Here is a 70,586-nt window from a genome sequence, read left to right as displayed (position 1 = left end):
GACGTCCTCTACTTTGTTGTTGCAAGTTTTACGTGACTGCTACGGGCTTAAGCAAGAACCAATCTTACCTACGCATCAAAACCACAACGATAGTTTGTCAAGTTGGTGATGTTTTAACCTTCGCAAGGACCGGGCGTAGCCACACTCGGTTCAACTAAAGTTGGAGAAACTGACACCCGCCAGCCACCTGTGTGCAAAGCACGGCGGTAGAACTAGTCTCGCGTAAGCGTACGCGTAATGTCGGTCCGGGCCGCTTCATCCAACAATACCGCCGAACCATAGTATGACATGCTGGTAAGTAGTATGACTTATATCGCCCACAACTCACTTGTGTTCTACTCGTGCATATAACATCAAACCATAAAACCTAGGCTCGGATGCCACTGTTGGGGAACATAGTAATTTCAAAAAAATTCCTACGCACACGCAAGATCATGGTGATGCATAGCAACGAGAGGGAAGAGTGTTGTCTACGTACCCTCATAGACCGAAGCGGAAGCGTTGATGCAACGTAGAGGAAGTAGTCGTACGTCTTCCCGGTTCAACCGATTCAAGCACCGTTACTCCGGCACCTCCGAGTTCTTGGCACACGTTCAGCTCGATGACGCTCCCCGGGCTCCGATCCAGCAAAACTTCGGGGAGGAGTTCCGTCAGCACGACGGCATGGTGACGATCTTGATGTTCAACCGTCGCAGGGCTTCGCCTAAGCACCGCTACAATATGACCGAGGTAGAATATGGTGGAGGGGGCACCGCACACGGCTAAGGAACGATCACAAAGATCAACTTGTGTGTTCTAGGGTGCCCCCCTGCCCCCGTATATAAAGGAGCCAAGGGAAGGGGGCGGCCGGCCAAGGAGGGCGCGCCAAGGGGGAGTCCTACTCCCACCAGGAGTAGGACTCCCTTCTTTCCTAGTTGGAGAAGGAGAAGTGGGAAAGAGGATGAAGAGGGAAAGGAAAGGGGGGCGCCGCCCCCCTCTCCTTGTCCTATTCGGACTAGGGAGGGGAGGGGCGCGCGGCCACCTCTTGCCTCCTTTCCTCTTCTCCCTTAGGGCCCATGTAGCCCCAATAACCCCCGGGGGGTTCCGGTAACCCCCCGGTACTCCGGTAAAATCCCGATTTCACCCGGAATGATTTCGATATCCAAATATAGGCTTCCAATATATCGATCTTTATGTCTCGACCATTTCGAGACTCCTCGTCATGTCCATGATCACATCCGGGACTCCGAACAACCTTCGGTACATCAAAATACATAAACTCATAATGAAACTGTCATCGTAACGTTAAGCGTGCGGACCCTACGGTTCGAGAACAATGTAGACATGACCGAGACACGTCTCCGGTCAATAACCAATAGCGGAACCTGGATGCTCATATTGGTTCCTACATATTCTACGAAGATCTTTATCGGTCAGACCGCATAACAACATACGTTGTTCCCTTTGTCATCGGTATGTTACTTGCCCGAGATTCGATCTTCGGTATCTCAATACCTAGTTCAATCTCGTTACCGGCAAGTCTCTTTACTCGTTCCGTAATACATCATCTCACAACTAACTCATTAGTTGCAATGCTTGCAAGGCTTATGTGATGTGCATTACCGAGAGGGCCTAGAGATACCTCTCTGACAATCGGAGTGACAAATCCTAATCTCGAAATACGCCAACCCAACATGTACCTTTGGAGACACCTGTAGAGCACCTTTATAATCACCCAGTTATGTTGTGACGTTTGGTAGCACACAAAGTGTTCCTCTGGCAAACGGGAGTTGCATAATCTCATAGTCATAGAAACATGTATAAGTCATGAAGAAAGCAATAGCAACATACTAAACGATCGAGTGCTAAGATAACGGAATGGGTCAAGTCAATCACATCATTCTCCTAATGATGTGATCCCGTTAATCAAATAACAACTCTTTGTCAATGGTTAGGAAACATAACCATCTTTGATTAACGAGCTAGTCAAGTAGAGGCATACTAGTGACACTCTGTTTGTCTATGTATTCACACATGTATTATGTTTCCGGTTAATACAATTCTAGCATGAATAATAAACATTTATCATGAAATAAGGAAATAAATAATAACTTTATTATTGCCTCTAGGGCATATTTCCTTCAGTCCCTGCCTCGCCATTGCTATGTTGCCTCTTCATATCGTCGGAAGTCATGTAGAGGATGGTGTGCTCCCAAATCTGGTTATCTGGTCTAGCTTTTTCTGTCACAAATTCGTCTTGGTGGCGTTTTCATATGGAGTGGACAATGTGACTATACATCTTTTTCCTCCAGCTCCCTCTCTGATTGAAGAAGTTTGGCCAGCCTCTGCCAAGTGGGGAGTGTGTGAGATTTTTGTTTTCCAACTCCGTCTACATTCTCTCTTCATGTTTTCTTCTTTGGGGCACCGATTGTATACACAGGTCGCTGTCGGTGTCAAAACCGGCGGATCTCGGGTAGGGGGTCCCGAACTGTGCATCTAGACTGGATGGTAACAGGAGGCAAGGAACACGATGTTTTACCCAGGTTCGGGCCCGGATATCATTTAGGGATTGGTATGTGTTGCAAGTTATATTAAGGGTGCTTATACTAAGACATAATGTGGTGGTATGATTTCCATATTTTTGTTACACATTAACTCTCTTATGTTATACAGGGAGGAGGATGAGGAGGAGGTGGATCTTCATACCATCAAGTTTCCCAAGAGTGTGGTGAATTGCAACTATAAGAGTATTGGTAACTACATTAGTTTCTGCACTTCTTGATGGTCTGAACTCTCATGTGGGTCTTGTTATATTTGGATGGTCATATGAGAGCCAACATTTGCAACAATTATTGTTACATGTGCACTCTCATGTGGATCTTGTTATTTTGGTGTATGGAGAATGGAGATGGATAATATGCGGTCTTATCATGTGGATGTTGCTATTTTAGTGTACGGAGAATGGAGATGGGTAATATGCGGTCTTATCATGTGGATGTTTCTATATTTTGCATTGGATATGGCCACCAGAAAAAGGAATTTGCATCCAGCTGATCCTGCATTTTGGACCTTGCAACAAATAAAAGGTCCCCATCTGGGAAGAGATTTAGGTGGCCCCAGAATTATCAGGCGAAGGCGCGGAGTGAAGAAGGAGGTGCTCGGCCGTCTCAATCCTTGAAGAAACATATAGCACAGGACGGTCACTTGCGTGTCTGGAACGATCCGATCGTGCCAGAGGAGGCATATGAAGAAGAGGACGTGTGAGGGTTTTCCAAAGGAGTTTTTGCCCGGGCTCACACAACTTGCAGTGATGGGTGTCGTTGATGAGAGCGTCCGTCAAAGATAGGCTCCTAGCTAAACTACAAGCTTATCTACCTAGCTCTCACCGTATGGAGAGCTACGTACACCTCATCTAGATATTCAGTGAGCTACCTTATCTAGTGATTGGTAGGTACGCCTCATGTACTTCATCTCTACAACTCTTAAGAGAAACTGCAGCTTCTTTCTAGCTAGTACAGACATGTAACCATTGGCTAGTAGGTTCACTGAATATCATCCCACGTGCATGGTTGCTTGGTATTTTTTCTTATGATAGTGATACATCAGGTGGCATGCATCAAGTAGATTTCGTTCTTGCCGACATGTAGAAGTCAACAGTTTTGTTTTCATCAGAAACAAGTTGACAGTGAGGCTGTTGACGAAGATGGCGGTTGTACAGGAAGTGTACCAATCGTCATATAAGAGTATAGTGCATTTTCTGTCTTAAGATGTATAGACAATAAACTGGAGCGAAGAGTACAGTGCATTTCTATGATTACCACTGCATAGGAGTACATTAGTTGCTACAAGTTATGGTACATAAAAGAGTACAAGAGTCAAAACCTTAAGACAGAAAATAAGCTTTGGAGGGAAATACATGGAAGCACGAGATTATACTCTTCTTGGTTGTCCAGAGTAAACAAGCTTTGGAGGGAAATACTAGGAATATATTCATGTGACGTCGCATGGAGGCCTCACAGCATTGTTTGTTGAGATAACTAGTCATACCCTTTTAAAACTGACTTAGTTACACTAGGACAGATCATGAGAGAAACAACTGCCAGTTCCTTCCTATTACAGCTCACAGTAGTGTTGTATCCAACCCAATGGCCCAGGATAGTCCACGAGTAGAACTATTTCACATGAACTTATTTATTTAGAAATTCTACACCCTCTGTTTCAAAATAAGTGTCGTGGTTTTAGTTTGAACTAGAACCACGACACTTATTTTGGAACGGAGAGAGTAGTTTTTAGTAAGCTATACAGGCCATGGGAAAATTCCAAGGTCCATGTATAACCCTATCCGCCCTCTATCTATGCCACTGGCTCATAGGTTGGTTTTCTCACACCAAACTTACACCTTATCTAGTGACCGGTACACCTCATGTGCTACTCCATATCCTCAGCTCATGATAGGAAATTGCAGCTTTCTGTGGTAGACTGCACTTGTACTCTAGTAGTAGGTTCACTAAATATCATCCAGCCAGCATGTAGCTTGATATTATTTTTCTTGCTTGTGATACTTGTGGTGGCATCAAATAGTTTCTCATTCTTGCCGACATGTAGAAATCAACAGGATTATTTCACCATAGCCAAGTTGACAGAGAGGTTTTCGACGAAGGTGGCAGTCATAAATACAGTCTAACAATCATCCTGTCAGAGTACACTGCATTCATGTGTCTTACGCTATAGACAATAAGGTCTCTTTTGGTTCACATGAATTTTGTAGAATTCTAAAGGATAGAAATTTTTGTAGATTTTTTTGGAGCCCTTTGGTTTGTAGCAATGGGTTTCTATTTCTATATACGGCAGGAACCAATCCTTCACATTTTAAAGTAATAAAAACATTATCCTAGACTCAATGGATTCCAAATCCTAAGGATCTCAATTCTTTAAATCGAAATAACGAGAAGGTTTTGATTCACTTACGATCGGTATGCCTAGATAGCCTTCCGCTTTCTTTACCTGAAAACTTAGTATAGTTGTAGCGGTGGCATGGTTATTATGTAAATGTTCGTGATTCCAAGATAATCGACACAAAGCTCTTGCACAACTAGACAAAATAATAAAGTAACTTCTACTATATGTACTCTAGTTAACACTTGTTTGCCAAGAACGCATGAAATAGAATTTTTCTTTCTTTAGAAATGAAAACATAAATTGGGGAGTGAACGGTATGTAAAGACAACATGATACTAGAGCAACTTGCTAACACACCCACGAGTGTCTCATCATCAAGGCTCTAAAGAACTTTACTTCAATCATTGCTTGTTGAAACTTTTGTTGTCTAGTGATGGGATCATGCCAAGGAAATGATCATGCATAATGTTTCACAGTGGCTTAAGCTTGAGTACTATGGACCAATATCTTGTCTCTTTCGAGTTCTTGCGATGAGTACTCGGTTATTACCACATACAAACTTCGAGAGAACGCTGAATAACATTCGTTGTAGTGATTTCTTATCCAGTTACCGCCATGTAAATAGGGTTGTGGAGGATAGTTCACTGTTCCGAAGATAGGTCAGTAAGATATCTAACATTCTAATATGCTGTGGTATGGTTACACTTTACAGACGCATTTTTGCCCTTAAAGTTGTTGTTGTATCATTTCTGAAGTTCTGTAAGTTCTGATTCAGACTAATGATTTGTTCACACGGGTCTTAAGAAAGGAGTGTGAAATTTATTCATGAGCAATTAATCTGGAGTTATAGACTTACTCGGTAGTTGATCAGTCAAGTGAAGTAATGATCTGAGTGTGTTGGCAAAGTTTCTTTGCAAGGGCGTAGAGAAGCTTGAGAATATGTCTGCCACTTTCGGATACTGTGATGTACTATATTAAATGTGCTAAATCTCAATTCACTTATCAAATTGTGATTGTGATATTTTGTTTATCAAAAACTTTAGAGTCGGGCTTGTTAACTTAGTAATAATGAAACTTAAACTCAGCGTATCGAGTATTAGTAAATTAATGTTGCGCCTACTAATAGCCTTAATTAATATTTCATGTTACATATTCATACAAAGTTTGCATGTAATTAGCATGTGTGTTCTTATTTTTCCATTTCCAAATAGTTCTAGGGAATAACTAAATAGTACAAATTTTGAAATGAATAAAACAATTATAAATAATACCAAATGTACCTCGATTCCCTTTTTAGTTTCTAACGGACAAGGAATTAGTTTCCTGTGATAGCAGAATAATCAGACTTGTAGAACCATATATAACACATGAGAATTAACAACATATAACACAAGGAATTGGTTTTTTGACTGAGTCATTTGCATCAGGATATCCCTCCACCGCCGGGCGCCCTCTCCATCTAAATCATGCGGGTCTAAACGTTATTTCTGTGAGAAATTTATGGAGATTGAATACCAAGGATATGGTGTTGAGTAGGCATTGAAAAATTAAGGATACTCCACAATGTGTCCTATATATACCCCACCCGATGTTTAGAGGACAGAAATCATCTATTTTTCCAATGTAGATGATTTGTAGGCCAATATATGTGCCCCACCAGGAAAGAATTTGACAAGGTCGCAAGGTCACCAAAGTCCAACACGGCTCGGCTCGTGTGCAGCCCTACCAAAGGATATGACTGCCAGCAAACATAATTTGCATCCAGCTGATGCTGCATTTGTGACCTTGCAAAAAGGAAAAGATCTGCATTTGAGAAGACATTTAGGTGGGCCCAAAATTGTTAGGCGAAGGCACGGTGAAGGGGGAGGTGCTCAGCCGTCTCAATCTCCGAAGAAAACGGACGTTTGGAGAACAGAAATCGTCTATTTTTCCAATGTAACTTTAGTGTTAGAATCTAGGATTATCTTCAGATATATTGGCCTGCAAGTCAAGACATGGTTGAAATTGCTTCTGGCGCCAGGAAAGAATTTGGCAAGCCTTTCGTGCTCATCCAATGCAATAACATAAACAGATGTTTGGAGGAGAGAAATCATCTATTTTTCAATGTAACTTTAGTGTTAGAATCTAGAATTATCTTCAGATATATTGGCCTGCAAGTCAAAACATGGTTGAAATTGCTTCTGGCGCCAGGAAAGAATTTGACAAGCCTTTCTTTGCTGAGGCTGTATTTTTTTCAGAATTTTTCGAAACTTCAAAATACCTTTTTGGCACTATTACAAAAATAGGTCTCACTGCAGCTCGTCCTCCAAAGTGAAATTTTGGTCATGAAAGTGAATTTTTGGAGCCCAGGTGTGAATTTTTGGAGCCCATGTGCATTGGAGGACTTTATTTTAAATAGTTTTAAATCACATTTAAAGTTTCAAAAACATCCGAAAAGAATTCTACATGATTATATGGATGTATATTACACATGTGTAGAGTTTCATGATGATATAAGTAAGCATATGAGCTATAAAAAAATGCCAAAATGCTGATTTCTAAAGAGTGAATAATACACGCACTGTCCATCTTTCCAAAATCTTGATTTTTTCTATATTTTTGTGTGACTCAGATGGTTACTTATTTCAGCACCAAATTTTTGCACATGTTTACTTTTTCAGAATTTTTCGGAACTTCAAAATGCCTTTTTGACACTATTCAAAATATAGGGTTCACTAGAGCTCGTCCTCCAAAGTGACTTTTTGCTCATATGTGGTCTTATCATGTGTATGTTTCTATTTTTTGCATTGGATGTATAAAAACTTTGTCTTGGGGTCGTTATCATCATTTACCCATTTAAGACTTCTGTTTATGTTATTGTGGTAGAGCCTAAATGTATCCCTTTAATTTTAGGCATGTGGGATATCTATCCTTTTCCCGGCCCTATTAATATTTTTATTTAAATTTTTGCGAATGTCTCGCGGCCCTATTATTAACTAACAAATAGATTGCTTCTCTGTGCTGTCTGTTTGAATGGAAAGATGCTACAGTGGCTAACTTTACTTGGCTATCGGTTCAGTTTCTACACTTCTCACAGGAAAATATAATCATTTTATTGTACTACGACAATTTCTAGATATATGTAGTCATACATGTTCAATATACATTTTTAGTTTGCTTCCAAAGGCCGAAAATATAGGTCCTAGACCACTCCTGAACAACTGCTCCTTAGAGGCTCGCGAGCCGGACCGAGCCAGAGCTAAGCTCGAGCAAGGTGCTTCAGTAGGCTCATCACAGCTTCCGAGCTAACTCAGCTTGGTTCACCAAAGTCCAACACGGCTCGGCTCATGTGCAGCCCTACCAAAGGATATGACTCCCAGCAAACATAATTTGCATCCAGCTGATGCTGCATTTGTGACCTTGCAAAAAAGAAAAGATTTGCATTTGAGAAGACATTTAGGTGGGCCCAAAATTGTTAGGCGGTGCGGTGAGGGGGAGGTGCTCAGCCGTCTCAACCGCCAAAGAAACATATAGCGCAAGAGAAGACGCTGACTCGCGCGTTCGGAACAATTCGATCGTGGTCGAGGAGCCATATGAAGAAGCGCGCGGACGTGTGAGGGTTGCCAAAGAAGGTTTTGCCCCGGTGTACAAAGCTTGCTGTGATGGGTGTCGTCGAGCAGAGCGTCGTCGAAGATAGGCTACTAGCTAAACTACAAGATCTCACCGTATGGACAGTTAGGTACACCTCATCTAGATATTCAGTGATACCTTATCTAGTGACTGGTAGGTACGTCCCATGTATTCCCTCCGTTCCAAAATTCTTGTCTTAGATTTGTCTAGATACGGATGGATCTAATCCGTATCTAGACAAATCTAAGACAAGAATTTTATGACAGAGGGAGTACTTCATTTTCACAGCTCACAAGAGATACTGCAGCTTCTTTGAATTTTCTCACACCTGACTTAGCTAGTACAGGCATGTGACCACTGGCTAGTAGGTTCACTGAATATCATCCCACGTGCATGATTGCTTGGTATTTTGTCTTGTGATGATAGTGATACTTCTGGCGGCATGCATCGAGTAGTTTTCGTTCCTGCCGACATGTAGAGGTCAACAGTACTGTTTTCGTCAGAATCAAGTTGACAGAAAGCCACTCAACGAAGATGGCAGTAATCATCAGTGCATTTGTGTCTTAAGCTGTGTGGACAATAAACTGGAGCAGAGAGTACGTTGCACTTCTATGATTACCATTGCATAGCAGTACTAGAACTGACTTAATTACATTGGGACAAATACCATAGGAGCAGTGGCGATTCTACCAGGGGGCTTTAATAGGCTTGAGCCTACCCTCCAAAATCCCATTTTAGTAAAATATACCACATGATAATTATATTGAGGTGCTTTACATGAAAAAACTACAATGTATTTTGTAACAAGGCTTTGTAAATTAATCTTTCAAGCCTACCCTCCATTGTCATGCTAGATTCGCCACTGCATAGGAGCAGCGTTTGTTCTACGGTTTCTGGGTAAAAGAAACATTGGGATCGTTTAAAAGACAAAACAATTGCCAGTTCCTTCCTATTACAGCTCATAGTAGTGGCCTAGGACGATCCACGAGTAGAACTGTTCACATGAATTTACTTATTTAAAAGAAAATCTCATATTTTGTATGATATACTTTCTTTGTCCCAAAATAAGTGTCGCTAATTTAGGATAACTTTAAGCGACATAAATTTTGGGATAGAGGGCATATATAGGCTATGGGAAAATTCCAGGGTCCATGCGTCATCCTGCCAAACCCTCTAGCTGCGCCACTGGCTCGTAGCTCAATTTTCTCACACCTTACCTAGTGTAGTACACCTCATGTACTCCCATCTCCGTATCTCACAAGAGAACTTGCAGCTTCTTTCTAAGGCTATGGCAGACTGCACTTGTACTCTAGTATAGTAGGTTCACTAAATATCATCCAGCCTACATGTTACTTGATATTTTGCCTTGCTTGTTGTGATACTTGTGGTGGCATCAAGTAGTTTCTCATTCTTGCCGACATATAGAAATTAACAGAATTATTTTCTTCATGGCCAAGTTAACAGAGAGGCGCTCGACGAAGGTGTCGGCCGTAAGTGCAGTCTACCAAACATCCTGCGAGAGTACAGTGCAGTCATGTGTCTTACGTTTGGAGACAATACACTGGAGCAGAGTACAGTGCATTCATGTATCTTACGTTTGTAGACAATAAACTGGAGCATTTCGCACAAAAAATCAATAAACTGGAGCAGACTACAGTGCATTCATGTGTCTTACGATTTGTAGACAATAAACTGGAGCACAGTACAGTGCATTCATGTGCCTTACGTTTGTACTAGACAATAAACTGGAGCAGACTACAGTGCATTACTATTATTAGCAGTGTGCTTCCTCCGTTTCAAATATAATATGTTACAATTACTTTATAATAATGTTGCAATGGACAAGTCTTCAATGACATCTACCTTACCCTATGTTCTTTGGTAGCCTCGGTTGAGTGCTAGAAAACGGACCATTCGGCATGAATGGTGAGCTATATATATACCAAAAACAATGAACAATAGATTGTTAGAAAACAATATGTTTCTAAATTCTTGTTTCACGTCCAGCCAAACACTACATATTACTCCCTCTATTTCAAAATATAGTGAGCCCGCGCTTCCCGAGGTCTAACTTTGATCATAAATTTAACCACCGAGACCGACTGCGGCAGGAGAAAAAATTGTATAATTGGAAACTTCTTTTGAATACGAATTCACTGGTATAACTTTTGCTCCCGCCGCAATCGGTCTCGTTGGTTAAATTTATAATCAAAGTTGAAGCACGGGAATAGAGAAAGCACTATATTTTTGAACGGAAGGAGTAGTATTTGGTAATTAATGATGGCGCTTCAGCATTTTCCCACAAGTTTTCTATAATTAGATAGAATTATTCGGCTTAAGAAAAGTCGAGATATTCCTCAAATTAGGCCGGTCACAATGGGTGTCTTCAGCCATACCATGTCATCCACACTATCTAGATTGGTGTTGTTTCTTTTAACGTCCGCATAATAATATCTTTCCTAGGATTTGCCTGTGTCCCTTTTTCTCTCAGTGCACTGGAACTATAGCCGCATGGGATCACTGTTAACTATGGCAGCTGGCGACAAGGCAATAATGGATTAGAAGAAGTTTGAATTGAGTAGAAGTTGCCAGCTTGAGTCCATGCCACCACGCATTTCAGTCGACAGAAGACAACAAAAACCAAGTTTGAATTGGGAGGCAGTCATGGGCCTTGGAACCACGGACTAATAGTACCGAACCACTTGCAACACATGGTTACAAACAAACACACTATAAGATAACATGCACCACCCAACAGTTTTTGCCAAGAGCACTTGCCAATCACTTGCACCCCAAAAGGCTTTCTTGCTGCCACAGCTGAATCCATGGCAAAATGCGGGCTGCTGTTCCTGTTCTTGGCATTCCTCTTGCCGGCGGCGCGTGCGACGTCTTGCCACCCCGATGACCTCCGTGCGCTACGGGGCTTCGCCGGAAACCTCAGTGGTGGGGCTGTCCTCCTCCGTGCTGCCTGGTCTGGTGCCTCCTGCTGCGTCTGGGAAGGCGTGAGCTGCGACGGCACTAGCGGCCGTGTCACGGCGCTGCGGCTCCCTGGGCACGGCCTTGTGGGGCCCATCCCAGGAGCATCCTTGGCAGGCCTTGCACGGCTAGAGGAGCTCAACCTTGCCAACAACAAACTGGTCGGTACCATCCCATCGTGGATTGGCGAGCTTGATCACCTTTGCTACTTGGATCTGTCGGATAATTCATTGGTTGGCGAGGTACCCAAGAGTTTGATACGGCTCAAGGGTCTCGTCATCGTTGGTCGTTCACTAGGTATGGTTTTTACGAACATGCCATTGTATGTGAAGCGTAATAGAAGAACACTCGACGAACAACCAAATACAATATCTGGGAGCAACAACACTGTCAGATCTGGAAGCACCAACGTTGTTTCTGGGAATGACAACACTGTCATATCCGGGAATAACAACAATGTGGCTGGTAGCAACAACACTGTCGTAACCGGGAACAACAATACCGTAACTGGTAGCAACCATATTGTATCTGGGGACAAACATATCGTGACTGACAATAACAATGCCGTATCCGGGAATGACAATAATGTATCTGGGAGCTTCCATACCGTATCCGGGAGCCACAATACTGTATCTGGGACCAACAACACTGTATCCGGAAGCAACCATGTCGTATCTGGGAGCAACAAAGTCGTAGGAGATCAATGATTTTGTAAGTGAAATGGTTCCATCTTCCCTGACGAAGCTCTTGTGGTTGTCCAAGTTCGGTGTAGCTCACAATCACTTGGTGGGGCCAATCGTGTTATGTAACTTCATGGGTATATATAGCATCTTATTTCTACTTTTAAATAAGATTTCCCTAAAGTATCTTACATACATGATGAACTGAATGTCAACGGAGGCTTGCAGCTGATGTGGACGAAGCGTGTTTGCTTATGAACAAATTTGCATCCTGGATGTCAAGATGGGGTGATTATTCCATCTCTTGTATTCGCTGTTATGTGTGATGTTTTCTTATGCTGATTGGGCTGTGCATCACATGATGGATTTTTATTTTTTTCGAAACGGAGGCAAAAGTTTTGCCTCATCGATTAATTAAGAAGAAGAGAATTGCTCAGTTAATTTACAGAAAACCGGGCGAAAACCAATACAAATGGAGCACGGACTAACTCCTCACATGGCAAGAAACCCCACAACAGCACATGCGGCCCCTCCCAGACTCTCCGAATACACAACATCCACAAACCCCGATATTGCTACTACGCCAAGAGACCCCGACAAGAACAGCTCGATACAAGACATCAGGCACCTCCCAACACTCAACGACAACCCAATCAAAGCAGACAGGCCGAGAGATCGAAGGTCATCCATCAAGCAGTGAGAGACGCCTTACCCATGGCGCCACTCTTTCCTTTGCCCACCTTCTTTTGTTTGCCCCTTATTGGTGTCCCTGTCAAGAGGCAAGCAATCGACCTGCCCAAACCAGGTCTAGCAACCTCCACACTGGCGAGCAAGTCACAAAGTTCCTTCGCGAAGAGAGCATCTGGATTTGGAGTAGGTGCCAACACACTTGGCTCAATGGTCATGTCACTCACAGGCATCACCTGCTCCATGGTCACAAACGAGGGAACATCAGCAACATCTAGAACTCCATGCTCCATGACACCAAGAGATAGACTGGTTGACGCCTGACACCCAATGGACTTAGGAGATGGAGAGATTGAAACATCCAAATCACCACACTCCTCAGCATCAAGTATCTGGCTAGAATCCAGGGGTGACGATGGCGATAAAGCCACAATTGAGATCTTAGGAGGGTCTACCTTCGGTTGTTCGACGGACAGGGGCAGAACCGAGCCTCCACACAGCTCCCGAAGCTCAGGCATGATCTGCAGCAACGGAGTCACAACCACATCATTGCCTAGACCCTCATAGGCCGACGGCGGCGAGCTGGCTCTAGCACGAGGGGAGAAACAGCCATGAAGCTCGTCTCCCCTCTCGACCTCGAAGCTGCCATCAGGCACAATCAAAGGGCACAACACATGAGCACTCTGCAACACAGGCGGCGCCAGGGAGAGCCCTCCTAGTGCAGCCTCAACTCGCTCCATGAAACTCTCCATCCGCAACATCCAACCTTGCATGGAGTCAACGACATCACGCAGAGGCTGGACCATCTCCTCAAACCGGAAGGAAGCCATATCAAGGAGCTCAAAGCGCAACAACTCGGCTTGCCTCTCCAAGGCAGGACGCAGTGGGATATCCTCAGAGGCCACAGAGCTAGCAGGAGCAGCAACGATCGATGCCCAAGAATCACGACCAAACGTCTTCGAGAGGGGCGCGGCTTCTTTCCAGACCTTGCAAGGAACTGAAGCTTGTTGGTGTCCGATAGGGAGGCGGGGCAATGGCGACAAAGTAGGGCTTCCCAAAAAGCTGAGGGGACGCCGGGCATTGCGGCACCCACGCGCTCGATGACCATTCTCAAGGCATCGAGAACACCTAAAAGGATCTCGACACTCTGCTGCACGGTGTCCAGGATAGAGGCATCTGCAGCATCTACCATGAAGCCAAGCGGGGATGGGACGGGGAGCCAGTGCAGGGCCTAGTGACACAGGGCATTGCACGTTGCGTCGGGCATCACCTTTTGCCAACCACCGCATGAATCCGCATCGCACGCCATGCCCGGCTGAGCTGTCGAAACTGAGGATTTGGTAGCCGGCGGCAGCGTCGGCGGGGCCAGCACATCGTCATCCTCTTCATCTTCATTGTCGGTAAGGGAGCTCCACAAGACATATCGCGCCTTGTTCAGACCCGGCTCAGCGCCGACAGGCGTTGAGGATGGCGCCACTTCTACAGGAGCCGGGGACGGTGCGGTGGTGCCAGCAGGAGTCGTGGACGATGCGGTGTTGCCAGCCGGAGTCGTGGACGGCGCTTCAGCAATAGAAGCCAGGGGTGGCGGTGGGGCTTCCACAGGAGTCGAGGACACCGTAGCAGCGCAGGCAAGAGTTGGGGACGACGTGCACACAGTAGAAGTCGGGGCTGACAGCGTGGTGCTGCCAGGAGCAGAGTCAGCGAAGGCAGGGGATCCAAGCCCTCCAACCACCAAGACAGGAGCATGATCTGGAGCATCACGTGCCGCGTCCAGGGCAGAAAACGCGGTGACGCCACTCGGAGGAGGCCGGGGGCGAGGCAGGGAGCGCTTGCCCGACTGCGCCATCGGAGGTGCTGCCATATCTGGCCTTGGCGGGAGTCCAGCACCGTACAGACGACCTCCAGCTGTCGAGGCGGCCATGCGGGAGGCAAGAGCAGCCGCGGCCAGCGCGAGGGCAGCAGTTGAGGCTTCCGACGGAGTCGGAGATGACGACGCAAACGCGAGGGCCATGAGCAGCACCTCGAGAGCCTGAAGGGGAGAGGGAGTGCAGCTGGGAGAGGACGCGGAGAGCAGCCCGGATCTGGTCTCGGCGGCTGAAATGACGGCCAGAGGAGGGAGATCAACGCGGCGCCGCCGGCCGCGGCCACGAGGTCGCGAGAGCCATGGATTCCGCCTCGACCATGGGCGTCTCGCTCACATGATGAATTTGAAGTGTTTAAATTCAGCTAGCTACAAAATTCTCTCGTGCTTCTCGCAAAAAATATCTCTAGTGCAAGTCTCGAAGGAGATGTAGCAAAAAAGCCGAGATTAGCCTATTTGTCCCCGACGTGAACTCAAATAGGTGAGCACTTTCTTTCTTGGGCACTAATCTGCGCCGGTGCGCTGGCCCAACCGTTCGGCCGGTCGCATCGGAGTCGTTGGACTTGAGCCGCCTGGGTGATTAGATCTGACAAAAAAACCGCTTTGCCCCGCAGCTTCTTCTTCCTCTCGCTAGAATCGCATCTCCCGCTTGATGTGCGCCTCGCCTCCCTTCCGGTGGCCGTCCTCGTCGCCGGTCCCCACCCTCTCCGGCCGTCCTAGTCGCCGGTCCCCATCCTTCCCAGCCGACCTCGTCGCTGTTCCCCACCTTCGCTGGTCGTCCTCGTCGCCGCCTCGACCCATGAAACAGCCGCACCTGCAGTTGCAGCTCTCAGCAGCGACGGGTGTAGCTCAGGTTGTAGCTCCTCTGCTTCCCCTCACCGCAGCCCTGTCGCCATGGCCACGCCCATCCATCCCTTTCTGCTTCATCATCCACGTACAGATATATTTTGCTTCAACCATTGTTCATTTTTGCTACGACCGGTGACGGGAATTGCTACAACCATTCATGTCGACAGTCACGGCAGCGACGACGATTTGCTTCAACCTTCGTCGGGTTTTTTCTGCAGTAGCAAGACGTGACACCGGTTGTAGCTTTTCACGCTGTCGGTTGTAGCAAAAAATCGTAGCACCACCGTCGCCACCACAAATTTCGTTGTGCCGTTGCAGCAAATCACGTTTCCGATGGTAGCTTCTTCGTTGCCGGCTGTAGCAAAAATGACCGCCGGTGGTAGCTTTTCCTGCTTCCGGTTGTAGCAAAAATCGCAACACCTCAGTCGCCACCACAAAACTTTGTCATTGTCGTTGCAGCAAATCACGTCATCGGAGGTAGCTTTTTTGTTGATGGTTGTAGCAAAAATCGCGCACTATCGTCGCCGCCACAATCTCACCGTCGCCGGTTGCAGCATATTCGATCGCCGGTTGTAGCACGGTCGATCGCTAGTTGTAGCACGCGCCAGTGGGCGTAGTAGCACGGCCAGGAAGCTGGGGATCTAGTAGTGTGCCATGAGGACAAGGGGTAGGTGGCTCACGGCCATGGCGTGGAGGAGGATGTGCGGATGCTTCGCCGGAACAGCCATGTCCGTTTCCTAGTAGCAGCGGAGGCTGGTGGTCAACAGGAGGAGAGATCCATGGAGGAAAAATGAGACCAGGGAGAAGCAGAGAGATAATGAGGGGAGGAGAATGACGGGAGGAAGAGGATAAGGAAGGAATGAGAAAGAGGGAAAAGGGGGAGGGACAGGCGTGGGCCCACAGAGAAAACGTGCGGACGCGGTGAAGGTAGCGTGTGCTAGCGAGGACGCGTGGTGCGTGACGCAGCGTGCGACCGGCGCAAACTCGGCCGGTGCGTCGTCCCCAAACGTTTCCCTTCTTTTATTTACCGCAGGCGCAAATAAAAATGAACCGTCCATCTGACTTTATCTAATGAACCAGATCCTTCGATACCGGTATAGTATAGTGCAACGAGCACAAGAATTTTTTCAGCCAAGGGTAAAAAGTTCCCGTGGAACTAAGAGCTTAATCGCGAGCATGTCAAAGAGCCAGATATTCGAAGGAGATGTAGCAAAAAAGCAGAGATTGGCCTATTTGTCCCGGTAGTGAACTCAAATAGGTGAGCACTTTATCTAATAAATATGAATACATCCGACTTTATCTAATGGACCAGATCGGACCGCTCGCCCGTGCCGCTCTCGCGGGCGGCAGGGCGAATCCTAGCCGCCGCCGGCCAGCGGCCCTCCCCCAACCCTTCCTCCCCCCTGCCGCCGCCCGAGGGCGCCGCCGGGAGAAGCCCGGCTGGCGTCGGCGGCGGCGGGGCCTTCTTCCCTTCTTCCTTGGCTTCCGGCGGCGCGAGACGCAGGGCCACGGAGAGGAGCGCGTCGTTCGCGCGGGACCGCGCGGCGGCGATCCGGGCGACGCGCCGGTGGTGCGGCCGTGCGGCGGAGCGGCGGCGGCTGCGTGGATCTGGTGGCGTGGGCTTGTGCATGGGGAGGGCGAGGTGCTGGCTTCTTCGGGGCTTCCTTGTCAGATCCAGGCGCAAGGGCCGCGGGCCGCGGCGGCGCGGGCTGGGGACGGTGTCCAGCTAGGCTGGGCCGGCCTCCAGCATGGTGCGGCGTGCCGACTGGTGCGCTCGTGGCGGGGCGTGGCTGTACGGGCGGGGGGCTGCAGATCTGGTGGTGGCTGCGGTGGCGCCCGTGCGGTCGATGCGGGTGGTGGTGGCAGTGTCTCCGGGAGGGGGCGGCAAGGCGCGTGGCTCCGGTGGTGCGTGCCCGGCGGCTTCGGCGCTTGGAGCTCGCCGGGCGATGCGGATGGGCAGCGGCCGGGCGTGGCTGCTGCTTCGGCCGTGGGCGGCGGCATGGGTAGGTCTCGGTGGCCTACCGGTGTCGTGGCGGCTTCACAGTGGCTCGATGGATCTGGCCGCGGCAACGGCCGGCTTCTCCACCGTCGGTTTGTCTGCGTTCAGGCCGTCTCGACCTACACCCCATCTCCTTGTCACCCGGGCGCTTCTCCCATCAAAGGGCTGGTCCTCTCCCAGCTGCGGTCCACCGCCCGTCTCGCGCCCGATGCCGCAGGACAGAGCTCGTCTCGCGCACGATGCAGCAGGACTGAGCTCGTCTCGCGCATGATGCAGCAGGACTGACCTCGTCCCCCTCTCATTGCTGCAAGACCGAGCTCAGCTTGCGCTTGGGGCAGCAGGATGGGTCGGTGGATGCCAGTTCTGGCCGACCTATTGGGTCTCGATGCTGGGGGTCGCCCAGGGGGGCGAAAGGTGGGACCTTTCCGCTCGTCTCTTTCGTTGGGGTGCGGCGGGTCACAGGTGAGGTGGTGTCGTGGTCTTGGATGCTGGGGCGGCGGCCCTGGTGGTGGTGGTTGCGCGGTGCTCTTGGACAAAGTCCATGCCTTGGTGCTGCCCGGTCACCATGGTCGTGTGGGCGGCGTGGTTGCCGGGGTGTGGCGTTCGGTGGCAGTGATTGTTGGCCGAGGTGAAAACCTGCTCTATCTTCGGACGGACCGGCGGCGGCAAAGATCGTTCCCTTCTTGAAGGCGTCATCGCGGCTTTCATTGCTCGTCATGCGGCTCTGGGGGAAACTCTGATTCTTGGATCGGGCGATGGCGGCGCCCTAGCGTCGTATCATTCCTGAAGGCGCCGCCTTGGAGCGCATGGTTCGTCATATGTAGCTTCATTCTTCGGAGCGGTAGTGCTAAGAGTGGTGTTGCTGCGCTCAGCGCCTATATATCCTGTCTTGGATGTGTGCGTGTGTTGCGGTGGCGTGGCGTGTGGTTGTACTGGATGCTTGTGGTTTGATGCTTTATATATAAAGCGGGGCGAAAGCCTTTTTCGATAATGGACCGGATCCTTCGATATACCGATACAATATAGTGCAACGAGTACAAATATTTTTTTGGGCTAAAAATTCCCGTGGAACCAAGAGCTTAATCGTGAGCATTACAGGACACCCCATTTAAAAGGAGAATCGAACATTGATCGTCGAAGAATATAGGCTAGAGCAGCACACCCGGCTTGACCATCGATGTGTTTGTGAAGCAAATTGTATGAAAGTTTTTGCCGTGGTACCTGAACGGTACCTGAGTTTTTGCCCTGGCACACGCAGCTTGATGTTAGGACTCTACTACCTTTTGTTTTCCCCTTTTCAAGCAAATTAGATGATACCCTGCGGGTTACGGCGAAAATTTGTTGCAATATATTTCAATAAAAATTGGTTGTTTGAAACAGTTAGATTAATAAAATATACTAAAAAACTAAAAATACACATTATATATTGTATTGGATTATTGTGTAGTTAAAAAATATTTATTTAATATAAGCATTATAATATAATGGAATTTTTTTTCCATGCATGCTGGGTGAGCCTTTGATGAGGTGACATGTGTGCTTGTTAACCTAAACAGAATTAGTGGTGATCAATTAATAATGAAAAATAATTTGCATGCATATTATAATGGACCTTTGATGATGTGGCATGCGTGCATGTTAAGATAATAAAAGTAATGGGGATGAACTATTTAGATTTATAGGATGTCATATTCATGCAGATAATAAAAAATGCAAAATATTATTTTTACAATAGCTTTACCCGGGTAATAAGAAAGAATAAGTAATTACAAAGTATCTCTATGTCGTAGCATGCCTGTCTGAAGTTTTTTCCCGCTCTCACAAGGCCACTAGGGAAAGTCTTTTTCCCTTCGATCTCGTCGCGAGTCCGCGGATTCGCCTCCCCTCCACCTGCCGCTCCGGACGGATGGCGGCGCTTCTTTCTTCGAGTCAGTCATCCGGGCTCCAATCTTCCTCAAGTTCATTTGTCGGGACGGATTAGACGGAGCTCTGACATAGATTCATGCCAGCTCCTCGGAGCGACGAGGTTAGGGTTTCTCATCGTGCATACGCAACGGCGAGATTTGGTGTTAGATTCTTCATATTGATTTAAGGATTCAGTGGCGACGACTGCAGCTCCCGAACACTGGTTCTTAGGGGCACGTGCATGAAGACTTTTAGGCTGTCATCGACAAGGTCAAACTGGCTCCGGTATCGGAGCGGCGACAGCGATGCGTCGGCAGCTTGTTCTGGCGGCGGCAATGGCCGTTCAGTTGTCTATGGACCTCGATGTAATTTTTATTATGTTCTGGGTGCTTTGTACTTCCAACAAATTTTTATAATAGATCTGATATTTTTACAAAAAATAATAATTACAAAGTATATATGAATAATAAATGAAAATTATTATTTTACAATAAAAAATTGAGACTCTTATTTTAGAATGGAGGAAGTACTTCAAAGAATATGTACATGTGAAAAATGTGAAGACCCCAGTGCCTCGTAATAATTTTATTCCTATTTAGCGCTGCAGGCGTCCATTATAAGCAAATTTACAAACAGGCGCCTGCAGCGCCCTGCGCTGGGCCAGCCCATTACTGTGTATTTTCATATGCAGAAAAATGGGCGAGCTCAACGAGAATCGAACCGATGACCTCACACTTGCAGCTTCGTTCGTACAACCACCACCATGAAAACATTGCTAAGCTTCAACTCTTTATTCCTTTTATTGTCAAAAAAACTCTTTATTCCTTTCATTCTGTGCTTCTCTTTTGTTTTCTTTTTTTGCTTTTCTTTCTTATTTCCGTTTTCCTTTTTTCCATTTTTGTTTTCTATTTTTTCTTTCTTCATCTTCCTGGTTTATTCCCTAATTGCTTTTTTTATTTATTTTTTGTTTTCTTAAATGCGCGAACTATTCCAAATCGATGGTGTTTTTTGTGTCAAATTTGATGAACTTTTGTTTTCAAAATCAATGAATTTTTTTTATTTCTAGTGAACAATTTCTAACGAATGATGTTTTTTAATACGATGAACATTTTTTCAATTTTGATGAAATTTCTTCAAATTTGATGAACTTTTTTAAATTCGGTAAACTTTTTTTCCAAATTTGAAGAACTATTTTCAAATTCAATGAACTTTTATCACAATCAATGAACTTTTTCTCAAATCAAGTGAACATTTTTTCAAATTTGATGAAGAATTTGCAAATTTGATGAACTCTTTTTCAAATCCGTTGAACTTTTTTGAAAAGTTGATGAACTTTTTTTAAGTTCGATGAGGCTTTTCCAAATTAAGTGAACTTTTTTTCAAATTGGATGAAGAATTTTTTTCAAATTGGATGAAGAATTTTTTTCAAATTTGCTGATGTCTTTTTCAAATCCGATGAACTTCTTGAATAGTTGATGAACTATTTTTAAATTCGATGAACTTTTTCCAAATTTAGTGCACTTTTTTTCAAATTCGATGAACTTTTTCATATTTAGTGGACTTTTTTTCAAATTCAATGAACTTTTTTTGAACTCGTGGTCGTTTTTCATTGTTGTGAACTATTTAAAAAAATTGTGCACTTTTTTCCCTTTCATGAACTTTTGTTTTTGAATTCATGAACTTATTTGAATACATGAACCTTTTTTACATTGGCCAACTTTTTTATGCATGTTCATCAACTTTCCAACTTTTTTTACATATTTTCCATACATTCACGTTTTTCAGCAATGTTTTCAAATAATTCAAAAAACTAAGCTAGATAAGTAGCGCTGCTACGCTAGTTCTTAAATAAAGTCGCGCTGAAGTGAATCACTAGTAGCCAGTATGTGTACAGGATAGCTAAACTCAAAACAACTATGAAGTCGCGAGTTCAATTCACCAAGAGCCACCTTTATAGGAGTATATGGTTTTCGCACAATAATACATTTTTTTTCTTCATGCGCGGTCATGGGCCGGCCCACCACGAGCTGCCTTCGGCGACGCTGAAGGCGCCGAGTAGGGACATTTCCTATTTAGCGCTGCAGGCGCCGGTTTTAGCTGTTTCCGCAAAACCGGCGCCTGCAGCCGCGTTAACTGGGCCTGGCCCATCTTTTCCTTCCGTTGCAAAAAAGGCGCGCTTCAGTTGGGATTCGATCCTGCGACCTCAAGGTCATTCATCTCATGCATTAACCACCGCACTAACTCGTATTAGTTGCCTATAAACTACTGCTTCTTCACCTTTTCTTCTTACAACGATTCTTTTTTCCTAATTATTTTTCCTTTTTATTCGAAACGGTTTTGTTATGTTTTTTGTTCTTCTTTTTTCTTCTTTTCGGAACGTTTTATATTCCTTTTGCTAATTTGAAAGAACTATTTTTCAAAATCGTCGAACTCTTTTTCAAAATCAGTGAACTTTCTTTCACAATCGATGAACTCTTCTTCAAGATCGATGAACTTTTTCTAAATCGATGAAGTCTTTTTCTATATTGATGAACTCTTTTTCAAAATCGATGAACTTTTTTTCAAGATCGATGAACTTTTTTCTAAATCAAAGAACTTTTTTTCTAAATTGATGAACTCTTTTTTCAAAACCGATGAACTCTTTTCACAATTCATGAATTTTTTAAAAAATGGATGAATTGTTTTTCAAAATCGATGAACTTTTTTCAAAATCGATGAACTTTTTGAAAATGGATGAACTCTTTTTCAAAATCGATGAACTGTTTTTCAAAATTGATGAACTTTTTTTAATTTTTGTGACCTTTTTTACAAATTTGATGATTTAAAAAAAGGATGAAGGTTTCCAAATCTGTGAACTTTTTTGAAATGTCGATTTTTTTTCTTTTTTGTGATTTTTTTAAGTTTTCATTTTTTTTCTAAAGTCAACGGTTGACCAGTCAGTCAACTGGTCAACCGCGACCGTATGAACAGCCCTCGAGGCTCTCGATCCAGCGAGGGAGCAGGCGGGCGAGTTTAGCGAGCGACGGGCGTGGTCGCCACATGGGCCGGCCCACGATTCGGCGGCTGTGAGCGCCAGCTGCCTTAGCTGGCGCCTGAAGCGCCAACTAGGAGCCCCTCCATCTAGTCCCCGCTACATCTGGGCGGTGCTGGGCTGGGCGGCAGGCCTATTTAGCGGGGGACCAGAACGGGCCCTAAATCTGGGACCTCGCCGGTAATTTGTCCAGATCGAGATTTTCTTCCTGTAACCTCCGCATCGAGCGCCGCCGGAAGAGGGCCGCCGCCTACCAAATCGAGGGTTGTGGGGTAGGCCGGCGCCGCACCGGGCTGGTGTGAGCCGCCTACAGCGGCGAGATCGAGCGCAACAGCCGCGTCGGGAAGGGCCGCCACTCCGTGAGGAACCGAGGGGATGGAGTCCCCCGTGGCCAAGAAAGCGACGGTGAGAATCGCCCTGATCCTGTCGCCGTTCTTCTTCTACTCCCTCCGTCCCAAATTACTTGTCGCAGAAATGGATGTATCTAGAACTAAAATACATCTAGATACATCCATACTTGCGACAAGTAATTTGGAACCGAGGGAGTACTATACTCTCGATTTATGCAGCGATTCGGTGGACGCCGTTTAGAAAACAACCGGTTTATAATCGAAACAGTGTAGTAGTTCTTCATTGATGACCAGGGTAATTACAGAAAGCAGGGTTGATATCAACCCTTATTAACAGAACAGACTCCTGAAGGATTTGGTGTAGTACTTGTTTCGGCCGGCGTCGCATTGTCCGCCGCATTCTCCTCGACCCCCAACTAGGGCGGCATCAAGTTGTTAGGGGGCTGCGGGTCTGGTGTATTGGAAGGGGATTGACACTAACTGGGATTAGTGATATTTTTGGGGTGCTCAGTCAAATGTGGTGGAAATTCATGATTTTGTGTGCTTTGGGATGACTTTGTGCTAGTTTGGGTCTCGCGGTAGCTACACATTCCTAGCTCCTGTCATTTTATTTTTATGGCTTGGGACTACTGTTTGTTTGTACGCTATAATTGTTTCGAGTCTCTGAATTTTGTTAACTGATAGTGACAAAGTAACTGGATCCATATTTCTGTATGCAGCAGCCAGAGGAGGAAGATAGGTTGAGCGTGCTGATGGATGATGTTTTACTGTCTATCTTGCGGAAAGTCGACATAAGCTCTGCTGTAAGGACGAGTTTGCTGTCAACACGGTGGAGGCAGCTGCCCTGGCTGCTGCCTGAGCTCAGCATTGATGTCAGGCATTTCCTACCTGTTCCATGCCCATACTCGATTGCGGCAAATGACTGTCAGCAAGCTATGGTGGCTCTAACCAAAGCAGCCAAGTGTTTATTTGCTAAACCTCAGAGAAAATCCACCATCACAACACTGCAGCTTCAGCTCTACTTGATCAGCACTTTCTTGAGCGACATTGGCCCACTATTAGGTGATGCGATTGACAGTGCTTTGCTGAAAGATTTGGACCTTTGCCTTCTTGATGATCTGAAACCTGGTGACTCTTCTGAGCTGCACATGCTACAGCTCGCCAAAGACATGTATGGTTTCTTCAATGCCTACCCCAGTGTGTTCTGTTGTCTCACAAGACTTTCTCTTCATGGGGTTTGTTTTATCGAGTTGGATATGCACCATCTCCTGTTTGACTGCTGCACACAACTGAAGCATCTAAGCCTCCATTATTGTGATGCCGGTCGCCGCTCTGTGTGGAAGATAGATGCACCAAACTCAAAACTCAGTGTTCTGCAAATCGACACATGTTGCTTTGAGAGAATTGATTTGGTCTGCCTTCCAGAACTGGAGAAGCTCCATTGGGATACTTGGGTGTCCGAATATATCCCCTTGTCGTTTGGCGATGTCCCGTCTCTTGGGGAACTAAAACTCTCATCTGCTTTAACATATTATAATACAGTATTTAAATTAAGTGAGCTTCTACATGGAACCACAAGCATACATACTCTGACATTGGATTTCCAAGGAGAAAACGTACGTACTAGTTCATTTTTTGTATTCGCTATACTGTCACACATTTGTATTTTCTATATATGGTCAGAGCTATCTAGTTATGCCATGGATGTGTATTTTACATGATGGAGAACACACATACCTGTAAATAATTTGATAACATACATCTCTATGCTTTTAAACTGTTTCTTATAGATGCTTATGAACTGCTTTGTTCTTATTTTCTTTTAATTTTGTGATCAGCTTTGGATCCAACCTGAAATGAAGCAACTCTACACCGCATTCAACAAGCTAAGGAAGCTGACTTTGCGTGGTATCTTTGTTGAATTTGACATTATATGGACAACAGCCTTCCTTGAGGCGGCACCCTCCTTGGAAATATTAATTATTGAGGTAATGCTGTTTCAGTCTACCATTCCAGTTTTGTTGTTTCCCTTTCATTTTAATGTTTTGTAAGCTTTTCTCCTTTTCAAAATTTATGTACACATTTCTACCTTCCATCTTTGTAAAAATTGAAGTGAGGTGTCCCTTCCTTTGCCTTCCTTTTTCTTTCCTCGAACACGCAGCAAAAAATGCATGTTGTTGCTCAATACATAATAAGAGAAGTGTTTTTTAATACTGTAATCCAGCTACATCCGTAACATATTGTTCATGCAAATATAGGCATGGGACCATGCATGCAGCGCATTTGTGAACGATGAGGAAAGAAGGTCGGTATTTGCAGAAAGGAAAAATCCTCAGTGGGAGATGGACTTCCATTGCTCCAAGAACGGGCTACTGAAAGAGCTCCAGTTTGTCGGCTTTAGATCGCTAGAACAGCAGTTTGCGTTTATAAGAGCCTTGCTGGACCGAGCTCCCAACTTGCAGGCGATACTTCTCAAAGGAGCTGAGCAATGCAAGTACTGCGATGCCCTTGAGACCAAGTCGTGTTGTTCAACAGAGTCTTCCTTTCCAAAGAGTGAGGATGAGCAAGAACTGGTGGCGAGGCGAATCACAGATGGCAAATCCTCACCCCGGGTGATTTTCCATGAATGATCGTTTCCCTTGGGGATGAGCCTTATGTAACGTTCTACTCCCTCCGTTCTGAATTACTTGTCGCAGGTATGGATGTATCTACATGTATTTTAGTTCTAGATACATTCATTTCTGCGACGAGTAATTTGGAACGGAGGGAGTGTATGTTAGTCAAACAGTTGCATCAATTCTGGAGCTGTTATGTACCAGCAAATAATGTATTCTTTTTCTTTTCTATTGAGAATTGCAAATAAGCCTACCTGACTCTTCTGTATGTGCCCTGCTCAGCATATTTCTGCCTTTTTGTTTGCTTAGATGATGTAAACTGTGATGTGATGTTTGATCATGCTGAGTATGCGAATGGACTTAGAGGAGATGGCCTACAGTAGTTTGGTTGTATGTAACCTCAGCGTGCACAGCTGTGTTGTTCTCCATCATAGAAACATTTCTGGTAGAGTTTATGTTCCTGAAAAGTAGTTGGTCAGTTCTCCAATGGCATCCTGAATGTGTGTTTATGAGTTGGCAGGATCTCTAAGACCGTTGGATTCTATACATCCAGGTTTAAAGTTGAGGGGCAAAACTGTTTTGCTGCCTCTATCTAGGCTTAAAGTTCAGTCAAAAGACACATTAATTTAGCTGCTGAAATGCAGCCATCTTGTAAATGCAGGCTGCAGATCATCCTGCCAAGAGTAGTCTTAGGCTAGAGATAACAAACTGGAGGAGAGGACAGTGCATTCCTATGATTTGATCACAGAGGAAAGCGCAAGACGTCATTTGCAGAGTAAACAGACAAGGTTTCTCCTGTTCCATCACCACATTATGAACTAAAAATGGCAAGAAAATCACCATAATCAGTACATTCATTCAGTTCAACAATGAATGATCCAATCCCGCAAACAATGAAAAGCACATGAATGATCCAAGGTGCCGTTTTTAAGAGAGGTACAGTTGAATACACCACAAGTTTGTCCACAATAGTACCCAGGTTACATTTGACAGTACATATGTCTCATTTAACAGCAGATGGTTGAAACACATGTGACCATTCTACTGCTGCATCTACCAGCGCAACCAGATGACAGATGCAATCCCATACAGATTAATCATACTTGGACAGGTCCCAAAGTCAGAAAACCATTACAGCTACAGAACTAGTTGCGAACTAGAAAGAATTACTAGCCAGAACCATAAACTAAACTGGGGAACACCCAGAGGCTACTTAGTACACCACAGTCTGGAGGGGACGACATATCATAGAAGAGCATGGCGCGAACTGCACTGTCTGGCACTGGCTGACCAAACTCGACCGCGGTCCAAGTTTCATCGGGATCTTCAGTTAGCCTCGCAAAATAAATGCAGTTACTCTTTCCTCCCCATCTTTCCGGGCTCATGCAACAAAATGTAGGATTCCTTCTGTCAGGGCTAACAAACAGAGCATAATTATCCAGCTTCTCCAACTTCACCCACTTAGCTGGCTCGACAGAGAAGTTGAGGCGAGAGACCCTAAAGATCGTGTTAGATGAGCCACCCAATCCGCCAGAGCTGAACCTTTGGTCAATCAAGAGAAGCATGTCACCACAGACCACCAACCATGAGTTCATAGGCACAAACTCCTATTTAATTGCTATTTCTTGCATGCTGAACTGAGGTGTCAGGTGTATAGTGTGGAGCCTGAGAACAGCATCTACGACAAAGATATCATCTTTGAAGAACACAATCTGATAGATGCGTTCATTATCAAGAGTAAGGGTGTGCTCTGACCAGGAGTTTGTTCCAACCTGCCACTCAAACATGGAATCTCTTGAGAAAAGGAGGAGGCGAGAGTTGGGTGAAATCGATGGGGCCGTAAGGATGCCTATGCCACAAAAGTACCCAAGATCACTGTTACGTGGGAGTTTGGGGGGCATCACCTTGCTACCAGTGTACACATCGACAAGGAGGCAGTGAACCTTGTAGGAGAAGATAAGATACCCATACGAGCAGCCCAAATAGTGCATTTTATTTGGACTATTTTTAGGCACTGAACACGCAAGAGATGAGTTTTTCTTGCTAGGATCACTGAGCTGCCATTTGCAATCAGATAAAAGGATGGGCTTGATAGGGCCGCTATGTGGATGAACATAAGGACCATCTGGTTTGAAGTGGAGCGGCGGGAAGCTGAATGTATGCACAGAGGGAAAGGTAGAGACTGCAGCGCGCCAAGAGCGGCAGGTGCCAATGAATGCAAGGAAGTCATAGAATGAGTCAAACAGAGCAATAATTTCATGAAGCAGAATTTCTTGAAGCAGGCTGTCCAGGAGATCTGCACAAACATGAGGGCCAGACAAAGGCAAGGAGGTAGAGGCTGAAGCAGGGCAGGCGTTCTTCGAGGTTCTCTCCACAGTGGTAACTTCTCTGCTGCATAGAAATTCAAGAATAATGGATCAAAATAAAGAACTGAAACATAATTGGAGTGAATAAATACTTCAGGAGTTAATACAGTACAAGAAATGCAGCAGGCTTTAGCTGAACAATAAGGCAAACATGAGTGTCAACTGAGACATGTCAAACTTCTATCAAAAGAAACTACTCTAGAACCACCTACACCTTGACTTTTTTTCTAAGATAACATACTCTAGCTATAATATCTTCAGTGAGACAACGCTATATACAATTATATAACTTTCATATCGTGACAGGTGGGGTGCCTTGTAGAGTATCCTTGAAATAAATAGTTCTAAGTGATGATTTTGCTTGATGTAAAAGCGGAATAGCATGCTCCCCTTCTTCTAGAAAACTTGCATAGCGATCATTTGCTTATCTATTTTTCACTTGGTCATCAAACAGAAGTAAACATTGTTCATGGCAGCACCATGACCATGAGAAAGACCAAACGAACAAGAGGCCATATACATTATCCAACCCAAGCGTGCAACACTCTTAATCATATCAAGTGATATAATGGGAGACGCTCCTTGCTGATTCTACTCTGGATCCAACCCAACCACGCACTAAACTGAATCACATCAGGTGACCAATATACATTTTACAAACAAAAAAAATGGTGATAATCCCTCTGATGTTTACGCGGACAGCTTTGATAAGAAATTTTAATTTACTCCTTCCCAATAACAGTCACAGTAAAAGAATCGATCAAATCACATTGGACTCTGAGTTTCAGGCAATCACTGAACCAAGTGAGCACAGTTCAAGGCAGCAACTGTAATACTCATCTACATTGCAATTAAGGAAAACTGAAACTATTTCCCTCATCAGAGACAATGGAGTTATCAACAACTGAACCGAGTGGCACACCTTGTAGACAGTGGTGGCGATCCAAGTTTAGGGGAGGCCAGTGAGTCAATTATACCACCACTAATTCACAAAAATGCCGTAAATATCACCTGTCAAATCATCAAGATGTTCCTACCAATTCGCCAAAATACTGTAAATTTCACTACGGATTCGCTAGGGCAAGATTACTGCCTCTCCCGATTCTACTTTAATTAAACCCTAACTAACGAAGATGTGTGAAAGATAAAAGAGGGGGAAAGGAGAGACGAGCGAGGTTACGGTTGGGGTGAGGGTGCAGACGTGGAGCTGAGAGCGGTCTCTGCCTGCGGCGAGGGTTCGGCACCCTGCTGCGGCAGCCGCGCTCTTCCGCGGCGGCGGCGGCGGCGGCTTCCGGCCATCGGGTCCGCCGCGTCCGCGGCGGCGGCTTTCGCCCAATGCGACTGTGTCTTTTGGCATAGGGGAATTGGGCCGTTGCGTAGGTTCCCGATCCCAAAACGAGGACCAGCCCAGCGAGGCTGGCCCACCCGGCCCGCATCGCTGGTTGGACCAGCGCAGCCTTTTGTTTTTCTAGCGAATACTCCCATATGCGAGAGGGGCGTTTTGGAGCTCGGGCTCAGCTGCACCCGTAATCTAGCTCGTTCGTTTCAGTCTTGGGATGTGAACAAATCCAGCTGGACTGTCAGATACGCGCGTCAATAAAACAGCGAATCCCCCGAATACGGTAGAAAACAGTGCGCAAGACGTGGGGTCGGCTTGATACGGCCCGACGGACGTCGCGGCGGCTCGGCCTGGGCCGTGGACCAGCACGTTGGCTTTCTGACTAGGCTGTGGACCAGCACGTTTGCTTTTTTAGTCTGGGCCAAGGATCAGATATGGGTCCGTGACGGTGGCGCAGTATGTGCCGTCCTGTTCTCGCCTTTCCTAGTTCATTCTAGTGGGCCGTCGCCGCCGTGGTAACCTAGGGTGTGGGGGACAAAAAGGGGAGCGTGTCGCGGAGGTCGGCCTACCGGACTGCGGCGGCGCCGGTGTTTCCACGTCGGGCTAGCGACGGATGGACGCCGAGGGTATGGAGTTCCTGCTTGATGCGGTGGTCAGGTTGGTTCCGGGTAGATCTCTGCAAATTTTCTTATTTTAGATTACAGACGGCGACAAGCTTTGAGTTGTGCTTGAACTGCCCTGCCTATAAATCTGATTCTGATGCCGTCGTTTCGCCGTTCCTCTCGCAGATTCCCCGTACGGGAGGGATTTGCTGACAGCCTTGACCACCCAGATCCAGTTCCACTCCATTATCTGCTGGAGAAGGGGAGTGCAACCCAGGATGTTGGGGAGGTGAATGGTGTTTCTGGGCTGGCTCAAATGGAGGACGAAGGAGCAGCTACAGACCGACAAGAAGGTGACCAGCGTTTTCGTGCTGAATCTCCGACGAGGTCCCCCGGATGGACTAAAAGGTCAGAGCCCTGTTGTTGTATTTTGCAATTGCCCTGCAAATTAATTTTACCTGAGCACCATATATATACATATATGTTTAGTATGTACTCCCTCTGTTCCAAAATAGATGATCCAACTTTGTACTAACTTTAGTACAAAGTTGGGTCATCTATTTTGGAACGGAGGGAGTACAAATGAGACACGAATCCGAAAAAGGACAAAAAATGTCAGCAATCCTGTTGTGGTATTGCAAAATGCCCTGCAAATTTAACTTTACATGACCGCCGTATATTCCTGTTCAGGATATAAAAATGTGACACAAATCCAGAAAAAGGAGAAAATGAGAAAAGAAACTGCTGCTATTAGGAGTATCACATCAGAAAACAGATTTCTGGGCAGGGCAAAAGAAGGCCGGCGCGCCGTTGTGGTATTTGCAAATTGCCGATGTTTATGTTTAGGGTAAACAAAGGGGACACAAACCGAAAAAGATATGAAAATGAAAAAAAAAACTGCTATTAGAGGAATCATCTGTGTGGAATAAAAAACAGGAAATTAACTACATTTTCCATTTTTCTTGCAAATATGCAGACCGAGTGCCATGCCCATCGAGGATGAGCGCTCTCGAGGTTTCAATCCTCAAATATGCAGAGCAGCCTGACAAGAGCGTTGTTAGACCTGAGCTAGGACTCAGTTTTGATTCGTTGGGCGAGGCATATGATTTCTATAACCTATATTCTTGGGAATTAGGTTTTGGCATAAGATATGGAAAAAGCAGACTCAACGCCGAGAGGACAAAAGGCATGCAGGAAATAGTTTGTGGTTGCTCGGTGAGTACACTTTTAATGCAACAAAATAAAAATGAAAAACCTAAATGTGGAAATAATAGTAATGACTACGATCAAGATTTCTTTTGGAACTAGAGCTGGGCTACTTTTGACATGTTTGCTGGATATTCTACAGGGGAAACCGGAAACCGGAAACAGTCAGTCCTGCATATGTGAGTTCCCAGCTCTGATCAGGCTTCTGCGTGCATCTAACAACAGCTGGTACATAACAGAGCATCGAGCGAGTCACAACCATTCCATGTCGCTGACAATGGGAGAGAAAGTGCACTGGCCTTCTCATAAACACATAGATATATACACTAAGCATTTGATAAAGCAACTGAGGGAAAACAATGTTAACCTTGGGAAGGTATACAGCATAGTTGGGAGCTTCTTTGGTTCGGTCAAGAAGGTCCCTTTCACGAAGAGGACGCTCAGGAGTATTTGTGGGAAGATTAGCCGTGAACAGGCTGAAGACGATGTCCAAAAGACACTTGAGGCGTTCGCTGACATCCAGGCCAATACCATTGCCAAACTGATTTTGAATTTTTTTGAACGGGTCGCCGGCATCCGATGGGAGGTTCTCTCGCTGAATCGGCAAGTAGTGGCACAACCAGAGGGGCGGGGCATGATGCGTTCGTGGGATTGAATCTTCCTGTGAGTTCTCCCTAGCTTTTTCTGAACTTCGAAGTGATCTGTGCATATGATTCAGCGGCACAACGATTCTGAATCAAAAAAATCTCTGCTTGCTGCAGCCTTCACCTCCCTCCCGCGTGGACTCCGCATCTAGCGCCTGGAGCACGACGCATCTGCCAGCGTATGTCGACGACGCTAATGGAGAGGTGAGCAGCCCGATCTGCGGCTAACTCTCGGGCAGGAAGCAGATGCATAACTGAATCCTCTCTGATCTCGTTAGCTTTTGATTTCTCAGGGCGAGGTCGTCCAGCAAGATGAGTCTGTCCACCGGACTCTCACCCATTGATTTGGGCAGCATGGTGGGGCAAGATTCATGGGAAGAAAAATTTGGTGATTATGATCCAGCTGCTGCTCCGGATTCGCCGCGTAGCACTGGTAGTTCTGCCATCGACGACCGATCTGGTGTCCTCTTTGGTGGCAACGTGGAAGACTGAAGATGAGGAGGACATTATCAGCATGCCGCCTAAACGCCGCCGTATAATAGACTAGGTCGCGTAGCTAAATGAGAACTGGTAAGTGATTTGTGTGCTAGAAGATGTTGGTTAATTAGTATCGTTCACGCGTTCCGTTGTGACGGCCCTGTTTGTAAAATCTACTTCCTTGTTTCATTTTCACTGGTTGCATCCTTGAACCTTAAACACGTGGGGATCCATTCTGGGTTAATTGTCTGGCTTCCTTCAGTTGAGTAACCTCATGCGGGTCAAGTAACATAATCAAAAATCAGCCCGACCAGCAGACACGGGAGACTAATATTTCAAGAGAATTAAATTAGATTGCCGATTGCATCGTAGCGGATGCACTTGTAGAAGCGTTCACCAGCTTGGTTACCGGCGGTCGCAGATGAGGATGAAGATGGAGATGGCTGAGCAGGGGCTAGCTCGGGAGAGTGAATGAGATGGATGGGGTGGTGGGCATTTAATGGCGGATGTGTCGACGCCGTCTGAGCGTAGTCTTCCTTCATACGGCTCATGGCTCAGATGGGGTGCCGAGCCATCGCTTCTCTATCTGTCCCGCGACGGCCTTGCGACGTGCCGTTTTCATAAATGCGCGGCTGTCACATGAGGCAGAAAAGGCATATACGACATGGAAATACAGGAAGACGCACAGATCTTGGCGCACACCATTGGTGTGGATATCAGGATCAGCTGAGCCCGAGCTCAGAAACGGATTTTCGCATATTGTTGGAATAGTCCAATATTGCTTTTGCACCTGGGGAGAGGCGGTTCAGGGAGCAATAAAAGTGGACGCAGGATCACCAATTAAAGCATACCTTTCTCGGCCTTCGGCTAAGATCAAGTGCAGTATCTGTTCTTATCAGTTTAATATCTGATACGTGGATCTTTGAATCCACACATGATATTAATTTATTTATTTATGGGGAGAACCTATTTATGTAGCTTGCCACATGAATGGTTATTATGTGTTGGAACAGGCACACTCCGACCAAAATAAAATAAAATGGTTAACCTTGAAAAGCATATTTCGTGCGTCCACATGTTGTTCCTCTGTGTATGCAACATGGATGATATTTTAGAGGCATCGTTGTTGTCATTGCGGCAGCAAGTGCCTGACAAAATGGTGGCGAGAAAGAGGGAAAAGACGAGAGCCTATACGAAGACAAAAATGAGTGGATGAAGGCTTTGTTCAGGGATACGATTGTGGGGGATGGGCGATGTGTGAGCCTATGGAGAGAAATGAGAGAGCATGATTGACGACCATGAAATTGTTAAAATCAAAGATTCAAGAAGACCAAAATGATTGAGTGTAGCGTGGCCAAGTGTGTTTGGGCTCTGGTGCCATCTTTGCAACATTCAAGAGCCGAACACACGAGGATTTCTGTCGACGGTGATGTGTCAAGCCCCCATCCCTGACCAAATCGGTGGTGGTGACAAACAATGACAAACACTAGTATAGAATCCCCTAATTAGCGGCGTGTGAATGTGCTTACTAGTGGCGTTCAGCTGGCACGTGCGGTAGTGTAGTGTCGCTGGTAAGTGGCTACTGCCAGTCAGTCGTGCCATTGGAATTGCGTCTTATGGGCAAGGAGGGAGGAGGTCGCTGGATGAAACGGCGGCGCGTAGGTGTGCCGGGTTGAGGAGGACCCCCAAATCTAAGGACTCAGTTGTTTTAGGACCCTAAGGACCCAGTTTTTTTTTTTTTTTGAGGGAACCCTAAGGACCGAGTTGTTTAGCTAGGAGGCCTTCCAAATGTTGTTTAGCTAGGAGGCCTTCCAAATGTCGTTTAGCTAGGAACACTATCGGCAAACGTCGTTTCAGATGGTTCTCTCTAGTGCGGCCTCTTGTTGGCCCAGAGGCCCATTTAGTTTTTTCTTTTGAAAAAAATGCAAGTAACACAAATGAAGACCCTCAAATAAATTGTCATGATCTAATTTATGAAAAAACGCCATGCTACTTTATAAAAACTGTCATCTCTCTAATTTTATAAAATTACAATGAGTGTGATATAAAAAAGGTCGTATGATCTACAAAATAAAAATTGCCATGTTAAACATTTACGGTTGTTTAATTATCTTTATTTTATCTTGCGAGGAGTGTAGTAAATATGAAAAGCTCTGTACCTGTAGCTCCAATGTTCCATACATGTTTTTCTAGACCTAGAACCAAATCTGCAGGGTAAGAAACGAAGAGTACTCTCTAACTGCATAACCTACAGTGACTATTATTTAAAGAAAATGTGACTATGTAATAAGATATTCCCTCCATTCCCTTATACAAGGTCACTTCATTTTTGGTGTCAAATTTTGACTTATAATTTTGGTCAATAGAATATGAATTATATGTCATCAAAGATATATCATCAGAAAGTTCATTCAAATGTGCATCCAATGAAATACTTTTTGTGGCATATAACTCACTTTTTGTTGGTAAAATTAATGGTCAAAGTTAGACATAAAAATATGAAGTGGCCTTGTATGAGGGAATGGAGTATATTGATTTTGCATGAAACGAGTGGGCTCTGGCGCCATCTTCGCAACATTCAAGAGCCGGATGGAAAGTGATTCATCTTCATTCTGTAGTAATCCTTGAAGGGGCCAGAAGCAGCCTGGCTGGCAGTTCTATGTACCCAAGAGGGCTGTGCATTAACCATTTTGCAACTAAATATCTAAAATAAATGGCAACAGAAGCGAAGTAAGCAATGTCTCAAGCGAACTCACAGCACCAATGAAATGCGTAGCACAAAAGGAACAAGCCAACATGAGCATGAAACAGCCAGCATAATCACCACATAACCGCCCAGACATTATAAGCTACGCAGAGCAATAGTGGCTGGCGGGTTCACTTGAAAAAGCGCACAAACGGTTCACAGTAGCAAAGGGCGTCTTTGTTGCTTTCGGGTCAGGAATGCTAGAAACTACTCCCTGTCCCAAAATATAAGAACGTTTTTAACACTACATTAGTGTCAAAAACGTTCTTATATTATGGGACGGAGGGAGTAAGTGTTTGTTCCTCTCAGAAGTACTCTTCTTCCATGGAGACGGTCAACGGTAACCGTAACGTGTATGACAGGAAACGGTCTCATTTCTTGTTATTGCAGATCTTGAGCGACTGGAGCCCAAGCAGGCAGGTCGATCTCCTGGCGGCTTCAATCTGTCTGAGCGCGACGAAAGCTGGGATGTTGGCGAGTGGCCTTACCAATGAGCTCTGTACTCTTTGCCTCTCCCTGCACAGATATAGAAACACGCATCAGAGTTCTGATCAGGTGCTCTAAAACTCAACAGGTGAAATATACAAAACTAGTGTTGCCTCTACTACCTACCACTGGAAGTGACACTATGAACATAGCAAATGGAAGTCTGAAAGTTCAGTGCTATGAAATCACTGAAAGTCTGAAACTATGTTCACTCATACGAACATACCACTGGGAGTCTGAAACTAAACTATGGACATAGCAGTCATCTATCATATGAAACTAGGGGTTGGGTGTGCCGCTTGAGGCGTGCTTGTGCTGTGCCATATAGGCAAACGTCCATTCCACGGTATCTTTTGGCGATCGTTGTGACACTTTTGAAGAAGACATGCACCAGGAAGAGCAAGCGTGTCGATAGGGTCTGACTTGTTTTTTAGAAATTTCAAATGGGCTAAATCTGAGTAGATGATATCCACTCCTTCTCTTGGACAATAAACATACGTTAAGAAGAGAAGTATTAGCCATTAGAAGGAAAAAATTAAAGGCTCTCATTGGTAGTTCCCCAGTCACTCATGGCATGATCATGTGATCATGTGTACAAAAAGCCACACCCAAATAGCACCCAAAAAGAACTCAAGCTCCAGAGGACCCAAATCTATGAATGCATGTACTCAAACTAAATAGCTACAGATCAGATCAACCTCAAAGGCTCAAACTTTGTCTCACAACGAACACCACATAAAACACATAAAACATGGATGCGTCAGCCAGCCAAGCTATCTCATGGAACATGGGGGTACCTCCAAACCAAACAGAGCAGCAAATAATAGTAAGGGTGTCAACAAGCTCAATGGGGATAACCTGGTTCACAATGTCACCTGAAGTATTGGATCGTCATGGCCACAGACCTGAACCACTTTGTCGTTCCGGAGTTATACCAGCTCAGATAACCCAACGATCCCTGATTCATGGTTTCATATATGAGATATCCTGTCAACCGAGGTACAAATCACAGATAGATCAGCTCACCAACCAATTAATATAATCTTCTTCAAGAAAAGGCATTATAAGAGTGTAGCAGCAAAACATCATTTAGTTCTTTACCAAGAATGAAAACTTACATAGTACAGACTAAACAGAGAATAAAAGGTTCCCAATAGAGCATTATACATTTTCCATCAATAACAAAACAAGGAAATCTTGACATCCTTGACTCGAACGTCAGAAATCGCAAAAATTGAAATAATAAAACAGTGTTGAAAATTTCTCTGAACCCAAAGCTTTTCTTGTCTTGATTCTGAAGGAACTCCAAGCGCGCACTAACTCAGTGAAGACCAAATACAAGTACAGTCATCTTTATGATAGTACCATCCAGTGAAAAACAAGGGCGAAACTTAATAAGCAAATGGCAAAAACACACCCTGTAGAACTTTATAGAACAACTTACATTTCCTCCTAGCTGCTCTTTCCATGCTTCATAGTCTGGCAATAAATAAAACGACTTGACAGCTATGCTCTAGTTATTGGTTGCCTGGACAAATAAGGAAAAGTTTATAGGAGTTATAAAACCAACAGAATGACAAAACTTAATACTGAAATATGTATAACCATGTATCTTCAGAACAAAAAATTATATATGTGACGAATGACCGAGAGAGTTGCAGACCTTGATAATTGGAGTAATGAAATCAACCAAGAAAGAAGGAACTTTGAGAAGCAATGGCCACTCTGAGTGGATGAAATTGATCAGCAACCCCTTGATTTGGGAGGCATTATGGTCCTGAAATTTCATCAGTTCGGTCAAGGTCACCATCGCCGATGGCCGCACAACTAATGTAGAGAGTGAGATAAGAGAGGCATGTACCAAATCATGAACCAAGTAAAATGCTTGTGATAATTTTATAATCAAATTGGGAATACCTACACCATACCTTATCATGATTAGCATCATGTAAATTGTGCTTCTTGATAACTCACATACTTCAGGCTTCAGGAGCTGAACAAAATGAGGTTTTAGCAATACAAACATGTGCTGGCAACAAAACTACAACAACTGCTCTTTCATAACCCAAATGAATGAAGCTATAACCTTGTTGCAAGGATGAACTCCCCTTCTGCATACGGAATGCATGGGTTGCTGTCTCCACAGTCGCAGCCACTTCACCTTGGCCATGCCCAGAATAATCTGGGCACTTCCCTGAACGATTTGGATGTCAATAATGGTAACCTGATCAGGGGTGCACACATGTCAACCATGGTGACTGGTACTTCTGGTAACTCTTTTGCAAACATTTCAAATGGTGCACCATTGGCTCCTACAAATAGGGCAGTTCAGTCTCTTGAATCAAACAACAGGCAACACCTTGGTCGGATAAATTCGTCTTCGACAGGCTCATTTAGCTCATTCGCTAGTGATTCTCCCCACTTTCCAGATCTTGGAAGAAGTAGTAACACCTGGCAAACTGCAGTGCCGTCCAACATTCAGCAACTTGGTCAGAACGGCAGCATGTCCCAAGCAAGCTTGCATGGGAATGGCCCTAGGATGGAACCTGTCTCAAGCTATGCACCACCATCAAATCAGATTACATCTCTGGGAAATGATATGCAGAACCAAGTAGCACCACTAGCTAGCAATACCCTTCCAATGGTATTCAATCAGGGTGCAGCGCCATTCACCTTTGGAAACAGCACAAACTTGAGAGAGACGCTCAATAGCAACCTTGCGTTTAGCAATTCAGGCATCAACACTTCATTGCCAAACCTTCGCATTGACAATTCGGTTGTGCCAAGGCAGACTCTGGATGGCGGGAATACAGGTGGTGTTCCTCTCTGCAGGATGGCAAGATTGATCAGCAAGCTGTTGGTAATCAGCTCAATTACAACAACAATGATCTCGTGGGGACAAGTGGGCTGCAAAGGGAGCTCAGTGGTGGTCTGGATGACATTGTTGTTGACATGTTCAAGCCGGTATGATCCACTTTTGTATTTCATTTTCAGCAGAATATATCTTAATGCCAAACTTTCATGTATTTTGCTACTATTTTGCATCTACATAGTAAGTTTTGTCATTTTCAGCAGAATATATCTTAATGCCAAATTCAAAATTGAAGCGAAAGCCATATCTAGCAAAGCTCCAACAACAACAAGTATCACCCATACAGAGATGGTATTCAGAGCACACACTGACCGTAGGACATAACCCCTAGGATCGGAAAGCCATAGGAAGAATTAATACATGTTTTATTTTCTGTATTTCTCCCATGTTCATTTCTGACTTCTCTCCGATTTCAACCTTCTAGATGGCTGCCGAGTTCAACCCAGTCCTGCTGCCGGAGTTTTGCCAGCCGGAAGAGACGATGCCTTTCGGCAAGCAGCTGATTCAGATCATCAAGGAGTTGAAGATTGCTCTGCCCTCTATCACCAGGACTCCTACCAACGCACTTCCGGCAGACACTCGCTATAGGATTGTGGTGCACAATCCAGGGAGGACTTTCGGAAGCTTCTCAGAGCCCATTGACTTCCAGTTTACCTCGCCTACTTGGATCCTCGGGAGGGACATGGCTATTCATCATGCACTTGGACACATCCGGGAGGAGTACAGGGCCGAGCTCATCGGATCAGACCTCACCATGATCTCCCGCAGAACAGTAAATGGAGAGATCGTATGCATCGTGAATGACAACTCCATCATCACATATGTCCAAGACCTGGAGACTCACATCGGGACTCTGGAGGTTCAGACGCGTAGAAGCTTCAAGTGTTCAGGAAGTTATTCCATGAACTGGAGTTGGTGGACAAAGCACGCGAGGACCACGATGAGCATGTAGAAGTCAAGGACCTTCTGGAAAGAATCCAGAACTTGAAGACTTATATTGCCGCGATGGAAGAGAAGATGGACATGGGAGAAGATCTCTATCCGAGTGGTGACGATGGACCCGTAGTGAGCAATAATGAGGACTACGAGGAGAGTTCTGCTGAAGGACGCACCACCGAAGGACGCACACCGAAAGACGCACTGCCGGAGGATGCAAAGATATCTGAGTTGAACACTTAGTCATGACTGACCGCCATGTTACTTTTATATTATCGTTGATCAATTAGGCCGATGTTTTCAATTTGTCGTAAGATTTGTATCCAGAGTTTGAACTATGATTGAATTGAATAAATGAATGATTGTTGTGATAATGTTTGCGCATGCATATGGGTATTGTATTTTACTCTTTAGACTCTTATTCTATTCTAATTTCTTATCCACTCCAAAACATCAGATGCCTCCGAGACGTGACCCCGAATTCAACATACGGGTCAGGTTATCGACAGGGCGGGTGGCAGTGGATTGTTGTTGTTGTTGTTGTTGCCTTGGTTCTGGATGAGCATCTGCATCAAGGCATTTTGTTGTTGGATCAGTTGAGTGAGCTCCGGGGGAAAGTTGAATCCGGGGTCACGTCTCGAAGGCATATGATGCTTTGGAGTGGATGAGAAATTAGAATAAAATAAGGGTCTAAAGAGGAAAATACAATACCCATATGCTATGTTTTTAAGGCGGTAAGGCGAGGCGAGTCGCTGGGGGGGCGCCTCACTGCCTAAGCGCTAAGGCATAAGGCGAGGCGACGCGTTAGAGACTTGTAAGCAACAGAATTAAGTAGAATTTGGTAGGCATTAGGCAACTAGGCATACAGCCATACACACCTTGCAACTGATGGTTGTAGAGCCCATATGGTTCTGGAGAGGATGGAGAATCTGCAGGAGAGGATGGAGAATCTGCAGGAGAGGAGGAGGAGGAACTGTAGGAGGGGAGGGGGATCTGCCGGGGAGGAGGGGGAAGCTGCCAGAGAGGAGGGGGAGAAGCTCAGATCCAGCCTGGGGGTGGGGGGAAACTGAAAATGGTTACAGGTCTCTCTCTCTCTCCCTCTAGTACCTGTTGGCGCCAAAACAAAGTTTCCCGCCCTTTCCTTCCCTCCCAGTTATCTGTTTCCCGCCTAAACCACCCAGCTCTGTCTAAGGCGTCCTTATTTGCCTAAGGCAGGCAGAGTGGCGCCTAGGCGGACGCCTTGGACGCCTTAAGGACTAAGGCGGACGCCTTAGACACACATGTAAGGCAAGGCCGACGCCTTGCCTCCTGGGGGCGCCCTGACGCCTAGGCGTCGCCTAAGCGACGCCTTAGGGACGCCTTAAAAACAGAGCCCATATGCATGCACAAACATTATCACACCAATCATTATTTATTCAATTTAATCATAGTTCAAACTCAGCATACAAATCTTACGACAAATCGAAAACATCGGCCTAATCGATCAACGGTAAAATAAAAATAACATGGCAGTCATGACTAAGTATCCTCCTCAGATATCATTGAGTCCTCCAGCGATGCGTCTTCCGATGTTGCGTCCTCCGGTGGTGTGCCCTTCAGCAGAGCTCTCGTCGTAGTCCTCATCATTGCTCACTACGGGCCCATCATCACCACTCGGATAGAGATCTTCTCCCAGGTCCATCTTCTCTTCCATCTCGGCAATATATCTTCAAGTTCTGGATTCTTTCCAGAAGGTCTTTGACTTCTTCATGCTCATCGTGGTCCTTGCATGTTTTATCCTCCAACTCCAGTTCACGGAACAGCAGCTTCCTGAACATCTTCAAGCTTCTATGCGTCTGAACCTCCAGAGTCCTAATGTGAGTCTCCAGGTCTTAGACATATGAGAGGATGGAGTCGTCATTCACTGTGCGCACGATCTCTCCATTTGTAGTTTTGCGGGAGATCATGGTGAGGTCTGAATCGATGAGCTCGGCCCTGTACTCCTCCTGAATGTTTCTAAGTGCACAATGAATAGCCATGTCCCTCCCGAGGATCCAAGTAGGGGGGTAAACTGGATGTCAATGGGCTCTGAGAAGCTTCCGAAAGACCTTCCCTGGAATGTGCACCACAATCCTATAGCGAGTATCCGCCGAAAATGCGTTGGTACGAGTCCCGATGATAGAGGGCAGAGCAATCTTTAACTCCTTGATGATCTGAATCAGCTGCTTGCCGAAATGCATCGTCTCATCCAGTTGGCAGAACTCCGGTAGCAGGACTGGGTTGAACTCGGCGGCCATTTAGAAGGTTAAAATCGGAGAGAAGCCAGAAATGAACAAGGGAGAAATACGGAAAATAAAACATGTAGTAATTCTTCCTATGGCTTTCCGATCCTAGGGGTACTTCCTACGGTCAACGTGTGCTCTGAATACCATCTCTGTATGGGTGATACTCTGTAAGGTTGCTCGAGTACAGAAACACCTTGTTGTTGGAGCTTGTGATAGTATGGGTGATCTCCCTGGAAGCTTCAATCTGTCTGAGTGTGATGAAAGCAGGGTTGTTCAGATATGGAAAGACGCATCAGTGTTTTGGATCAGGTGCTCTACAATTCAACAAGCAAACGCTACTAGGGAAAAGCTTATAGGTAGACGCTTACTAGTAGCGTGGGTTTATACCCCTTGCTACTGCTACTTACTAGTAGCGCGGGTTTATAAACCCATGCTACTACTAAGTTGATAGTAGTAGCGCGGGTTATAAACCCTCGCTACTAGTAAGTGCTCTCCATCGTGCCCCCGGGACATGCCTAAACATAGCACACAGAGGCCCAATCCCAGACCCACACCCTCTCGATTTCACTTCTCCCTCCCACCTGAGATGCCCTTCCTCGCCCACCGCAACTGCCGACCTCACACCTCGACATCTCCCTCAAATCCAGCGACCTCCTCTTCCACCGCAACCCCCTCCCCTGCCCCTCCTTCCTCCTCCTCCGCTACTGAAAGGAGAGGGAGATCTAGCAGAGCACTGCCCATGACGATGGCCAGATCTCTGATGGAGGCAACCCATGGCATCATTTAGGGTTTCGGCCCCAACTACGACAGCCACTGGTGAGTTGCTGCACCTACTCCTCTCTATCTCTCTCTTCCTCTTCTAATCCTTTTCTCTTTTTTTGTAGAAGCAGCAAAGGAGATTGTGGAGAAGAGTTGGATGGGGAAGCACCATCACCATGGACGACTTCATCCCCTCCAGGATCAGCATCGGCCATGGATGAAGAGGACGATGACGCCAAGCAGGAGTAGCCATGGCTGGAATTTATTTTTTTAATTCCTAATTAGTTAGTAGTAGCGACGGTCCAGACCCATGCTACTACTAACTAGTAGTAGCTGGGGTGGCACCCACGCTACTACTAACAGAAGTAGGCACGCTACTACTACCAGTTAGCTGTAGCGCCGTAGTAGTAGCGCGGGCAACCGCGCTACTACTAGTCTTTTACCCCGCGCTACTACTAGGCTTTTTCCTAGTAGTGGAAATGTACAAGAAAACGAATGTTGCTCATGTGCTACCAAACTCAGCAAATGCAATGAAATTTATTAAGATATAAACAATACTAGCAATATGCCTCTACTAATTACCACTGAAAGTGATACTATCAACATAGCAAATGGTTAAGTCTGAAACTATGTTCACTAGTATGAACATACGAAGATACCACTGAAAGTCTAAACTTATGTACAGTCTTATGAACAAAACCCACAAAACCCGGGAAGTCTGAAAATATATTCAGTCGAACGAACATACTACTGGAAGCTGAAACTATGTTCAGTGGTACAAACGTACAACTAGAAGTCTGAAACTAAACTATGGAGATAGCAATCATCTATCATATGAAATATACAAAATTACTAGTGTCAGGCAAAAGTGTTCCATAACTCAGCAAATGCAGTGAAATATATGAAGCTATGAAGACATAGGCAACACTAGAATATGTCATGGACGCAGGAAAGGCTGAAACCATTGACGCAGGAAATAGGAGGTCGTATGAACACCGTCTATCATAAACTAAACAAATGGAATGTGCAAAACAACCAATGTTAGGCTCGGACGCTCCAAAACTCCACAAGTGTAATGAAATATATGATGAAGCTATATAGACATAAAGAACATTGGCAATATGAATATAGTAACTATGACTGAAACTGTCGACAGGACAAGTCATGTGAAAGAAAAAGTATCTAGTTCCTGTTTTGCTTACCGGTGGTAGTAACTATGACTGAAACTGTCAACGGGGCATAAAGAACAATTGCGCTTTTCTTGTCTTGCTCAGCCTTCTCAACAATGAATTTGGCATGCTCAGCTTGGTGTGCAGCAACCTGTTCAGCTTCAATGGCATGAGTGAACTCTTTACCAAAATTGAGACTAGTAACGGACACACCATCCAGAGCAATATTGAAATTCTTAGCCTCACTGTCAAAATCTCCCTGATCTCCCTGCTCACAGCCTGCCATTACATAAAGGATAAGTTAGCAACCTATTCCAAGTAAGACCAGCTATTATCTACTATAGCATGGAAAACACGTACACATGGCAAACATGGTGAAGCTGTACCTCTCTCTGTGTGATTAGCTGACTTGCATTGTATTGGGCAACCACAGCTTTGAGTGTTTCAAATTATAGCTCTCCCTCAGGGTCCTGTACATAGTTGGTAGTCTCTTTGGCATGGGCCGTGTAAGAACATGAATATCAATTCTCACCTGCCCAAATTATCAAGCGGTATCAAATATATGCAGTGAGCGGCAGTGTAAATTCTACTTTTGAAAAGAAAAGAAGTGCATGACCACTAATAAATTCACATAGTCGGAATGATATAACTTGTTCAGCATCAGCTAACTGTCTTAAATCGTCATGGAAAGACATAATGATGAAGCAAAAGAAGTACTTGTGACTGCTGTTAACAGATTCAAAGCGAATGAGTTGACATGCTTATTCACAGGCAATATATAATGGTGACCACTGCTAATAAATTAAAAGCAAATGAGCTAAAATGCTTATTCACAGAGCAGTAGATGCTAGATAGTCCATAGGCTACAATGCTGTAGGATTTCATAGATCAACTGACATGAGCTGCAGTAAAATCCAAGTGAGTCAACAAAAATATACTTCATTGATGGCAGGTAAGCTATGACAACCATTGTCACGGTAACTCGACAATTAGAAAAGATTACAAAAAACCACAGAAGTACAGAAGTTTATGGTCCTGGGCATCAAGCTGTCCTGTGTTGAATTGTGTAAAATAACAGACAACAGATGCAATGCCTCGTAGAACTCGTAGCAGCAATGAAATTCGCAGCATGAAAGAAACAAGCCAAGATGAACATGAAAAGGCCAACATACTCACCACATAACCGCCCAGACGTTATAAGCTACACATAGAAATAGTAGCTGACAGGTTCACTTGAAAAGCGCACAAACGGTTCACAGTAGCAAAGGCGTCTTTGTTGTTTTCAGGTCGCGAATCCTAGAGACTAAGAGTTCATTCCTCTCAAAAGTACTCTTCTTCCATGGAGACGGCCAATGGTAACCATAACATGCATGACAAGAAGCGGTCTCATTTCTTCATGTTGCCCAAGATCTTGAGCGACTGGAGCCTAAGCAGCAGGTCGCCCGACTCCAGGAACACCTTTTTGTTGGAGGCTGAGATGATGTGGGCAATGTCCCTGGCGGCTGCAATCTGCCTGAGCGCGAGGAACGCAGGGTTATTGGCGATGTCATTACCAATGAGCAAGACGCATCAGTGTTCAGATACAGAAAGACGCGTCAGTGTTAGGATCAGGTGCTCTGAAACTCAACAAGCAAAATGTAGAAGACAACCAGTGTTGGCCTCAAGTGCTACCAAACTAAGCAAATGTAAGGAAATATACAAAGCTATGAAGATATAAACAACACTAGCAATATGCCTCTACTAACTACCACTGGATGACTGGAAGTGACACTATCAACATAGAATAAGTCTGAAACTACGGTCAGTTGTATGAACATACCACTGGAAGTCTGAAACTATATTCAGTCGTATGAACATACCACTGGAAGTCTGAAACTATGTTCTGTCATACCAACATACCACTGGAAGTCTGAAACTATGTTCAATCGTACAAACATACCACTGAAAGTCTAAAACTAAAGTATGGACATAGCAATCCAATCATCATATGAAATGTACAAATTTACTAGAGCCAAGCTCAAGCGCTCCCAAACTCAGCAAATGCAGGGACATATATGAAGATATGAAGGGCCTGTTCGGTAACACTCCAGCTCCGAACTCCACGACCGGAGCGTGCCGAACGCATCAGCTCTGCGAATCTGTCGCGGGAGAGCGGAGCGGCGTGCAGTGCAATTTGACCGAGCGGCATGACCCTCGCTCCTCATTTCAGCAGAAGCAGGATCTGATCGAAATTACAAAATGTGCCACCGCCAAGTGCCACGAATGAAACGGTACGAATCTATTTTCTCCAGCGTGAGCAGTTGGTGCTCCACTCATGGATTTTCTTACCCACCTGAACAGCCCATACTTGACTGTAATGCGCTGCCAGCCCACGTTCTCACGGAGCGGAGCCAGCCGAACACAGGCGCTCCATCGGGAGAGCGCTTCCTGCGGGGAGCAGAGCGGAGCAACAGGTTTTTATGGAGTGGAGGGTTGCCGAACGGGCTCGAAGACTTAAACAACACTGGCAATATGCCTCTACTAACTACCACTGGAAGTCTGAAAAAAGGTGAAACCGTATGGAAACTATGTACCATAAACTCAACAGATGGAATGTACATTTCTACCGGTGTTTGGCTCAGATGCGCTACCAGTGTTAGGCTCAAATGCGCCAAAACTCAACAAGTGTAACGGAATATATGATGAAGCTATGAATACATAAAGAACACTGGCAATATGCCTCTGGTAACTATGATTGAAACCATAAACAGGATAAGTAGGTTTAGTAGTGTGAAAGAGAAATATCTAATTCCTGTTTTGCTTACCTGTGCCCTGACAATTGCACTTCTCTTGTCTTGCTCAGCCTTCTCAACAATGAACTTGGCACGCTCAGCTTTCTGAGCAGCAACCTGTTTGGCTTCAATGGCATGAGTGAACTCTTTACCAAAGCTGAGACTGGTAATGGACACATCATCCAGAGCAATGTTGAAATTCTTTGCCCTCTCTGTCAGCACCTTCCTGATCTCCCTGCTCACGGCCTGCCATTACATGAAGGATAAGTTAGTAACATATTTCAAGTAAGACCAGCATCTACTATAGCATGGAAAGCATGTACACACAGCAAACATGGTGAAGCTGTACCTCTCTCTGTGTGATTAGCGCTGTATTGGGCAACCACAGCTCTGGGTGTTTCATGAATGATTGAAGGCAACACTCTCTCCTTATAGTTCTATCCCAGTGGGTCCTCTACATAGTTGGTGGTCTCTGGCATTGGTCGTGTAAGAACACGGGGACTAATTCTCACCTGTCCAAATTATCAAGCGGTATCAAATATATGCAAGGAACTGCCGTGTAAACGCTACTTTCAAAAAGAAAAGAAGCGCATGGCCACTAGCAAATCCACATAGTCAGAATGATATAACTTGTTCAGCATCAGCCAACCATCTTAAATCGTCACGGTGGCATATAATGACGAAGCAAAAAAAAGGTACTTGTTACTTCTGTTGAGATATCAAAGCGAATGAGTTGAAATGCATATTCACAGGCAATATATTATGTTGACCATTGTTAATAAATTAAAAGCAAATTAGCCACAATACATATTCACAGAGCAGTAGACACTAGACAGTGCATATGGTACAATGCCGTAGGATTTCATAGATCAGCTGACATGGGTTGCATCGAAATCCAAATGAGTCAACCAAAATTGACTCCATCAACGACAGGTATGCGGTAGCAGCTGTTGTCACAGCAACCGGAAACTACACATTACGTGTACCAGACGCCACCCACCTATCAAAATTGATAAACACTTCAGATGTGTCCAATCCTATTACAGGGCTCGGAAATGACAATGCAACGACCCTTTACATGTATCAGACCCCATCAACCTGTCCAATTTGCTATATGCACAACCCTGTTACAGTCTACAATTACACAATATGCTCAGAAATGACAATGTCAAAGCCCTTTACTTGTACCAGACCCCAACCACATGTCCAAATCGCTCACAAATTAATCACTTCACATGTGTCTGAACCTCAAACAGGCTACACTTGCACAACATCAACATGGACAACTAAAATCGAACCCTCTTAAACATGGATTTGGCTCCCAGGTAAGCAATAAATCATGCATCTGTTCTAGGCGACGAGGCATCGAGACAGGAGAACGTTACCAATCCCGGCTCCCGAAGGTGTTCTCCACCAGCTTGGGTTGGGTCGTGCGCAGACGTCGTAGATGATCGGCTTCTGGAGCCACTGATGACGATTTGGGTCCCCTCGGCGTACACCTGCACGGAGCAAACGCCCAAGGGCGACTAGAAATCAACCACGGACCAATCGCGCAGAAAACAACAGCGAGCAAGCAAAGCCATCCAAGGATCGGCCCGAGGGTTACCTTTTGCTTGATCCCCTCGAGGCGCTTGAAGACGACTTGTGGCGGGTCTTGTTGCCCCGCGCCGCCCAGCAGCCCGAGCCTGACCAGCGCGCTGGACCCCGCCGGAGCGCTCGGCGTCCGCGCCCCCATTGAAGTTCGTCGCGATCGCTGGCTCGCCGGAGTGGGGAGGGGCGGCGGAGGCCGGGGTTTAGCTAGGGTTTACTCGGCCGATTTGGGGGAGAATGGGATGGGGAGGAGGAGGAGGCGGGCCGACGAAGAGGTAGATGGGTCCGGGCCGGAGATCGGGGACGCCCGATTTCAAACGGACGGCACGGATGGGAGAGTCGGGCAGCGCTGGGCCGCCGGCTTCCGGTTCCGGCGCAAGATAGTCTTGTGCTCATGACTCGTGGGTCCCGCACGTCAGGAAATGGTTTTGGGGCATTTTTTTTCTCGCGTGTGACCGGCCGACTCGCGCAGGTGTAATTGCAACACGCGGGGCTGGATCAGATCGGACGGCCTCCGTGAATTCCCATCCACCACGAAAGAACCCTGGCCGTCCGATGAAGCTCTCCTGCTCCCTCTGTATTAATACCACCGCCGCATCGGAATGGCTTCAATCACTTTCACTTCTCGGAGCCACCTCCTCCTCCTCCTCCACGCTCTCCTCGTCGCGCGTCTCCCGCCACCGCCTTCGCCGGAGAGACCCCCGCCGGCGTCGATGGGCAGAGGAAAGTAAGCCCTCTTTCCCCTCGCGCGTTGTGCACATCTACTGCTCAGCTGCTCTGTTTCGCGCATGACGGATTCGATTTGTTTGCTTTGGCGCGGCGCATGCGACACGGAAAGGGGCACCGGAGGAAGGTCGAGTGCAAGGACGGCAAGGCGCACCGCCCGGCATTCCAGGTGAAGAACGCTGCGCTCGGGAGAGTGCACGGGACCGGGTACGACCCCGTCCGCACCCTCATGGCCGAGCTCGAGCTGTTGGCCCTAGAGAGGGCGGCGGCGGCCATGGAGGAGGCAGCGGCAGCGGCAGCGGCTAGGGAGGAGGAGGAGGAGGCGGCGGCAGCCAGGGAGGAGGAGGAGGCGGCAGCCGCCCTCGAGGTTCCCGCCGACGAGGCTGCGGCGGCGGCTGAGGGGCAGGATGATAGACCTACTTGGGTCGTGTAGGCTAGATCTTTCCGGTAGACCTACCTTCTGCTGGTGCAGACGAACTCGATCCAGCGCCGGCCATGGTGAAGTAGGGGCCGGTGATGGCAGAGAGATGGCGGCGGTGGTGGAGCTTCCCGTGAGCGCCGCGCTAACCCTAGATCGGAAGGGATTGTCGGTGGGGTTTGTGGCAGCGATTAACCTCGTAAGTCGTGCCCCGGCCCCCACCTCTGTTTATATAGCGCGGGTCACAGGGGGCCACCAACCATAGTTTGGTTGGGCGCCCCCGATCAGGGCGCGAGTCAAGGGCCCGTTCAACCCGTTGGGTTCGAACGGGATAGAGATCAACCTAACATTCTCCCCCTTGATCTTAACTTTACTTTTAACTTTATACTTTCTAGTTTATTTGTTTCATCACATATTGGTACATAGAGCATGTTTCATCGTCACAGCTTAATCGCCGTTAGAATCATACAGCTACAACATACGTTATGTTCAGAAGCAAATTCTGTTCCTTTTGGGCCTATCCAGAAATCATAAGGCTTTCCCTTAAACCCATGTCGGCTAAGTGTTCCTTGAACACATTGGGTGGTAAGCCTTTCGTTAGCGGATCCGCAAGCATATCCTTGTCCTTATATGCTAGAAACTTATAGTTTGATCCTGGATTTTATCTTTCACAACATAATACCTTATCTCTATTGTTTTGGCAGCATTACTCAACTTGTTGTTGTGAGCGTAAAATACTGCGGGTTGGTTGTCGCAGTACATCTTTAGTGGTTTGTGAATACAATCTACCACTTTCAAGTCGGGTACAAATTTCTTTAGCCATATCGCCTGCCCCGTGGCTTCGAAGCATGCTATGAATTCTGCATACATCGTGGATGATGCAACTATCGACTGCTTGGAGCTTTTCCACGAAATAGCTCCCCCAGCGAGAGTGAAGACGTATCCTGACGTGGATTTTCTATCATCTCTGTCCCCCGCAAAATCTGCGTCTGAATACCCTTTTATCTCTAGGGAATCACTTCTCCTGTATATTAGCATGTAGTCCTTCGTGCCTTGCGCATAACGCAATGCTTTCTTTACCATCTTCCAGTGCTCCATGCCTGGATTCTCTTGATATCTACCGAGTACCCCGGTGATAAAAGCTAAGTCAGGGCGAGTGCACACTTGTGCATACTGTAAGCTGCCAACTGCCGAAGCATATGGTACTGCTTTCATTTGATCGATCTCGTACTGGTTCTTGGGACACTAGAATTTCCCAAAACTATCGCCCTTGACTATAGGAGCAGGTGTGGCTTTACTCGCATGCATATTATACTTTTTAAGAACCTTTTCTAAATATGCTTTCCGCGATAGTCCTAAGACTCCATTGTTCTTGTCTCGGTGAATTTCTATGCCCAAAACATATGATGCTTCACCAAGATCTGTTATGTCAAAATTTGAGGATAAGTATTTCTTTGTTTCTTGTAGTAGACTAACATCACTGCTAGCAAGCAGGATATCATCCACATACAAGATTAGGAAAATATATTTCCCATTTTTAAACTTTGCATAAATGCAATTATCCTCAATATTTTCTTTAAATCCAAAACTTTTAATCGTTTGATTAAACTTTAGATACCACTGCCGAGAGGCTTGTCTTAATCCATAAATGGATTTCTTCAGGCGGCATCCCATATTTTCCTTGCCTTCCATGATAAAACCCTTGGGTTGTTTCATGTAGACCTTTTCTTTTAAATCACCATTCAGAAATGTCGTCTTAACATCCATTTGATGTAATTCTAAATCAAAATGAGCAACTAATGCCATTATGATTCTAAAGGAATCCTTACATGAGACTGAAGAAAATGTCTCATTGTAATCTATCCCTTCTCTTTGTGTAAATCCTTTTGCCACGAGTCGTGCTTTATACTTTTCTATATTCCCTTTAGAGTCATACTTAATTTTGTAGACCCATTTACAACCTACTGTTTTGGCTCCTTTAGGAATTTCCTCTAAGTCCCAAACATCTTTGGAACTCATCGATTTCATCTCGTCTTCCATTGCCTTCATCCACTTCGATGAATGAGGGCTTCTCATGGCTTCTTCATATGAGGTGGGATCTTTTTCCATATGAACCATTTATGTGTTATAAACTTTAAAGTCAGTAGAAATAGCTGACTTTCTTGGTCTTGTAGACCTTCTAAGGGCCTCAGTTTCTGGCACATTCTGTGCCTCAACTTCTGGCACTTCTTCTAAAATTTGTTGTTGCACCTCCCTTTCATGCTCAACAACGGGTTCAGTCGGCTCCTGACGGACAGGTTCCGGGTCTACCCCCATAGTTGTCATGGGTGGAGTTGCAACTGGTAGTGAGAAAAATGGCTCCTGAATCATCAGATTAGGTGCATGCACCCTCTTCTCCTCAAGATCAATTTTCCGAGCTACCAAACTCCCCCTCATCATTTCGTTCTCAAAGAAGACTGCATGTCTCGTTTCTACAAACTTTGTATATCTGTCTGGGCAGTAGAAATGAAAACCTTTTGATCTGTCTGGATAGCCAATGAAGTGGCAACTTACTGTTTTGGGATCTAACTTTGCAATGTTTGGATTAAACATTTTGGCCTCAGCAGGGCACCCACACACCCTGAAGTGATGTAGGGAAGGCACCCTTCCTGTCCATAGCTCATACAGTGTTTTGGGCACCGACTTGCGTGGTACTCTATTGAGAATGTGAATGGCGGTTTTAAGCGCCTCCATCCATAATCCCAATGGCAAGTTGGAATAACTCATCATGTTGTGCACCATATCCATAAGTGTACGGTTGCGCCTTTCAGCTACTCCATTTTGCTGAGGTTCACCCGCAATGAATAATGGGCAACTATGCCAGTCTCCTGTAAGAACTTTGCGAAAGGTCCAGGGACTTGGCCATATGGAGTGTGCCGACCGTAGTACTCTCCCCCACAGTCGGACCTTACTATCTTTATTCTTTTATCATGCTGATTTTCAACTTCAGCTTTGAATATTTTAAATTAATCCAACGCTTCAGATCTTTCTTTGATTGGATAAATATAACCATAGCGATAGTAATCATCTGTGAATGTTATGAACGAGTCATATCCATCCACACTTTTCACCGGAAATGGTCCACAAATGTCAGTGTGGATGATTTCTAGTGTGCTTGTGCTATGGATTGCACCTTTTTTGATTTGTTTTATATACTTTCCTTTAATGCAATCTACACATTGTTCTAAGTCTAAGAATTCTAACTGTGGAAGAATTTCACTTTTGACTAATCTTTCTATTCTCCCCTTCGAAATATGGCCTAAGCGACAGTGCCATAATTTCGATGAGTCAAATGTTCTCTTTCTTTTCTTTTGTTCTTTATTCGACGCGGAAACATGTTCATTCACATTGCATACAGAATGCACTTTTTCACGAAGTGATAACAAATAAAGCTCATCATGTAGTAAAGCATTACCCACATAAGCATTATTATACCATATGGCACACTTGCCATGTCCAAAATAACAGTCATAATTTTCTTTGTCCAAACATGAAACACTAATTAAGTTTCTATTACATGAAGGAACATAAAGAACATCTCTAAGTAGAAGCTTGAATCCATCAGCTAACTCCAAGGAGATGTCGTCGACAGCTTCAACTTCCGCTTTAATTCCATTGGCTACTTCAATGCCTCCTTCTCTTCTTAGCGTAGTCTGGGTCGAATGGAATCCCTTTAAACAATTTGCAACATGAACAGTTGCCCCTGAGTCAATCCACCAAGTAGATTTCGAAAACTGTGTGTACAAGGATTCATTAACTAAGGAAACAATGTTGTTACCTTGCTTTGCCATTAAGGACTTCAGCCAAACAGGGCAGTCTTTCTTGTAATGCCCGGTCTGCTTACAGTGGAGACAGGTGTCTTTGTCCACTGGGAAAGGTTGTTGCTGACGCTGATGCTGATAGGGAGCTTTTCCTTGTGGCTTTGAAGGAGAACTTTTGTTGTTTTGATTGTAGTTCTTTTTCTTGTGATCCTTCACATAGTTGAGTGTACCACCATGTGAGGCTTTTAGTCTGTCCTCTTCTTGGACACACATCGCTATTGTCTTTTCAATGTCCCATGTTCCAGATGACATATTGTAGTTCACAACAAAAGTTTCAAACTCCTTTGGCAGTGAAGCCATGACCAGGTGGACCAAGAGCTTTGGTTTGATCTCCAGATCCTCATCCATGGGCTTTAACTTTGCTGCCATATTGCTCATCCTGAGGATGTGCTCTCTTATTCCACCACCTGTGTATTGTTCTATCACTAGTAGAAAAGGGGGCAAAGGTCCAGGCCGGGTCAGCCCATTAGTCCCGGTTCAGTCCAGAACCGGGACCAATGGGGGCATTGGACCCGGTTCGTGAGCCCAGGGGGCCGGCCGGGCCACGTGGCCCATTGGTCCCGGTTTGTCTGGACCTTTTGGTCTCGGTTGGTGGGACGAACCGGGACCAATTGGCCTCGCTCCTGGCCCACCACCATTGGTCCCGGTTGGTGGCTTGAACCGGGACCAAATGCTCCTCTTTAGTCCCGGTTCATGCCACCAACCGGGACCAATGAGGTGCCTATATATACCCCCTCGCGTAAGAGCAGAGCACACTGCTCTGTTTTTTCTGGCCGAGGGGGAGAGGGTTTGGTGGTGCTCTAGCTCACCTCCTAGGCACACAAGGTGTTCGATGGAATGCCCGAGCCACACTACTTAAGCTTTCTCCTCTCCAAGCTCCATTTTCCTCAATATTTGTCAAGGTTTAGCGGTCCGTCACGCCCTGTCCCCGTCTTCACCGCCGTCGATCACCCGCGCCGAGCTCATCGCCGGCACCACCGTGGTGAGCCTCTTGTTCTTATCTTCTTTCTGAAAGGAAAAAATATTCTTACTTGTATGTTTACACAGATACTTGTATTATTTTCTTACTTTTATTATTTCATCTTATATAGTGCGATGGTTTTGGTATCCGCCCCCGTCGGCCCTCGTCCCGTCTATGATTCGGATGTGGTATATATATTATCTTTATAACTATTGGTTCATTTATTGTTTATGAAAATTATGCCGACCAACGTGACATAGATTTTATTTATCTAGGATGTATGTGAACCAGAAATTCCAACCGACCCTATTGTCGAGAGGTTAAATTTAATTGAAGAAGAAAACAATTTCTTGAAGGAAAAAATAAAAAAATTGAGGAGGAGAAGATGATATTGGAGTTGCATGTTGCGGATGGCGTCGATGATCACAAGATCAAGATGGATGCAACGCGCTTGAAGATTAGAAAGATTAGAAAATATGTCATTCATACCGAGGCTTGGTATCATTATGCCGTTGGATCAATTGTTACCTTGGTTGCGATTATGATCGCATTTTTTTCGCATTGAAATGTTTTACATAGTTTCAATGTATGGTTTAATTAATTAGATACTCTGGAGAGCTATATGTTGTTAGATGAGAACTATGTATGTACTTTGCTTTTAATGTGATGATGAACTTCTATTAATTTGGACACTTAATTATATATAATGCACGCAAATGAACCGACAATGGATGTACAGTGACAGACACACCTTCGAGTACATTAAGGGCGTGCATGAGTTTCTCGATGGGGCTGAGGCAAACAAGCAGAATGGTTTTATGTGTTGTCCATGCACTGAATGTGGGAATACGAGGTCTTTCTCTAACCGGAAAATCCTTCACTCCCACCTGCTTTACAAGGGTTTCATGCCACACTATAATGTTTGGACGAGGCACGGAAAAATAGGGATTATGATGGAAGACGGTGAAGAAGAAGAGTACGATGACAACTATGTGCCCCCTGAATACGGTGATGCTGCAACGGGGGGAGCTGGTGAAGATCAAGAGGAACCAGACGATGTGCCCAATGATGCTACAACGGGTGAAGCTGCTGAAGACCAAGAGGAACCAGACGATGTGCCCGATGATGTTGATCTCCGCCGGGTCATTGTCGATGCAAGGACGCAATGCGAAAGTCAAAAGGAGAAGCTGAATTTTGATCGCATGTTAGAGGATCACAAAAAAGGATTGTACCCCAATTGCGAAGATGGCAACACAAAGCTCGGTACCGTACTGGAATTGCTGCAGTGGAAGGCAGAGAATGATGTGCCTGACAAATGATTTGAGAAGCTGCTGAAAATATTGAAGAAGAAGCTTCCAAAGGATAACGAATTACCCGACAGTACATACGCAGCAAAGAAGGTCGTATGCCCTCTAGGATTGGAGGTGGAGAAGATACATGCATGCCCTAATGACTGCATCCTCTACCGCGGTGCATACAAGGATCTGAACGCATGCCCGGTATCCGGTGCATTGCGGTATAAGATCAGACGAGATGACCCTGGTGATGTTGACGGCGAGCCCCCCAGGAAGAGGGTTCCTGCGAAGGTGATGTGGTATGCTCCTATAATACCACGGTTGAAACGTCTGTTCAGGAACGGAGAGCATGCCAAGTTGATGTGATGGCACAGTGAGGATCGTAAGAAAGACGGAAAGTTGAGAGCACCCGCTGACGGGTCGCAGTGGAGAAAAATCGAGAGAAAGTACTGGGATGAGTTTGCAAAGGACCCAAGGAATGTATGGTTTGCTTTAAGCGCGGATGGCATTAATCCTTTCGAGGAGCAAAGCAGCAATCACAACACCTGGCCCGTGACTCTATGTATGTATAACCTTCCTCCTTGGATGTGCATGAAGCGGAAGTTCATTATGATGCCAGTTCTCATCCAAGGCCCTAAGCAACCCGGCAACGACATTGATGTGTACCTAAGGCCATTAGTTGAAGAACTTTTACAGCTGTGGAATGTAAACGGTGTACGTACATGGGATGAGCACAAACAGGAGGAATTTAACCTAAAGGCATTGCTGTTCGTGACCATCAATGATTGGCCCGCTCTCAGTAACCTTTCAGGACAGACAAACAAAGGATACCACGCATGCACGCACTGTTTAGATGACACTGAAAGTATATACCTGGACAAATGCAGGAAGAATGTGTACCTGGGCCATCGTCTATTTCTTCCGACCAACCATCAATGTCGAAAGAAAGGCAAGCATTTCAAAGGCGAGGCAGATCATCGGAAGAAGCCCGCCATGCATACCGGTGATCACGTACTTGCTATGGTCAATGATTTACACGTAATCTTTGGAAAGGGTCCCGGCGGACTAGCTATTCCGAATGACGCTGAGGGACACACACCCATGTGGAAGAAGAAATCTATATTTTGGGACCTACCCTACTGGAAAGACCTACAGGTCCGCTTTTCAATCGACGTGATGCACGTGACGAAGAACCTTTGCATGAACCTGCTAGGCTTCTTGGGCGTGTATGGGAAGACAAAAGATACACCTCAGGCACGGGAGGACCTGCAACGTTTGCACGAAAAAGACGGCATGCCTCCGAAGCAGTATAAAGGTCCTGCCAGCTACGCTCTTACGAAAGAAGAGAAAGAAATCTTATTTGAATGCCTGCTCAGTATTAAGGTCACGACTGGCTTCTCGTCGAATATAAAGGGAATAATAAATATGCCAGAGAAAAAGTTCCAGAACCTAAAGTCTCATGACTGCCACGTGATTATGACGCAACTGCTTCCGGTTGCATTGAGGGGGCTTCTACCAGAAAACGTCCGATTAGCCATTGTGAAGCTATGTGCATTCCTCAATGCAATCTCTCAGAAGGTGATCGATCCAGAAATCGTACCAAGGCTAAAGAGTGATGTGGCGTAATGTCTTGTCAGTTTCGAGCTGGTGTTCCCACCATCCTTCTTTAATATCATGATGCACGTCCTAGTTCATCTAGTCGACGAGATTGTCATTCTGGGGTCCGTATTTCTACACAATATGTTCCCCTTTGAGAGGTTCATGGGAGTCCTAAAGAAATATGTCCGTAACCGCGCTAGGCCAGAAGGAAGCATCTCCATGGGCCATCAAAACAGAGGATGTCATCGGGTTTTGTGTTGACTTCATTCCTGGCCTTAAGAAGATAGGTCTCCCTAAATCGCGGTATGAGGGGAGACTGACTGGAAAACACACTCTTGGAAGTGACTCAATAATATGCAGGGACGGATATTCTTGGTTTCAAGCACACTACACAGTTCTACAGAACTCTACCTTGGCGACCCCGTATGTCGATGAACACAAAAATAGTCTGCGCTCCAAACACCCAAAGCAGTGCGACGACTGGATTACATGTGAACACATCAGGACTTTCAACAGTTGGTTGGAAGCATGTCTTAGAGGTGACAACATTGTTTGTGATGAGTTGTACTTGTTGTCCAGGGGACCATCTTTGACTATATTGATTTACAAAGGATACAAGATAAATGGGAATACATTTTACACGATTGACCAAGATCAAAAGAGCACCAACCAAAACAGCGGTGTTCTCTTTGATGCAGCAACCGAGAGGGGAAAGGACACATATTATGGTTACATAGTGGACATATGGGAACTTGACTACGGACATGATTTTAAGGTCCCTTTGTTTAAGTGCAAATGGGTCAATCTGTCAGGAGGCGGGGTATAGGTAGACCCACAATACGGAATGACAACAGTGGATCTGAAAAATCTTGGGTACACTGACGAACCGTTCGTCCTAGCCAATGATGTGGCACAGGTTATCTATGTGAAGGACATGTCTACCAAACCGAGAAAAAGAAAAGATAAGAAAGCGAATACATCATACGATGAGCCAAAGCGCCACATAGTTCTTTCAGGAAAAAGGGACATCCTGGGAGTGGAGGGCAAGACAGACATGTCTGAAGATTATGAAAAGTTTCATGAAATTCCTCCCTTCAATGTCAAGGCTGACCCAAGCATCCTGATAAACGATGAAGATTATCCATGTTATGGCGCAATAAGCAAATGACACAAGCGAAGAAAAAGTGAAGACTTTCTCCCGTAACTATTATGATGATACCATGCCAACTTTATAACACACGAGTATGATACCATTGTCCGTTTTATACATGCACATGCTATGCCAACTTTTTCAGAGTTCATTTGAAAACTATGAATTTAGGTCGAATTTTCTCTATAAGTACATCTATGTTCATTTTTTTAGTAAAGTTAATCACAAACTTGTGATTCACACAAATTTTAAAGAATTCAAATTTTAACTATTCAAATTTGAAAACTAATGACACTAACAAAAAAATTTATAATTTTTTTCTAAAACTAATGGCACTAACAGAAAGTTTATAATTTTGCTGACTTGAAAGCAAAAAGTATTAAAAAATAAAGCAAAAAACAAAAGAAAATAAATAATACAGAAAACAAAACAAAAAAACTGAAAAAAAATAAAAATAGCAACAATAAGTATTCTTTTGTAAGTAGAAACAAAATAAAATAAATAAAGCAACAAAGAAAACAAAAAACAAAAAAAGTGTTTTCAAATTTGAAAACTAATGGCACTAACAGAAAGTTTATAATTTTTGTAAAACTAAAAGAAAAAATAATTAAACAATAAAGCAAAGAACAAAAGAAAATAAATAATGCAGAAAACAAAACAAAAAAACTAGAAAAAAATTAGGGCTCGCCCCTGGCCCATGACCATTAGTCCCGGCTTGTGCCACAAACCGGGACTAAAGGGTTGGTCCTCGTTGTGCTCAGAGTTTAGTCCCACCTTGCCAACCGAAGGGCGCTCACACCGGTTTATAAGCCCGTCCCTCTCTGCCTTGTTGAGCTCCTCTCAAAGTGAAAACAGATGCCCCTATACAGGGAATTTGACCTAAAATCATAATGAATTTCTCTGAAATTCATAGAAATTGATTATGAATTTAGGTCGAAATTTCTCTATAGGTGCATCTATGTTCATTTTTTTAGTAAAGTTATGGTGTGTTTGCTTGTGGAACAAAGTGTCATGGAATTGAACGGTTCCATTCCAGAGGAACGGGTTGGTTCCATTCCTGTGTTTGGTAGCAGCAAAAAAGTAGAATGGGTTGGTTCCGTTGCGGTGTTTGGTTAGAGAGATGGAATGAAAAATGAAACGACTTAAAATTCGAAATTATGATAGCATTTCATTTGCATTTTCAAGACAGACAACAAAAACAATATATATTGACAAGAATGACATACAGCAAGAAACTTTAATCGAATAGCATACAGAAAGAAACTTTAACCAGAAAAGTGAGGAGAGCAACGAACATCACATATCTCAATATCCCTGTGTCTCTGTCTCGTGCTAACAACAACGAACAAAACATATCTCTGTCTCTCTCTCTCGGCTGAACAGGAAAAATGGGGAGAAGCTGCAACATGTACAAGGGAGAGGAACGAAGGTCATATCAGAGGAAACGGTGCTGCTGCTATTAGCACCTAGCCCGCCGACGCTCCCGTTGCAAAACTGCCACCACCCAGCCGCTCAATCCGCCGCATGAGAGAGGAAGAGACGAGTCGCCGGCGGCGCGGATCGAGAGGAGGTCGCCGGTGGCGCACATTGGGTGAGGGAGAGACAAGTGGGAGGCGGCTCTGAGAGATGATTCGATTGGGTTTCGGGGAGGAGACGAGTTGCCGGCGGCGCAGATCGACAGGAGTTCGCCGACAGCGCACATCGGGTGAGGAAGAGATGAGTGGGAGGTGGTTGCTCTAAGAGAGGACTCGATTGGGTTTCGGGGAGGAGAGGAAAGAGCGACGACCGGTTCCGCGTGGTTCCTCCGATTTGGAGGTCTCAACACGTTCCGGATATTGGCAGAATATGCGCTCACTGGGCACGACTCGGTTCCCCTCCATTTACGAACCAAACGCACGAACGAGGCCCTGGGGCAGGTCTGACCCATGCCGTTCCAGCTCGTGACTGGAACCAAACACACCCTTAATCACAAACTTGTGATTCACACAAATTTCAAAGAATTCAAATTTTAACTATTCAAATTTAAAAACTAATGACACTAACAGAAAGTTTATAATTTTTCTAAAACTAATAGCACTAACAGAAAGTTTATAATTTTGTTGACCTACGAGCATAAAGAATTAAAAAATAAAGCAAAATACAAAAAAATAATAATGCAGAAAACAAAACAAAAAACTGGAAAAAAAACAAAAATAGCAACAATAAGTATTTTGTTGTAAGTAGAAACAAAATAAAATAAATAAAGCAATAAAGAAAACAAAAAAACAAAAAAAATGTTTTCAAATTTGAAAACTAATGGCACTAACAAAAAGTTTATAGTTTTTTTAAAACTAAAAGCAAAAATAATTAAAAAATAAAGCAAAACACAAAAGAAAATAAATAATGCAGAAAACAAAACAAAAAAACTAGAAAAAATAGCAACAATAAGTATTTTTTTGTAAGTAGAAACAAAATAAAATAAATAAAGCAACAAAGAAATAAACTATCACCTATTGGGCCACCACGGCCTGAATACGACTAGAAACCCAACCTTGGCCAGGATTCAGGCCCGCAGAAGACCCAATAGGCCCACAAGCAGAGAGGTATCAAATTAGGCCCATAGGCCTGCAGTTCAGAGGAGTTCGAGAGGGAAGAGGCAGCGGAGCTTATAAACAGGTGTTGGCCGCTCTCAACAAGCGAGGTGGGACTAAACTCCCACCACCGCGCTAGCGCAAGGCCATTGGTCCCGGTTGGTGGCACCAACGGGACTAAAGGGGGGCATTGATCCCGGTTCGTGGCACAAACCGGGACCAATGCCCCCTTTAGTCCCGGTTGGTGCCACCAACCGGGACCAAAGGCCTCTTTTCAGCAGCCCGAAGTTCCGTCTATATATACAAAAATTGTGAAAATTTTTGTTCAGTTCTTCGATCCCGCCCCAACGACGCCGCCAGGCTGCCCCTCTGCGCCTCGCCGTCGCCGTCGTCGTCCTGCCTCCGACGCCGTCCCGCGCCACCCCGCGCCGTCGCGGTCACCTCCCCGCGCCGCCCCGACGCCGTCGCCACCCCGCCTCTGCCTCGCCGTCGCTGCCTCGCCGCGCCCCAGCTGCCCCGCGCCGTCGTCGCCTCTGCCTTGCTTTGGTCAGGGCCGGCACCGCCCCCCTCTTCCCCCTGTTTTGTTGCAAATATGTATATATATATATATATATATGTTTTTTTTTCTGATTATATGTATATGTATGAGTATATGTATGTGTGTATATCTGTTTATATGTCTTTTTTTAGATTTTTTTGTTTTTTGCATTTTTATAAAAAATGTATATATGCATGTATATATGCTCTCTTTGTGTGTGTGTGTGTGTGTGTATATATGTTCATGTATATATGCAAAAGATAGATTTTTAGAAAAAATAGTATTTTTTCTGTTCATAGATTTTTTTGGTGATATTGATTATTGTAAATATGCAAATGTTTGTATATTCATATGAACTCTCTCGGAGAAAAAAATGTTATCGGGGAGAAAAAAAGTTCTAGGATCGTCAAGGGGTCGAGAGGGGGTCGAGGGTCGAGAGGGGGTCGACGGTCGCCGAGGGGTCGAGGGTCGAGAGGGGGTCTAGGGTCACCGAGGGGTCGAGGGTCGTCGAACATGAGAGGAAGAAGAGGATAAAAAAAGAAGAGAAAGAAGAAAAAAAGAGGAGAAGAAAGAAAAGAGGAGAAGAAAGAATAGAGGGGTCGAGGAGTCCTCTATTCTTTCTTCTCCTCTTTTTTTTCCTTCTTCCTCTTTTTTTTATCGGGAACGAGGGTCGTCGAGGGTCGCCGAGCGGTAGAGGAAACCCTAAATAGCAAGTATCGTCGGTGTGAGATACATGTGGCCGTCGGTGTCGGACACTACATCCACGTCCCACAAGTGACGTGCTCACAATGGCCCTCGGGAATCCTGAGCACCCTGGACGGACACGAGGCACGCCAGGATCCATTCCGTGGCAGGCTGGGTTTCCGGACACAGGCGGTTACAAATGCCACGAGAGGAGGAAGAAAGTGGAGCAGACCCAACTGCAGGCGCTGCACGCTAGGGTACAAGCGATAGAGGAACGAGAAGCAAATCGCAGCAAACGAACTGCCGAAGCTTCCTCCAAAGCTACCCCGCCATCTCAGCGGAGAAGCAGCGTGGCTTCCACCGACCTGCTTCAGCCGGAGCATGTCTTGACGGCTCCTGGCAGCTATCCCATCGATGCTATCACGTAGTCTCAAAATTGCCACCTTATGACGCAATGGATTAATATGAAGGTCAAGGCGGCACTTGGCTCTGTTTTTCCTACTGAACCCGACGCAACTTTTCACTGTCGGCCGATTCCAGAAGGATATTCTAGGGTGATGGTGGATGAAATAATGGAGGGATTTGAGGACCTCCAGCTTGACCACCCTACCGGTGAAGGGGAGACTCGGCTGGGTTCTGCTCTGAAGACTCCATGCCTATGGCGGAAGGAGCTCATCAACCTTCCGAACTGGATGCCTCCGCCTCCTCCTCCGGCGAGTCAGGGCACTCCTCCTCCTCCACCACATCCTCCTCCGACGAGTGACGATCAGGGCACTCAGCCGGCTCCTTCTCCGGCGCGTGGCGGCACTCCGCCTCCTTATCCGCCTGCGCCGGCGCGCCTGAGCAGCCAGCCTCCTCCTTCTCCGCCTCGTCAGCAAGGGCGGAAGAGACCCGCCGCCGCTCCAGCTGCTCCGGTGCGTCATAGTCCTTCTCCTCCGCCTCGTAAGCAAGTAAAGAAGACAGCCACTCCGTCTGCTCTGCCGGCGTCTAGCAGTACAGCCAGAAGCGGGAGGACATACAGATTCGGTCCTTCTCTGAAGACTCCAGAGAAGTTACCATACGAGAGGACCCCGGAGGAGAACGCCGAGATCGCGCGAGAAGAAGTGAGGAACTTCTTTGAAGGGGTGAAAGCAAAGAAACATCCACCTTCGGAGGAGAAGGTAGATCCGGTGAAAGCGAAGCGCACTCTGGCTGCCCTGACAAAACCATCCAAGTCTCCGCTGAAAGGCAACTATGAGCGCATTATTGGAAAGGCATTTGCCGAAGTGGAGCGGTCGGGAAGTACTGTCAATGATCAAAGGCTGAAAGAACGACAAGCTGGGAAACAAATTGCCCAGCTCGGCGAACAAGCGAAGCAATCGTGCCCCCCGCTCAAGGTGCCTAGCGACATCGTCGCTAATGATCCGAGGATGGTGCCCGGTTATAGCAATCTTGGAGATTACCTGCCCGACGATGTACATTATGATTTCTTGGAGGTGCAGATACAAAGATACGAGTACGGGAAGCCTCTCGTCAAAGATGAAAGATCTATATCAACGATGATGCGAAGATTGCATGATTGGTACTTGAAAATCTGCAGAGAGTCTGGGGGGAGGAATACTTTGTATGTGAGAGTTAAAAAGGAGCATGACCTCATTGGAATTGAACTGTTGCCTTGTAACTCCCTCGATGCGGCTATATCTCCCACGTGTCGAAGCACGACTTAGAGGCATAACCGCATTGAAAGCAATGTCGCAAGTGAGGTAATCTTCACACAAACTCATGTAATACAATAGAGGAAGAAGATACATAGTTGGCTTACAATCGCCACTTCACACAATTACATGAATAAAGCATTACATCATCCAAATACAATCAAGGTCCGACTACGAAACCAAAATAAAAGAAGAACCCCAAATGCGACAAAGGTCCCCGATCGATCCCAACTGGGCTCCACTACTGATCAACTAGAACGGAACAACACAAAGGACAAGATCTTCATCGAGCTCCTCCTGAGCTTGGTTGCGTCAACTGCACGGTCTCATCGGCACCTGCAAGCTGGTTTTGGAAGTATCTGTGAGCCACGGGGACTCAGCAATCTCGCACCCTCGCGATCAAGACTATTTAAGCTTATGGGTAAGGTAAGGTATGAGGTGGAGCTGCAGCAAGCGACTAGCATATATGGTGGCTAACATACGCAAAAGAGAGCGAGAAGAGAAAGCAAAGCACGGTCGAGAATCTATGATCAAGAAGTGATCCTAGAACAACCTACGTCAAGCATAACTCCAACAACCGTGTTCACTTCCCGGCCCCCACCGGAAAGAGACCATCACGGTTACACACGCGGTTGATGCATTTTAATTAAGGTCAAGTTCAGGTTTTCTACAACCGGACATTAACAAATTCCCATTTTCCCATAACCGCGGGCACGACTTTCGAAAGTTCAAATCCCTGTAGGGGTGTCCCAACTTAGCCCATCACAAGCTCTCACGGTCAACGAAGGAATAGACCTCCACCCGAGACCCTCCGACCAGACTCGGTATCCCGATACAACAAGACATTTCGACAGGGTAAAACTAAACCAGCAACACCGCCCGAATGTGCCGACAAATCCCGATAGGAGCTGCACATATCTCTTTCTCAGGGCACACTCAGATGAGCCAGACGTCGGGTAAGCCAGCCCAGAGTTGCCCCTGGTAGCCTCGGACATCGCTCAGTTGGACCAACACTCAGAGGAGCACTGGCCCGGGGGGGGGGGTAAAATAAAGATGACCCTTGGGCTGGCCGACCCAAGGGAAAGAAAAAGGCTAGGTGGCGAATGGTAAAACCAATGTTGGGCATTGCTGGAAGAGCTTTACTTAAGGCGAACTGTCAAGGGGTTCCCATAATAGCCCAACCGCATAAGGGACGCAAAATCCGGGAACATAACACCGATATGACGGAAACTAGGGCGGCAAGAGTGGAACAAAACACCAGGCATAAGGCCGAGCCTTCCACCCTTTACCAAGTATATATATGCATTAATTAAATAAGATATATAGTGATATCCCAACAAGTAAACATGGTCCAACAAAGAACGACATCTCCACGTTCCAACAAGGAACAAACTTCAATCTTCACCTGCAACTAACAACGCTATAAGAGGGGCTGAGCGAAGCGGTAACATAGCCAATCAATGGTTTGCTAGGACAAGGTGTGTTAGAGGCTTGGTTCGACAATATGGGAGGCATGATAAGCAAGTGGTGGGTATCGCAGCATAGGCATAGCAAAAGAGCGAGCAACTAAGCAAGCAAAGATAGAAGTGATTTCGAGGGTATGATCATCTTGCCTGAAATCCCGCAAGGAAGAAGAACGCGTCCATGACGAAGACAAACGGACGTAGTCGAACGAATCCTCACAACACGACGTTATCGGAACCAACCCGAAGAAGCAACACCGGAAAAGAAGCACACAACATAGTAAACAACCAACACATGAACATGATATGATATGCGGGATGAGGTATGCGATGCATATGCATGATTTGATAAGAGATGAAAGAACCTGGCCTCAACTTGGAAATCCAAGTGTGCCACTGGAAAGATGAGATGAAATCGCTTGAAAACGATATAAAGAACGCCGGAATCGGAGTTACGGTTTGGAAATGGCAAGCGATTCAAAAATGACACCGGTCTCCGATTTACAGCAAGTAGCCATCTAAATGCAATTAGATGAACATGCTACAGCACCCAAACATGACAACAAAATACATGGCAGGGATGCATACAAGATGCTTAACAAAAGTCTAGCACTGAGCTACGGCCAAATCATCCATTAACAGGTTCAAACAAGCATGGCAAAAATGCATATGACAAACAGATCTCAGACTTAGTGAAATTAACACTTGTCTGGAATTTCAGATCAGGTTGCACTCTTCGGAGCAACAAAACTACATGCTACAGGACCGGAACATGGCAAAGTAAAGCATGGCATGGAGCTACTCAAAGAACTTTAGTGACCTTGAGCCAAAAGGGATCAGAAAATACAATTGCAAGCATGTGAACATAGCAAAAACATAATTAGTTTTCAGACTTAGTGAAAAACTGACACATGTTGAAATATAACTCAAGTAGGCATGTTTACGAGCTCGATGCACTCACTACGGTGCAAGTCATGGCAAGACAAGCATACACCCATCAAGAAGGCACAAAAAGCAAGCTATACATGGCAAGAACAATAGCATAGCATGCACAGATCAACTACAACATCATCGGCAAAATTGCAAACAAGTTGACAATCTGCCTAGATTCACAAAGTAACAAAAGTAGAGCTCGATTGACTCAAGCTAGGGTGCTCCATAATTGCAAACAAAGACATGGATGGATAGAGCACTACAAGATTAACAAATCATCCTTACTGATCATCCTCAAAAGAGGCACGGATCACTAGGAAACAACATGGACATATGGCATCATGAGATAAACAACTCCAGCACTTAGTGAAATTACTAAGTCCCTGAAAACAGAATTAGCAAGTGCACCACTTTGCAAGCTTGCACTAGACACCACACACATCACAAAAATACATGGGTTGCACCTCTGGAAAGATGACAAAACCCTTAACAAAACATATATAGAACTCACGGACATATCATGCACACAATAATCATGGCAAAAATGACAAAAGTGCTAAACGGGGTAGCAGATCTGACAATTAACTCAAGTAGCCCTCTTCTAACAGCATTTCGGGCATCAAGATGAGCTCAAATGAAAATGATGCAATGGAATGAAATGATGTACTCTCTGAGATGAACATTTTGATATGCTATATGCATGAATCGGAGCTACGGATGCAAAATTACGGCACGATGAACATGGGCACATGGATTTGTGATTTGGGGACTTAGACGAATTTTACCTCCGCGAAAAGTCAACGCGGGACGGAGCGGTTCCGGGACGGAGCGGTGCGGATCCGAGACGGGTGTGTTTGGTTGGACTCCCGATGGATCTCCTCCAGGCGGGGCGGATCTGGCCGGGACGGACTTCGGCGAGCGGCGCGGCGATTCCGGCGAGGGGGCGGAGCACCCGCGGGGCATGGCGGCGGCCGGGGCCGGAGCATGGCGGCGCGGCGCGCCCTTGGCAGTGGTGGAGCGGCGATGGAGGCGGCGCACAGCGGCCTAGGCGGCGGGGCGGTGCCGGCGAGAGGGCGGAGGCGGCGAAGGCGCATGGCGGCGGTGGCAGCTGCGCGGGCCGGGCGGCGGAGATGCACGGGCCGGGCGGGTGGACAGCGGTGGCCGGCGCGCTCGGCCGAGGCGGCGGGCCGTACAGGCGGCGGGGCGCGGGGGCTCGCAGGCGGATCGAGCCCGGAGGGCCAGATCCGGGCCGCGGCTGGCTGGAGAGAGAGGGCGCAGGCGCGGTGTGAGGTGGCGAAGCCGGATAGGCTGGTGAGGGCGGCGGGGCTGACGTGGCACGCCGGGGTTGGTCGGAGTGAGGTGGCTGGGGGGCGGCGGATATGTCCGGCGCGGTGGAAAAGTGTCCGGTGGCGCGAGGAGGACGAAGGCTAGGGTTCATCCACGAATTTCGGGAGGGTTGCACATATATATAGGTAGAGGGAGTTAGGAGAGTCCAAATGAGGTGCAGTTTTTGGCCACGCGATCATGATCGAACGCTCTAGATGATGGAGGAGAGTTAGGTGGGTTTTGGGCCAAATTGGAGGGGTGTTGGGCTGCAACACACACGAGGCCTTTTCGGTCCCTCGGTTAACCGTTGGAGTATCAAACGAAGTCCAAATGATACGAAACTTGACAGGCGGTCTACCGGTGGTAAACCAAGGCCGCTTGGAAAATCTCGATCCAATCTGGAAATGTTTAATCCCCACACCTGAAAGAAAGGTAGAAATGACCACCGGAGGAGAATGGAGCGCCGGAATGCAAAACGGACAACGGGGAAAAAGCTCGAATGCATGAGACGAACACGTATGCAAATGCAATGCACATGATGACATGATATGCAATGCATGACACGCAAGAAATGACATGGCAACAACAGCGAATAACTAGAGGACACCTGGCACATCGGTCTCAGGGCGTTACATGCATGTTCCATTTGAGGAGTTCTTTCAGTTTTTCAATCAATTGGCCCTCGATAAAGCAACGGTCACCTGCTACTGTCTGTAAGTTGTACTACTTCTGTCATTAAGTATCTCTATATAGATCAGCTCTTTCATTGCATGTATTTATAATTATCCTCACTATATTATGCAGATTGAAGATCGTTGAATTGAAGAAAAGACAAATCGGTGATATTGGGTTCATTAACACAAATCTCATAGATGCAACTGAGGTTAAATTTCATGTCGCAGATACCGAGGCCAACTTGCTATGATCATTGGTAATAAATGAAAACAAAGATATAATACTCTTTCCTTACAACTTCAAGTGAGTGTTGCTGTCTTGTGCATATTCGGTTTCCCTTATATATTAGTCAAGGTTATAGTAATGTAATTGATGAGTTATGCATGCGTGTGCAGTTTCCACTATATTCTCCTAGAGATTAAGCTTGAGCAGGGACTAGTAACCGTCTTAGACTCGAGACGAAAAGATCCCCAGGACTATGCGGACATGACTCAAATGCTCGAGAAGTAAGTTAAATCGATCATTATCCATCATATCAGCAAGTTTGTTCATTTCCTGATATATCAAGTAATTGTTTTCTTTGTCTGGCAGGGTTTGGAGAAAATTCACCAAAAAAGCTCCGGAACTGCCGAAGAAGCTACAATTTAGACACCCGAAAGTAAGCACTATAGTAGCATGTTCCACGCATCTCCTAGTGATTCAAGCGCTAGTTTCATCAATACCATTTGGCATTCTTGCTTATCAGTTTGATTGACCTCTATTTCTTGTAAAGTGGTTCTGGCAGGAACAAGGGAATGATTTCTGTGAATACTACGTTTGCGAGTCCATCCACCACACGACCTGTGAGCGGGGCTACTCTGACAAACAATATGAAGTGCGTAAATAACAACATTCACAATTTTATTTTATTACCATCATTTGTGTTGAGTTTCATTCATTCATATATATATGTATTGACCCCCTTCTTCAAATTAGATGTTTCGAAAGCGGGATAAACTCCTAGCACTAGCTCGCATGCGAGTAATTCAAGAGGAATTGGCGGCATTATTTCTTAAACACGTGATCGCTGAAGACCGAGAATACTATGTGGACCATGCGTCCGTATGTTAGGAGATTATATTTGAGAGATAATTATTGTATATATGTAGCCGATAGTGTCGGATAGATATACGAGAACTTGTTGTTCGAACAATCTCTCGGAGAAGGAGAGGTGGTCGATATCACTTCTCTCTGTATGCATATATGTTCATGATGATCTTCTGTTTCCTTCGTTTGCTTACTAGTTAGCTAGCATGTCTAGTCCTCTCTATACGTATATATAGTACGTAGCGTCGACCAAGCACGGACATAAGAGAGGACACTTCTCTCTATTAATTATAACTAGCTAACACAATATATGAAACACCTAAATTAACCCCCCTCAAAACCCCCAAACCCCCCCCCCCCTCTTTCAAAAAAAAAACCCAGCCACAGAAGGCCCTCCTGCCTGGGCTCCGCGCACAGCCCACGTGGAGGCCTATCTGTCCCGGTTCTGGACTGAACCGGGACTAAAGGGACAGGGCATTAGTAACGACCCTTTAGTCCCGGTTCAGGAACCGGGACAAAAGACCCTTACGAACCGGGACAATAGGCCCGTTTTCTACTAGTGTGTCACCAGTTGTTTTAACACCTGGGTGGCATATATCTTTGAAGAGCCAGTGAACTGGCTTTTTTATCTTTTTGAGCTACTCCCCTGCGGAAGTGCACTCTGCAATGGAGCCCATAATGATGCTCTCAATTGTATTCTTTATAAAGACCATGCATTTTTTGTTTGCATTGACCCACTTTTGGTTTTCTATGATGTAGGACATCTCCAAAGGAGCATAACCCCCCTCTTTTTAGCGCATGCAGCATCATCATCAGTGGTCTCTCTTACTGGCTCTGTAGGTCTGACTGGCTATGGTTCATCCAGAACCCAGTCCAGATCAGCACAGACAAATGCCAGTTCAACTTTCTTCCTCCACTCAGTGTGATTGTCACCTCTGAGTGTCGGAACTTCTTTTAGGCAACTCATCAAGTGAAAGCCTTCTGAAATCACAATTTAAGTGACATCAATATAACAATCATATGCATTAATCTAACGTTGGTCAAATTAAACATATAATTGTCTATGCAATTAAATCTATTTTACCGTTGGGCAAAAATTAGAAATAAATGCACCTTTAAATTTCAATAATAAAACATGATCATGTTATTAATAACGTTGGTCATAAACATAACATAATCATATTCATTCTAATAATCACTTTAACATGCTCTTAAAAACATAATTCTATCTAAACTTTTATTTTCTTTGTAAAAGAGCACTATTAGAAAATTCACACAGCGGAAAAACATGAATAAAAAAATCATGAACTTTTTACATTTTATAGAAACTTTTATTTTACTAAAACAAAATTCATGAACTTTCTTATGTCCTTTATAAAATTCATGAACTTTTCTTTTTCTGAAATTTTACTTTTCTATTTCCAGAAACTTTTCTACTTTTTTTTCTTTGCAGAAAGAAAAATTGTATATCTTTTTTATTTTCTAAACACATTTTTCGTTGGAAAAATTGCATAGAAAAACTATTTAGAATCTGCCCAGAAACTGGACTAGAACTATTAAAAAACAAAAAAGAAGGGAAACTGCTGCACGGCCGGCCTCGGCCCAGCTCGCACGGCGGCGCCCGCAACTGGCGGCCTCGGCCCAGCTCGCGCCTCCTCTTTCGGACCAACAGGCCCGCTGGGGCTAGGGTTTTGATCGCGACCGTCGAACGCGATCCAACGATCTAGCGGCGATCTCGCCCGGTCAAAACCGATCCAGCCGCGCCGCTCGGGCAAACCCTAGTGCATTCCCCCTCCCCCTCGCTCATTCCTTTTTCTCTCAGCGGCGAGGCAGAGAAGAACTGCTGCGCTCCGGCCGCCGGCGCCGGCGATGGATGCCACCGCGCCGCGCGAGCCTCTCCTTCCCATCCTTTCCACCTACTGCGGCAGGGAGAACGAGGCC

The 70,586-nt window shown here is 45.6% G+C and overlaps 6 protein-coding genes, 1 non-coding gene and 1 pseudogene across 11 annotated transcripts in view; 6 read left to right on the top strand and 2 right to left on the bottom strand.

Annotated features, from left to right (window-relative positions):
• The window catches only part of LOC123087704 (receptor-like protein 33), an 8,881-nt gene extending 5,724 nt beyond the window's left edge, over positions 1-3,157 (top strand). The window contains exons 3-4 of the mRNA XM_044509797.1: positions 2,653-2,732; positions 2,931-3,157. Coding sequence (XP_044365732.1) covers positions 2,653-2,732; positions 2,931-3,157 — 307 coding nt within the window. The remainder of the gene's footprint in view (positions 1-2,652; positions 2,733-2,930) is intronic.
• Positions 3,158-11,239: 8,082 nt separating this feature from the next.
• On the top strand, positions 11,240-12,485 carry LOC123087703 (phytosulfokine receptor 2-like). Its single transcript, XM_044509796.1, has one exon. The coding sequence runs from the start codon at positions 11,313-11,315 to the stop codon at positions 12,168-12,170; it is 858 nt and encodes a 285-aa protein (XP_044365731.1). The 5' UTR covers positions 11,240-11,312; the 3' UTR covers positions 12,171-12,485.
• Positions 12,486-22,579: 10,094 nt separating this feature from the next.
• On the top strand, positions 22,580-25,708 carry LOC123087702 (uncharacterized). Of its 2 annotated transcripts, none has more exons than XM_044509794.1 (4): positions 22,580-22,880; positions 23,545-24,441; positions 24,664-24,813; positions 25,084-25,708. In XM_044509794.1, the coding sequence occupies exons 1-4, from the start codon at positions 22,851-22,853 to the stop codon at positions 25,453-25,455; spliced, it is 1,449 nt and encodes a 482-aa protein (XP_044365729.1). In that variant the 5' UTR covers positions 22,580-22,850; the 3' UTR covers positions 25,456-25,708. The 2 variants fall into 2 exon arrangements, with proteins under 2 accessions (XP_044365729.1, XP_044365730.1); XM_044509795.1 differs by having other exon boundaries at positions 22,582-22,880; positions 23,548-24,441.
• A 624-nt stretch (positions 25,709-26,332) lies between these two features.
• On the bottom strand, positions 26,333-29,291 carry LOC123084118 (uncharacterized). Its single transcript, XM_044505887.1, has 2 exons — positions 29,008-29,291; positions 26,333-27,831 (listed from the first exon to the last, which is right to left on the bottom strand). Exons 1-2 carry the CDS (start codon positions 29,289-29,291, stop codon positions 27,048-27,050), a joined length of 1,068 nt encoding a protein of 355 aa, XP_044361822.1. The 3' UTR covers positions 26,333-27,047.
• A 233-nt stretch (positions 29,292-29,524) lies between these two features.
• Positions 29,525-32,335, top strand: LOC123087700 (uncharacterized). 4 transcript variants are annotated; one of them, XM_044509793.1, is made up of 6 exons: positions 29,525-29,813; positions 29,934-30,155; positions 30,724-30,962; positions 31,096-31,616; positions 31,715-31,801; positions 31,891-32,335. In XM_044509793.1, the coding sequence occupies exons 2-4, from the start codon at positions 30,041-30,043 to the stop codon at positions 31,606-31,608; spliced, it is 867 nt and encodes a 288-aa protein (XP_044365728.1). In that variant the 5' UTR covers positions 29,525-29,813; positions 29,934-30,040; the 3' UTR covers positions 31,609-31,616; positions 31,715-31,801; positions 31,891-32,335. The 4 variants fall into 4 exon arrangements, 2 of the variants coding, with proteins under 2 accessions (XP_044365728.1, XP_044365727.1); XR_006441487.1 differs by having other exon boundaries at positions 29,576-29,802; positions 30,883-30,962; XM_044509792.1 differs by having other exon boundaries at positions 29,577-29,802.
• A 586-nt stretch (positions 32,336-32,921) lies between these two features.
• LOC123088704 (U2 spliceosomal RNA) lies at positions 32,922-33,114 on the top strand. Its single transcript, XR_006442017.1, has one exon. It is a non-coding gene; the product is annotated as a U2 spliceosomal RNA (small nuclear RNA).
• A 4,279-nt stretch (positions 33,115-37,393) lies between these two features.
• LOC123084117 (uncharacterized) lies at positions 37,394-39,130 on the top strand. Its single transcript, XM_044505886.1, has 2 exons — positions 37,394-38,358; positions 38,603-39,130. Exons 1-2 carry the CDS (start codon positions 37,405-37,407, stop codon positions 39,128-39,130), a joined length of 1,482 nt encoding a protein of 493 aa, XP_044361821.1. The 5' UTR covers positions 37,394-37,404.
• Positions 39,131-43,319: 4,189 nt separating this feature from the next.
• Positions 43,320-47,923, bottom strand: LOC123084116 (prohibitin-1, mitochondrial-like; annotated as a pseudogene).
• Between the last annotated feature and the right edge of the window lie 22,663 nt (positions 47,924-70,586).

This window comes from Triticum aestivum, chromosome 4A (assembly GCF_018294505.1).
Source record: "Triticum aestivum cultivar Chinese Spring chromosome 4A, IWGSC CS RefSeq v2.1, whole genome shotgun sequence".
Taxonomy (NCBI): Eukaryota; Viridiplantae; Streptophyta; class Magnoliopsida; order Poales; family Poaceae; genus Triticum; species Triticum aestivum.
Note: the sequence above shows the minus strand (reverse complement) of the source record. Positions and strands in the feature narration are given on the sequence as shown.

Coding starts and splice junctions, on each gene's coding strand:
- LOC123084118 (XM_044505887.1), bottom strand. CDS start 29,291: ATGGGAGTATTCGCTAGAAAAACAAAAGGCTGCGCTGGTCCAACCAGC. Junction 27,832..29,007: donor GAGACCGCTCTCAGCTCCAC/GTCTGCACCCTC, acceptor ATTTCTATGCAG/CAGAGAAGTTACCACTGTGG.
- LOC123087703 (XM_044509796.1), top strand. CDS start 11,313: ATGGCAAAATGCGGGCTGCTGTTCCTGTTCTTGGCATTCCTCTTGCCG.
- LOC123087700 (XM_044509793.1), top strand. CDS start 30,041: ATGGTGTTTCTGGGCTGGCTCAAATGGAGGACGAAGGAGCAGCTACAG. Junction 30,156..30,723: donor TCCCCCGGATGGACTAAAAG/GTCAGAGCCCTG, acceptor GCAAATATGCAG/ACCGAGTGCCATGCCCATCG. Junction 30,963..31,095: donor AAATAGTTTGTGGTTGCTCG/GTGAGTACACTT, acceptor GATATTCTACAG/GGGAAACCGGAAACCGGAAA.
- LOC123084117 (XM_044505886.1), top strand. CDS start 37,405: ATGAACTCCCCTTCTGCATACGGAATGCATGGGTTGCTGTCTCCACAG. Junction 38,359..38,602: donor TACTATTTTGCATCTACATA/GTAAGTTTTGTC, acceptor TCAACCTTCTAG/ATGGCTGCCGAGTTCAACCC.
- LOC123087702 (XM_044509794.1), top strand. CDS start 22,851: ATGGAGTCCCCCGTGGCCAAGAAAGCGACG. Junction 22,881..23,544: donor CCGTGGCCAAGAAAGCGACG/GTGAGAATCGCC, acceptor TTCTGTATGCAG/CAGCCAGAGGAGGAAGATAG. Junction 24,442..24,663: donor TGGATTTCCAAGGAGAAAAC/GTACGTACTAGT, acceptor TTTTGTGATCAG/CTTTGGATCCAACCTGAAAT.